This window comes from Puma concolor, chromosome D4 (genome assembly GCF_028749965.1).
Source record: "Puma concolor isolate L17-30 chromosome D4, mPumCon1.1.hap2, whole genome shotgun sequence".
In the NCBI taxonomy this organism is placed as follows: domain Eukaryota; kingdom Metazoa; phylum Chordata; class Mammalia; order Carnivora; family Felidae; genus Puma; species Puma concolor.
The window spans coordinates 31,558,209-31,630,297 of NC_141679.1; the positions used below are offsets into that span (position 1 = coordinate 31,558,209).

Consider the following 72,089-nt stretch of genomic DNA (forward strand, 5'->3'; position numbering starts at 1 on the left):
TGGGACACAGCAAATTTGAATTGAAGGTGCCTGTTTGACATCCAAGTAGTTCACTGATGTATTTTAAAAAGAGTTGTTGATTTTCAGTTTGTTGAGCTTTTTTCTTGTTTGAGTGTGAGAGTGACAACTTCCAAATGTTTTACATGCTGAATCATGATTAACTGATTTTTGTATGCTGAATTGATCATGCATCTCTTTTTTTCTTCTTTTTATTTAAATTCCATTTAGTTAACATACAGTGTAATATTAGTTTCAGGTGTAGAAACAACAACACACAACAAATGCCCTCCTTAATACCCATACCCCATTTAATCCATTCCACTGCTAACCTCTCTATACTATACTATGGTTTGCCTCTCCTTTTCCCCTCACTGTGTGCATCTACTACATTTCTTAAATTCCACATATGAGTAAAATGATATGGTATTTGTCTTTCTCTCACTGAGTAATTTCTCTTAGCATAATACACTCCAGCTCATCCATGTTGTTGAAGATGGCAAGATTTCATTCTTTTTTATGGTTAAGTAATATTCCATTGTGTGTGTATATATATGTATACCACATCTTCTTTATCCATTCATCAGTTGATGGACATTGGGCTCTTTCCATAATTTGGCTATTGTTGATAATGCTGCTAAAAACATTGGGGCATATGTGTCCCTTTGAATCAGTATTTTTGTATTCTTTGGATAAGCACCTAATAGTACAATTGCTGGGTCATAAGGTAGTTCTATTTTTAACTTTTTTTTTTAACTTTTTGAGGAAACTCCATATGCTTTCCAGAGTGGCTGCACCAGTTTGCATTCCCACCAACAGCATAAGAGGGTTTATCTATCTCCACATCTTCACCAACATCTTTTGTTTTCTGTTTTGTCAATTTTAGTCATTCTGACAGGTGTGAGATGATAGCTCATTGTAGTTTTGATTTGTATTTCTCTGATGATGAGTGATGTTGAGCATGTTTTCATGTGTCTGTTAGCCATCTCACTGTCTTCTTTGGAAAAATGTTCATGTCCTATGCCCATTTTTAATTGGATTATTATTATTATTTTGTTTTTGAGTTTTATAAATTCTTTACATATTTTGGATACTAACCCTTAACCAACATATCATTTGCAAATATCTTCTCCCATTCCACCAGTTGCCTTTTAGTTCTGTTGATTGTTTCTATGGCTGTGCAGAAGCTTTTTATCTTGATGAAATCCAAATAGTTTATTTTTACTTTTGTTTCCCTTGCCTCAGGAGACATATCTAGAAAGAAGTTGCTGAGGCCAATGTCAAAGAGGTTACTGCTTGTGTTTTCCTCTAGGATTTTGATGTTTTCCTGCCTGACATTTATTTCATGTTCATCCATTTTGAATTTATTTTTGTGTGTGGTGTAATAAAGTGGTTTAGTTCCACTCTTTTGCAAGTTGCTGTCCAGTTTTCTCAATACAATGTGTTGAAGAGACTGTCTTTTTCCCAACGGATATTCTTTCCTGCTTTGTTGAAGATTAGTTGTCCATATAGTTATGGGTCCATTTCTGGATTTTCTGTTCTTTTCCATTTATCTATGTGTCTGTTCTTCTGCCACATATTGTCTTGATAACTACAGGTTTGTAATATAACTTGAAGTCTGGAGTTGTGATGTCTCCAGCTTGACTTTTCTTTTTCAAGTTGCTCTTGCATTTCTGGCATAAATGCTCCCTTTTTATATGTTAGTATATTCAGTTTGCTAATATTTTGTTGAGGATTTTTTCTATGTTCACGAAGGATATTAGTTTGTAGTTTTCTTGTGATGTTTTTATCTGACTTTGATATCTAGGTGTTACTGATCTCATAGAGTGATAAGTTTTTAGTCTTCCTTTATTTTTGAAAGAGCCTATGAAATATTGGCATTATTTATTCTTTCAATATTTGAGATAATTCACTAATGAAGTCATCTGGGCCTGAGCTTTTCATTATGGGGAAAAATTTAATTATTAATTAAGTGTATTTACTTGTTATGGGTCTATTCATACTTTCTACTTCTTGTTAGTTCTGGTATTTTGGGTCTTCCTCAGAATTTGTTCTCTTGATCTAAGTTATATGTTGATCTAAGGTTCTTCATAATATTCTTTTTAATACCTTTAATTCTGTATGATCAGTATTGATGTCTTCTCATATCTGATGTTAATAAATTGTGTCTTTTTTCTTTTTTCTTTGTCAATATAGCTAAAGATCTGTCAATTTCATTGATCTTTCCAAATATCCACCTTTTTATGGAAACTTAGTCTCTGAACTAGCATTGTTCTACTATGTTTAGCGTTGTCCTATCTGTGCATAAAAATAATGTGTATTCTTTTGATAGATGGAATGTTTTATAGAGGTAAGTTTAGGTAAAGTTTGTTAATAATGTTATAAAGTCTCCTATATATCTGCTGTTTTATTGTCTACTTGTTCTATTAATTCTAAAGGTTGGGGTGTTGAACTCTTTATTATTGTTGAATTGCCTATTTTCCCTTTCAATACTACTGATTTTTCTTTCATACATTTTGGGTCTCTGTTGTTAAGTGTGTATGCTTTTATAACTGTTATATCTTGAATATGTCATCCCCCTGCCTTTGGTATGCACTGTTTTTGATGAGAAATCAGCTATTAATTGTATTTTTTATCTCTGAAGGTAATGGGTCATTTTTCTTTTGTGGGCATTTCAATATTTTTCACTTTATGGCTTTCAAAAGTTTTAGTATGATGTATTTAGATTTATTTCTCTTTGTATTTATTCTATTTGGAATTAACTGAACTTTTTGGATATGTAGATTAATTTTTTTTAATCATATTGGGAAAGTTTTGCCTATTATTTCTTGGATTTTTTTCCTGTTTTCCTCATTCTTCTTGCCTTCTGGGACTTCAACTATAAACATGTTAGTATGTTTCATAATGTCCTAAGTTCTCTACAGCACTGTTCAATTTTCTTCATTGAACAGTGCTTTCTTCTTTTTACTTTTTGTTTTTCTTTTTTTTTCTTTTCTTTTTTTTTTAATATATGAAATTTATTGTCAAATTGGTTTCCATACAACACCCAGTGCTCATCCCAAAAGGTGCCCTCCTCAATACCCATCACCCACCCTCCCCTCCCTCCCACCCCCCATCAACCCTCAGTTTGTTCTCAGTTTTTAACAGTCTCTTATGCTTTGGCTCTCTCCCACTCTAACCTCTTTTTTTTTTTTTTTCCTTCCCCTCCCCCATGGGTTTCTGTTAAGTTTCTCAGGATCCACATAAGAGTGAAACCATATGGTATCTGTCTTTCTCTGTATGGCTTATTTCACTTAGCATCACACTCTCCAGTTCCATATTTTTTGTTTTTCATATAGATAATTTCTATTGATCCATTAAACTTTCTGATTCTTTCTCTGCCTGCTTAAATCTGCTACTAGGCCCTCAGTTAAATATTTTATTTCTAGTATTAATAGGTTTGAACTTCACATTTCCATCGTTCTTTTTTACATTTTTCTCTTTTAAGACTATCTGTTATGTATGTGTTATCATACTTTCATGTAATTATTATACATTTCTTTAAAAGTTTTTGAATACATTTATAATAGGTATCCTGAAGTCTTTGTTTGCTAAGTCAAATATCTGGTCCCCTCAGACTTAGTTTCTCAGACTTAGTTTCTCTTCACTTTTGTTTTTCCAGAAAATGGGTAACACTTTTCTCTTACTTTATATGTTTTGTAATTTTTCTTTTTTTTTTTTTTAGAAAACGGATCATTTAAGATAGTATACTGTAACCAACTTTGGATTCTGATTTTCCTTCCTGAGCATTGTTATTTCTTCTCTTTCCCCTCCTCTGCCATTGTTGTTTTCTTCTCCTCATCCCCTTCATCTTCCTTTTTTTCTTTCTTCTTCTTCTCCCGTTCCTCCTCCTGCTCCTCTTATTTCTACTTCTGCTTCTTCTCCTTTTTCTTCTTTTGTTATTCTTGTTTAATAACTTGCCTAGACTAAATCTGTGGAGACTTTTTCTGCTTTGGTGTGTAACTGCTAATGTCTCTGCTCAGTTTTTAATTGTTACTCTTGTTTTTGTTTTTAGGGCCTGCCCCTATGTCTTTGAGCTTAGTAGCCAGCCAATGAATTATCATACTTTGTGTTCAAAGACCTTGAGCCAATAAACCTCTCAGTGTTCATTGTTGGATCTAAGTTTGGTTTAAAAAAAATACATTCAAAATTTAGAGTTTACAAGTCTGCACCAGTTTTTGGTTTGCCCCACATCTTCTCATTTGTGGGTGGGTTTTTTGTTTTGTTTTGTTTGTTTTTTGCATAATCACATGACCTCTTGTTGAGTCAAGGATAAGTGGACAGCTAGGTTGCTTTCTGGTCTCTTGCTCTTTTCCAGCCTTGTGCATACTTGCACTTTTGTCTTTGCTCTCACACTTCCAGACCATCAGGGATATGTCTGAGGTCATTAAAGTCTGCTATGGCTGTTTAGCTGTTTTTATTGCTTGTTCCTAGAAGAACTGGAATCTCAATCTAGCTATACTTGCTATTGTTCATTTGCAACCAAAATTGCTATTGTTTTCATCATTGCCTCTGGGCTTTCTGAGTTCCACATGAAATCAAAAGTGTCCCTTCTGGCAGTGGAGTTGTTGATTTCCACCAATTGCCCTGCCCTGGTAGAAATATTGTGATGACTGGAAGTGGAGAAGGGATGTGGGGAGTGGGGTGGGAACAACTCCAGGCAAGAAAGCCAGAAACTCTCACTCTTTTTCCTTAAGTCCAGTACTTTTTATTGAATAAATGCCTTCCAATGTGCTCTATGTCTTTGGTCAATTTCCAGAGTCCTCAATCCTCCAATTATTTTTGAAAATTTTGCCCAGTTTTATCATTGTTTTTTTGGGGAGAGGATTTGCTAAGCTCTTTATCATTTGAAAGTCCTCACCTTACTACTCTCTCTCTCTCTCTCTCTCTCTCTCTCTCTCACTCTCAAGGTGATTCCAATTTGTTTTTTTGTGTTTTTTTTTTAATTTTTTTTTTTTAACGTTTATTATTTTTGGGACAGAGAGACAGAGCATGAACGGGGGAGGGGCAGAGAGAGAGGGAGACACAGAATCGGAAACAGGCTCCAGGCTCTGAGCCATCCACCCAGAGCCTGACGCGGGGCTCGAACTCACGGAGCGCGAGATCGTGACCTGGCTGAAGTCGGACGCTTAACTGACTGCGCCACCCAGGCGCCCCAAGGTGATTCCAATTTGTAGCCTTAATTGAGAACTGCCTTTAGAGAGAGCTACTCCTATCATTTGGCCATCAGTGATAAAAGCTCACATTCAGGAATCATTTGTCTCTAAGTAGGTCAACAAACTTACCTTAGGTCAGTTCTAATAATATTTCTATAAGCAGAAATGTTCTTATTAAACTTATCCCTGAAGAAATGACTAATGTTCCTAAATAGGAAATTGTAATTATTTTATTTGTCAAGAATTTACTGAATATTTCCTGTAAGAGTGGCACTAAGTTCAGCGATGCACTTGCCTTACTTCATGTAAACTTCACATCAATCCCAGGATGAGAGCACTATTACTATTTCATTACTACTTCACAGATGAGAAAATTGATGCTAAAGTCACACAGCCACTGGGCTTCAGTTCTCAAATGTTATTCCATGGCCCTTAATACAACCACCTGATTGCACAGTAGAGCAAGAATCTCCACCCTGGACTCACATTAGGATACCTGGAGGGCTCTTAAAATTCCTATCCTTGGGTCACATTCCCAGAAAAATTTAATCAGAACCTCTGGGAGAATGGACTCCAGGAAAAAGTGAATTTCCAAAGGTTTCCTGTTGATTTTAATTGCAATCTGCTGATGTGACCCACTGCATTGGAATTATTAAGTTATGATCAACTGAACAGTGCAAAAAGCCATGATTTCCCTTAAATAAACATTTGTATCCAAGGTTCTGAGTGAAAAGCAAGGTAGTGGCTGGGTGTATAAAAGTCTTAACACATGATAAGAGCCAAATAAATGATGGTCATCAGCATGTTCAGCAGCATCAGCACGAACCACCATCAGCACCATCTTTCAAGTGAGGTCACTGGGTCAAGGGATATAGAAGTATAATTACTCCTTTTTAAAAAAATGTTTATTTTTGAGAGAGAGACAGAGCATGAGTGGGTGAGGATCAGAGAGAGAGGGAGACACAGAATCTGAAGCAGGCTCTAGACTCTGAGCTGTCAGCACAGAGCCTGATGCAGGGCTTGAACCCATGAACCATGAGATCATGACCTGAGCTGAAGTTGGACACTTAACCAACTGAGCCACCCAGGTGCCCCAAAGTATAATTACTCTTGATGTACACTTGAAACTGCTTTGTGAACGAATTGTGCTAAATTATACCACCCACATTTTGCATAGCTAAGCAGGTTGTTTTGAGACATTCCAGCTGTTCTGGAATAGTTGTTAACAGGGTTGCTAATTTCAGTATCTTGGGGCCCATCAAACCAGACCTGGAGGTCTGGGTAAGTGTTGGGGTTTCTTCCCACAATTCTTAGGGTAAACCACCATTTTGGCTGTGTCGGAAGCCTGGCTGCTTCTTGCTTCAGAGAATGGCTTCTCTGTTGTGTGGAGCTTCATCCTTCTCTGGCCTCTCTGCCATATTTGGGGTTAAAATAGCAACCTCAGGAGCTAGCACATCAGAGGTTCATTTGGATCCAACCCCATGGAACACTGCAGTAGGAGAACCTTTGGGTAACATCAGCAGGTGGGGAAGAGGAAATAGTTTGCAACATGCACCATTTAAAAGTCGTACTTTTTCTCCCACTGGCCGGCACTGCTGGTCTTACCCAAGTCTAACCCATATGGAAAGGGTAGCAGGGAGAAAGTGGTCATGCTGACCAGCTATCTGGCAGAAAGCCCTCCTCTCCACCCAGGGGGCTACATGTTGGTTCTTAGTGCTGGAGTAGGGAAGTCTCAGTTTGTTTCTAACTCCATGAAATCTATTGTTCTGGGTGGTGGGAACTAAACCTTACTTTTTGGCGGGGGGGGGGGGGGAGGTTGGTGGTGGTGACTGTTGTGTCCTAAAGCTGATAATCATGTCTCAAATCTTCACTAGTTCAATGCTGGCTTTGAACATTTGGGCTTTGTGGCTGATGTGTGACACATTTCCCATAGGATCAAGGAAGCCAGTACCTGAATGCTTGTCTAGGGTCACCCTGACCTGGAGTGTCCAAAATGCATTGAACCACAGAAGCTGGATGTATAAGCTAAAGATCTCTAATCACATCCCTATCAGAAGCCACTGACAAGTCAGGGGGAGCTGCTGTCTTTGAGGCTTTGCCCTATTTTTAAAGGGAGATTCTGGTCCTCTAACTTAACTTGAATGACATGAGTGCCTCACTAAGATATAGACTTCACACCAGCATTCTCAAGTTGAGGAATCTCAGCAATAATAATAATAATAAAGTAATAACTCCAAAAATATAATGCATTCACAAGTGTAGGCTCCACACAAGTAGGAGCTTTTATTCTTAAATGCCTAACAAGTGTTTTATAAATATTTATTAAGTGAACAAACAAACAAAAATAATGGTCATGGCATGAATTTGTCAGATAATGATAGACAATCACAGGGAGGCCTTCTGAGCACAGGTGTTATGCACACAGCTGGGACACAGAGTGCAGGGCTCCATACACATCTCTAGAGTCACAGCCTCTTTAGATTCAGGCTCCATGCACATGGACCCCTCAGCTGCTGAACACACATAACTCAGTTCACAAACCAACACAACTCTGTGCCCTACTCCAGAATGGCTCATGATCTCCTTGTTTTATCTTTCCCATTCATCATGATTATGGTCTTGGCCAGTGAAGTGCAGAGGGCATACCAGAAACTGCCTACGACTGTTGGCATCTTCAAGGACCCAGTCAGTGGTGCTGTGACAGAGAATAGCCATGCTTAGCCCCAAGCTGCCTCCTGGCCATCACTACTAAATACTCATGAGATTTTGGAGGTCATATGTATGTGTATATATATATATATATATATATATATATATATGTATTTTTGTCTTTGGAATCCATAGTGTTAACTGTGTTGCTCGGATAAATCCTACTTGTTTATTCAGAGATTAAAGACAAACTACCAGGAGAACTGGCTGGTCATACAGTAAGCCTTAATAATTTTCCTTCTTCTCTCCCTTCTTCCTTCCCTCCTTCCTACCTTCCTTTCTCTCCTCTAAAATGTGATTTTAACTCAAAAAATAATGGTTTGACAAAATTATGCCAGTGTTTTAAAGAGCTAATTTCATTAGGAAAAAGAGTATTGTCAAGAGATGTAATATGTAACTGATAATAGAAGTGTTTTGTTCACTTGCAAGTGTTGTTATAACCAGACAGAAAAATTGTCTGTTTCTTAAGAAATTACATTATAATCACATATTAGCTGAGACTACAGAAAAAAAATGTTTCTTCCATGAAATAGAAAATCTTTTTCCTCTAAATTTCTCTAGGCATTTTTTTATGTTTACAAGTTTATGTCTTTTTGAAAATGATGACAAAACATTGTCTTTTCAATTTATCATTTTTATATTTAAGTGACAAATTTTTCTTATCCTGATTTCAGAGAAAACTGACTAGGTTTTATAGAAAACTTCCCTGGGCTGTGCCATGACCTTTATTTTCACAGTGGACAGTGTCCACCCCCAAGCACTGTGGGAAGGAATGCAGCTTTCTGCTCCTAGTGCCTATCCATATCAGTGACAATGTCTAAGATCCAGCTGGGGCTTAAAAAAAATATTTTTTAATGTTTGTTTAAATTTGACAGAGAGAGAGAGAGAGAAACAGAGAATGAGCAGAGGAGGGGCAGAGAGAGAGGGAGACACAGAATCTGAAGCAGGCTCCAGGCTCTGAGCTGTCGGCATAGAGCCCAATGCGGGGCTCAAGCCCATGAACCACAAGATCATGACCTGAGCCAAAGTTGGACGCTTAACCAACTGAGCCACCCAGGTGCCCCCAGCTGGGCATTTTCTATTGGAGCTTTTGGACTCTAGCATTGCTAATTTTTCCTTCACCACTTTTGCATTAGTCTTCTTGATGGTTTTAAAATGATGGAAATATGATCCTGAAAATAACTGAGGCCTAAAAGATTTCAATATATATTCCATCCACAAAAATATAAATCAAATATATCTTACTTTTCAGTGGTCACCTATAAAGCCAAATTGATCATAAACAGAAGTCTGAAAAATAAATTTTTTTTATTTTTTTAAAGTTTATTTATTTATTTATTTTGAGAGAGAGAGAGAGAAAGAGAGTAGAAAGAAAGAGAACAAGCAGTGGAGGGACAGAAAGAGAGGGAGAGAGAATCCTAAGCAGGTTCTGCACTGTCAGCACAGAGCCTGATGCGAGGATCAATCTCACAAACCTGTGAGATCGTGACCTGAGCCAAAATCAAGAATTGGATGCTCAACTGTCTGAGCCACACCGGTGTCCCTATTATTTTTTTTATGACTTAAATCACAACCTGAAAGAAATAGGCAAGCAGTAATTCATGCAGGCATAAAGATTATATCTTAAAAAATATTTTTTTAATTTATTTTTTATTTTTTATTTTTTTAATATGAAATTTATCATCAAATTGGTTTCCATACAACACCCATTGCTCATCCCAAAAGGTGCCCTCCTCAATACCCATCACCCACGCTCCTCTCCCTCACACCCCCCACAAACTCTCAGTTTGTTCTCAGTTTTTAAGAGTCTCTTATACTTTGGCTCTCTCCCTCTCTAACCTCTTTTTTTTTCTTCTTCTCCTCCCCCATGGACTTCTGTTAAGTTTCTCAGGATCCACATAAGAGTGAAAACATATGGTATCTGTCTTTCTCTGTGTGACTTATTTCACTTAACATAACACTCTCAGTTCCATCCACGTTGCTACAAAGGGCCATATTTCATTCTTTCTCATTGCCATGCAGTATTCCGTTGTGTGTATAAACCACAATTTCTTTATCCATTCATCAGTTGATGGGCATTTAGGCTCTTTCCATAATTTGGCTATTGTTGAAAGTGCTGCTATAAACATTGGGGTACAAGTGTCCCTATGCATCAGTACTCCTGTATCCCTTGGGTAAATTCCTGGCAATGCTATTGCTGGGTCATAGGGTAGGTCTATTTTTAATTTTCTGAGGAAACTCCACACTGTTTTCCAGAGTGGCTGTACCAGTTTGCATTTCCAACAACAGTGCAAAAAGGTTCCCATTTCTCCACATCCTTGCCAGCATCTATAGTCTCCTGATTGTTCATTTTAGCCACTCTGGTGTGAGGTGATATCTGAGTGTGGTTTTGATTTGTATTTCCCTGATGAGGAGCAATGTTGAGCATTTTTTTATGTGCCTTTTGGCCATCTGGATGTCTTCTTTAGACAAGTGTTTATTCATGTTTTCTGCCCATTTCTTCACCGAATTATTTGTTTTTCAGGTGTGGAGTTTGGTGAGCTCTTTATAGATTTTGGATACTAGCCATTTGTCCAATATGTCATTTGCAAATGTCTTTTCCCATCCCGTTGGTTGCCTTTTAGTTTTCTTGATTGTTTCCTTTGCTGTGCAGAAGCTTTTTATCTTCATGAGGTCCCAATAGTTCATTTTTGCTTTTAATTCCCTTACCCTTGGGGATGTGTCAAGTAAGAAATTGGTGCAGCTGAGGTCAGAAAGGTTTTTTTCCTGCTTTCTCCTCTAGGGTTTTGATGGTTTCCTGTCTCACATGCAGGTCCTTCATCCATTTTGAGTTTGTTTTTGTGAATGGTGTAAGAAAGTGCTCTAGTCGCATTCTTCTGCATGTTACTGTCCAGTTCTCCCAGCACCACGTGTTAAAGAGACTGTTTTTTTTTTTTTTCCCATTGGATATTCTTTCCTGCTTTGTCAAAGATGAGTTGGCCATACGTTTGTGGGTCTAGTTCTGGGGTTTCTATTCTATTCCATTGGTCTATGTGTCTGTTTTTGTGCCAATACCATGCTGTCTTGATGATGACAGCTTTGTAGTAGAGGCTAAAGTCTGAGATTGTGATGTCTCCTGCTTTGGTCTTCTTCTTCAAAATTACTTTGGCTATTTGGGGCCTTTTGTGGTTCCATAGAAATTTTAGGATTGCTTGTTCTAGCTTCGAGAAGAATGCTGGTGCAATTTTGATTAGGATTGCATTGAATGTGTAGATAGCTTTGGGTAGTATTCACATTTTAACAATATTTATGTTTCCAATCCATGACCACAGAATATTTTTCCATTTGTTTATATCTTTTTCAATTTCCTTCGTAAACTTTCTATAGTTTTCTGCATACAGATCTTTTACATCTTTAGTTAGGTTTATTCCTAGGTATTTTATGCTTCTTGGTGCAATTGTGAATGGGATCAGTTTCTTTATTTGTCTTTCTGTTGCTTCATTATTAGTGTATATGAATGCAACTGATTTCTGTACACTGATTTTGTATCCTGTGACTTTGCTGAATTCATGTATCAGTTCTAGCAGACTTTTGGTGGAGTCTATTGGGTTTTCCATGTATAATATCATGTCATCTGCAGTGAAGGCTTAACTTCATCTTTGCCAATTTTGATGCCTTTGATTTCCTTTTGTTGTCTGATTGCTGATGCTAGAACCTCCAACACTATGTTAAACAACAGTGGTGAGAGTGGACATCCCTGTCGTGTTCTTGATCCTGGGGGAAAGCTCTCAGTTTTTCCCCATTGAGGATGATATTAGCTGTGGGCTTTTCATAAATGGCTTTTATGATGTTGAAGTATGTTCCTTCCATCCTGACTTTCTCGAGGGTTTTTATTAAGAAAGGATGCTGAGGGGCGCCTGGGTGGCGCAGTCGGTTAAGCGTCCGACTTCAGCCAGGTCACGATCTCGCGGTCCGTGAGTTCGAGCCCCGCGTCAGGCCCTGGGCTGATGGCTCGGAGCCTGGAGCCTGTTTCCGATTCTGTGTCTCCCTCTCTCTCTGCCCCTCCCCCGTTCATGCTCTGTCTCTCTCTGTCCCAAAAATAAATAAAAAACGTTGAAAAAAAAATTAAAAAAAAAAAAAAAGAAAGAATGCTGAATTTTGTCAAATGCTTTTTCTGCATCGATTGACAGGATCATATGGTTCTTTTCTTTTCTTTTATTAATGTGATGTATCACGTTGATTTGTGAATACTGAACCAGTACTGAAGCCCAGGAATGAATCCCACTTGATCATGGTAAATAATTCTTGTTATATGCTTTTGAATTCGATTTGCTAGTATCTTGTTGAGAATTTCTGCATCCATATTCATTGGGGATATTGACCTGTAGTTCTCTTTTTTGCTGGGTCTCTGTCTGGTTTGGGAATAAAATTAATGCTGGCTTCATAAAATGAGTCTGGACGTTTTCCTTCCCTTTCTATGTTTTGGAACAGCTTGAGAAGGATAGGTATTATCTCTGCTTTAAATGTTTAGTAGAATTCCCCTGGGAAGCCATCTGGTCCTGGACTCTTATTTGTTGGGAGATTTTTGATAACTGGTTCAACTTCTTCACTGGTTATGGGTCTGTTCAAGCTTTTTATTTCTTCCTGTTTGAATTTTGGAAGTGTGTGGGTGTTTAGGAAGTAGTCCATTTCTTCCATGTTGTCCATTTTGTTGTAATATAAGTTTTCATAGTATTCCCTGATAATTGCTTGTATTTCTGAAGGATTGGTTGTAATAATTCCATTTTCATTCATGATTTTATCTATTTGGGTCCTCTTCTTTTTCTGTTTTGAGAGGCCTGGCTAGAGGTTTAGCAATTTTGTTGATTTTTTCAAAAAAACAACTCTTGGTTTCATTGATCTGCTCTACAGTTTTTTTAGATTCTATATTGTTTATTTCTGCTCTGATCTTTATTATTTCTCTTCTTCTGCTGGGTTTGGAGTGTCTTTGCTGTTCTACTTCTATTTCCTTTAGGTGTGCTGTTACATTTTGTATTTGGGATTTTTCTTGTTTCTTGAGATAGGCCTGGATTGCAATGTATTTTCCTCTCAGGACTGCCTTCGCTGCATCCCAAAGCATTTGGATTGCTGTATTTTCATTTTTGTTTGTTTCCATATATTTTTAAATTTCTTCTCTAATTGCCTGGTTGACCCATTCGTTGTTTAGTAGGTGTTATTTATCCTTGACTTTAAGGAACAGCACAAGTGTCTCTGCCTGCTTAGCTTACAGACTATAAAGTCCTTCATAGTTCTAATTCTAAGGGAAGCCGAAGAAATTTCAATCATATTTCAGTCTGTTTGCTGGTCCATCTATTCAGTTTCTTTTCTTTTCTTTTCTTATTCTTGAATACAGATAGAAAAAGAAAAAAATTATTCTTATTTTCCATTTGTATTAGAAACACTTTTCTTCGGGGTGCCTGGGTGGCGCAGTCGGTTAAGCGTCCGACTTCAGCCAGGTCATGATCTCGCGGTCCGTGAGTTCGAGCCCCGCATCAGGCTCTGGGCTGATGGCTCAGAGCCTGGAGCCTGTTTCAGATTCTGTGTCTCCCTCTCTCTCTGCCCCTCCCCCGTTCATGCTCTGTCTCTCTCCCAAAAAAAATAAATAAAACGTTGAAAAAGAAAAAAAAATTAAAAAAAAAAAGAAACACTTTTCTTTAATTTTCTACTATATTTTTTACTCTTTTGTAAATTTATAAAATTCCATTTTACCCTCGTCATCTCATTGTATACTATTTTATTGTATTCATGTTTCCAAATTTTCAAACTTTTTCCTTTTTTTTCCTTTTTATTTTCTTTCCCTTTTTTCTCTATTCTATCCAGCTTCTTTCAATAACCAAACCAAAACACACCTAGGATCTAGCATTTTTGTTTGATTTTTTGTGTTGTTTCTAATCTTTAATTTTATGTTTTTTTTACTTTATTAATTCCTTTTCTTCTGTCAAATGACAAAATGAAGGTATTCATCCCAAAAGAAAGAATAGGAAGAAATGACAGCCAGGAACTTAATCAATACAGATACAAGCAAGATGTCTAAACCAGAATTTAGAATCATGATAAAGAGAATAGATTAGATAGATAAAGAAAATATATTAGAATCCTTTTCTGCAGAGATAAAAGCTAGTCAGGATGAAATAAATAATGTTGTCAAGGGGCGCCTGGGTGGCGCAGTCGGTTAAGCGTCCGACTTCAGCCAGGTCACGATCTCGCAGTCCGTGAGTTCGAGCCCCGCGTCGGGCTCTGGGCTGATGGCTCAGAGCCTGGAGCCTGTTTCCGATTCTGTGTCTCCCTCTCTCTCTGCCCCTCCCCCGTTCATGCTCTGTCTCTCTCTGTCCCAAAAATAAATAAACGTTGGAAAAAAAAAATAAATAATGTTGTCAAGCTGCAATCATGAATGGATGCCACAGCAGCAAGGATGGATGAGGCAGAGCAGTGAATCAGCATTGCAGAGGGCTAACTTATGGAGAACAATGAAGGAGAAAAAAGGAGGGAGACTAAAGCTAAACAGCACGATTTGAAAATTAGAGAACTCAGTGACTCATTAAAAAGGAACAACATCAGAATCATAGGGGCCCCAGAAGATAAGAGAGAGAAAAAGGGGTAGAAATTACATAAGCAAATCATAATGGAAAACTTTCCTAACCTGGGTAAAGACACAGACATCAAAATCCAGGAATCACAGAGGACTCCCATTAGATTCAACAAGTAACCAACCATCAACAAGCATATCATAGTCAAATTCACAAAATAAGCAAGGAAAGAGTCATGAAAGCAACAAGGGAAAAAGAAGTCCTTAACCTACAAGGGAATACAGATCAGGTTTGCTGCAGACCTATCCACAGAAACTTGGCAGGCCAGAAAGGAGTGGCAGGATGTATTCAGTGTGTTGAATTGGAAAAATATGCAGGCAATAATTCTGTATCCGCAAGGCTGTCATTCAAAATAGAAGAAGAGATAAAAAGTTTCCCAGACAGGGGCGCCTGGGTGGCGCAGTCGGTTAAGCGTCCGACTTCAGCCAGGTCACGATCTCGCGGTCCGTGAGTTCGAGCCCTGCGTCAGGCTCTGGGCTGATGGCTCAGAGCCTGGAGCCTGTTTCCGATTCTGTGTCTCCCTCTCTCTCTGCCCCTCCCCCATTCATGCTCTGTCTCTCTCTGTCCCAAAAATAAATAAACGTTGAAAAAAAAAAAAGTTTCCCAGACAAACAAAAATTTAAGGAGCTCGTGACTACTAAACCAGCTCTGCAAGAAATTTTAAGGGGGGGCTCTCTGAGGGGAGAAAAGACAGGGGCAAAAAAAAAAAAAAGATCAAAAGCAACAAAGACTATAAAGGACCAGAGAACACCACCAGAAACTCCAACTCTACAGGCAACATAATGGCAATGAATTCATATCTTTCAATACTCACTCTAAACATCACTGGACTAAATGCTCCAATCAACAGATAGTGTTACAGAATGGATAAGAAAACAAGATCCATCTATATGCTGTTTACAAGAGACTCATTTTAGACCTAAAGACACCTTCAGATTGAAAGTAAGGGTATTGAGAACCATCTATCATGTTAATGATGGCCAAAAGAAAGCTGAAGTAGCCATACTTACATCAGACAATCTAGATTTTAAAATAAAGACTGCAACAAGAGATGAGAAAAAGGCATTATATCATAATTAAGGGATATATCCACCAAGATGTTCTAACAATTGTAAATATTTGTGATCCAAATGTGGAGACACCCAAATATATAAATTAATTAATCACAAACATAAAGAAACTCATTGATAATAGTACCTAATAGTAGGGAACTTCAACACCTCATTTACAACAATGGAAATATCATCTAAACAGAAAATCAACAAGGAAAAATTTTCTTTGAATGACACACTGGACTGGATGGACTTAACACACATATATAGAACATTCCCTCCTAAAGCAGTAGAATACACTTTTTCTCCAGTGCACATGGACCGATCTTCAGAATAGATCACATACTGGGACATGAATCATCCCTCAACAAGTACAAAAAGATTGAGATCACACTGTGCATATTTTCAGACCACAACGCTATGAAACTCAAAATCAACCACAAGAAAAAATGTGGAAAGATTTCCACATAGTTCTTGGAAACTAAAGAACATCCTACTAAAGAATGAATGGGCTAACCAAGAAGTTACAGAGCAAATTTATAAATACATGGAAGCCAATGAAAATGATAATACTGCAACCCAAAACCTCTGGGACACAGCAAAGGTGGTCATAAGAGGGAAGTATATAGCAATCCAGGCTTTTCTAAAGAAGGAAGAAAGGTCTCAGATACACATTCTAACCTTACACCTTAAAGAGTTAGAAAAAGAACAGCAAATAAAACCCAAACCAGCAGAAGATAGGAAATAATAAAGAGTAGAAACTAATGCTATCAAAACCAACCAACCAACAGTAGAACAGTATATCAATGAAACCAGAAGCTGATTCTTTGAAAGAATTAACAAAATTGAAAAACCTCTAGCCAGTTTGATCAAAAGGAAAAAAGAAAGGACTCAAATAAGTAAAATCAAGAATGAAAGGGAGAGATCACAACCAAAACAGCAGAAATACAAACAATAATAAGAAAATATTATGAGGAATTATTCGCCAATAAAATGGGCAACCTGGCAGAAATGGACAAATTTCTAGAAACATATAAACTACCAAAACTTAAACAAGAAGAAACAGAAAAGTTGTACAAACCTGGAACCAGTAATGGAATCAAATTAGTAGTCAAAAATCTCCCCCCCAAAAAAAGAGTCCAGGGCCAGATGGCTTTCCAGGGGAATTCTACCAAACATTTAAGGAAGAATTAACACCTATTCTCTTGAAGCTGTTCCAAAAAGTAGAAATTGAAGGAAACTTCCAAACTCATTCTATGAAGTCAGCATTACCTTGATTCCAAAACCAGAAAAGACCCCACTAAAAGGAACTACAGACCAATTTCCCTGATGAACATGGATGCAAAAATCCTCAACAAGATATTAGCCAACTGGATCCAACAATACATTAAAAGAATTATTCACCACGGCCAAGTAAGATTTATACCTGGGATGCAGGGCTAGTTCAATATCCACAAAACAATTAATGTAATGCATCACAGCAATAAAAGAAAGGTCAAGAACCACATGATCCTTCCAACAGATGCAGAGAAAGCATTTGACAAAATGCAGCATCCTTTCTTGATAAAAACTCTCAAGAAAGTAAGGATAGAAGGATCATATCTCAAGACCATAAAAGCCATATATGAAAGACACGATGCCAATATCATCCTCAGTGGCGAAAAATTGAGAGCTTTCCTCCTAAGGTCAGGAACAAGACAGAGATATCCGCTCTCACTCTGTTATTTAACATAGTTTTGGAAGTCTTAGCCTCAGCAATCAGACAACACAAAGAAATAAAACGCATCTAAATTGGCCAGGAGGAGATCAAACTTTCACTCTTCACGGATGACATGATACTCTATATGGAAAACCCAAAAGATTCCACCAAAAAACTGCTAGAACTGATCCACGAATTCAGCAAAGTCACAGGATATAAAATCAATGCGCAGAAATCAATTGTATGCCTATATACCAATAATGAAGTAACAGAGAAATCAAGGAATCGATCCCATTTACACTTGCACCAAAAACCACAAAATACCTAGAAATAAACATAACCAAAGAGGTAAAAATTTATACACTGAAAACTGTAGAAAGCTTATGAAAGAAACTGAAGAAGACACAAAAAAATGGAAAAATATCCCATGCTCCTGTATAGCAAAAACAAATATTGTTAAAATGTCAATACTACCCAAAGCAATCTACATATCCAATGCAATACCTATCAGAACAACACCAGCATTCTTCGCAGAGCTAGAACAAACAATCCTAAAATTTCTATGGAACCAGAAAAGATCCCGAATAGCCAAAGCGATCTTGAAAAAGAAAACCAAAGCTGGAGGCATCACACTCCCGGACTTCAAGATGTATTATAAAGCGGTAATTATCAAGACAGTATGGTACTGGCACAGAACAGACACTTAGATCAATGGAACAGAATAGGGAACCCAGAAATGGACCCACAAACGTATGGCCAACTAATCTTGGACAAAGCAGGAAAGAATATCCAATGGAATAAAGACAGTCTCTTGAGCAAATGGTGCTGAGAAAACTGAACAGTGACAGGCAGAAAAATGAACCTGTACCACTTTCTTAACACCACACACAAATACAAACTCAAAATGAATGACAGACCTAAACGTAAGACAGGAAACCATCAAAATCCTAGAGGAGAAAGCAGGCAAAAGCCTCTTTGACCTTGGCCACAGCAACTTCTTACTCAACACGTCTCCAGAGGTGAGGGAAACCAAAGCAAAAATGCACTATTGGGACCTCGTCAAAATAAAAAGCTTCTGCGCAGCGAAGGAAACAATCAGCAAAACTAAGAGGCAACTGATGGAATGGGAGAAGACATTTGCAAATGACGTATCAGCTAAAGGGTTAGTATCCAAAATCTTTAGAGAGCTTATAAAACTCAACACCCAAAAAACAAATAATCCAGTGAAGAAATGGGCAAAAGACTTGAATAGACACTTCTTCAAAGAAGACATCTGGATGGCCAACCAACACATGAAAAAATGCTCAACATCACTCATCATCAGGGAAATACAAATTGAAACCACAATGAGATACCACCTCACACCTGTCAGAATGGCTCACATTAACAACTCAGGCAACAACAGATGTTGGCGAGGATGTGGAGAAAGAAGATCGATCTCTTTTGCATCGTTGGTGGGAATGCAAACTGGTGCAGCCACTCTGGAAAACAGTATGGAGGTTCCTCAAAAAATTAAAAATAGAACTACGCTACGATGCAGGAATTACACTACTAGGCATTTATCCAAGGGATACATGTATGTTGTTTTAAAAGGACACATGCACCCCAAAGTTTATAGCAGCTCTATCAACAATAGCCAAAATATGGAAAGAGCCCAAATGTCCATCGATGGATGAATGGATAGAGAAGTGGCATATATATATATATATATATATATATGCATATGTGTATATATATATACATGCAATGAAGTATTACTCGGCAATCAAAAAGAATGAAATCTTGCTATTTGCAACTATGAGAATGGAACTACTAGAGGGTATTATGCTAAGCGAAATCAGTCAAAGAAAGACAAATATCATATGACTTCACTCATATGAGGACTTTAAGATGCAAAACTGATGAACATAAGGGAAGGGAAGCAAAAATAATATAAAAACAGGGAGGGGGACAAAACGTAAGAGACTGTTTAATATGGAGGACAAACAGAGTGTTGCTGGAGGGTTTGTGGGAGAGGGGATGGGCTAAATGGGTAAAGGGAACTAAGGAAGACCCTTGTTGGGATGAGCACCCTGTTGATATATAGGGGATGAATCACTGGAGCCTACTCCTGAAATCATTGTTGCACTAGATGCTAACTTGAATATAAACCAAAAATTAATTAATTAATTAACTAACTAATATTATTTTAATAATAAATAAATAATAAACATTTAAAAAATTTTAAGCAAGAATACAAATACATACATACATACATACATACACACACATACATACATACATACATACATAATAGGCTAAAGAAGTTGTTAGGAAAATTTATGCTGTGACTTCCTTAGAATGGGCTCATAAATTCTTCCTCCTTCATCTTTACTCTGTCCTATTTATCATCATATTATTTACCATCATCACCATTATCACCATCCTCACCATGACTGATAGAGAAGATGCAGGGAGAAGCCTAGGCACAGAAAGGACAGAGTTACCCCTTGTCTCTAGCTCTGGATCATATACATCCTCCTTTAAAAAGAAATCTTATTTTTTTCACAATCCCAAATTATTCTTCCCTTTTCAATTGTAGATTCTTAAGAGTATGAATGTAAAACTGTATTCTTTGTAACCATAGACCTGTGACAAATACAGAACAAAATGCCCTTTCCAGGAGATCAACACCGAGCTACCCATCAGCCTGTCAATGACCCCCTTCTATCCCTAGGACACAAGATCTACTGTTCTTTTTTTTTTTTTTTTTTTTTTTCTTTCAAGACATGGTCAGTTATTTATTTATTTTTGTTAATGTTTACTTATTTTTTTATTTTTTTATTTATATATGAAATTTATTGTCAAATTGGTTTCATACAACACCCAGTGCTCATCCCAAAAGGTGCCCTCCTCAATACCCATCACCCACCCTCTCCTCCCTCCCACCCCCCATCAACCCTTAGTTTGTTCTCAGTTCTCAACAGTCTCTTATGCTTTGGCTCTCTCCCACTCTAACCTCTTTTTTTTTTTTTTTCCTTCCCCTCCCCCATGGGTTCTGTTAAGTTTCTCAGGATCCACATAAGAGTGAAACCATATGGTATCTGTCTTTCTCTGTATGGCTTATTTCACTTAGCATCACACTCTCCAGTTCCATCCACGTTGCTACAAAGGGCCATATTTCATTTTTTCTCATTGCCACGTAGTATTCCATTGTGTATATAAACCACAATTTCTTTATCCATTCATCAGTTGATGGACATTTAGGCTCTTTCCATAATTTGGCTATTGTTGAGAGTGCTGCTATGAACATTGGGGTACAAGTGCCCCTATGCATCAGTACTCCTGTGTCCCTTGGGTAAATTCCTAGCAGTGCTATTGCTGGGTCATAGGGTAGGTCTATTTTTAATTTTCTGAGGAACCTCCACACTGCTTTCCAGAGCGGCTGCACCAGTTTGCATTGCCACCAACAGTGCAAGAGGGTTCCCGTTTCTCCACATCCTCTCCAGCATCTATAGTCTCCTGATTTGTTCATTTTGGCCACTCTGACTGGCGTGAGGTGATACCTGAGTGTGGTTTTGATTTGTATTTCCCTGATAAGGAGCGACGCTGAACATCTTTTCATGTGCCTGTTGGCCATCCGGATGTCTTCTTTAGAGAAGTGTCTATTCATGTTTTCTGCCCATTTCTTCACTGGGTTATTTGCTTTTCGGGTGTGGAGTTTGGTGAGCTCTTTATAGATTTTGGATACTAGCCCTTTGTCCGATATGTCATTTGCAAATATCTTTTCCCATTCCGTTGGTTGCCTTTTAGTTTTCTTGGTTGTTTCCTTTGCTGTGCAGAAGCTTTTTATCTTCATAAGGTCCCAGTAATTCACTTTTGCTTTTAATTCCCTTGCCTTTGGGGATGTGTCGAGTAAGAGATTGCTACGGCTGAGGTCAGAGAGGTCTTTTCCTGCTTCTCCTCTAAGGTGTTGATGGTTTCCTGTCTCACATTCAGGTCCTTTATCCATTTTGAGTTTATTTTTGTGAATGGTGTGAGAAAGTGGTCTAGTTTCAACCTTCTGCATGTTGCTGTCCAGTTCTCCCAGCACCATTTGTTAAAGAGACTGTCTTTTTTCCATTGGATGTTCTTTCCTGCTTTGTCAAAGATGAGTTGGCCATACGTTTGTGGGTCTAGTTCTGGGGTTTCTATTCTATTCCATTGGTCTATGTGTCTGTTTTTGTGCCAATACCATGCTGTCTTGATGATGACAGCTTTGTAGTAGAGGCTAAAGTCTGGGATTGTGATGCCTCCTGCTTTGGTCTTCTTCTTCAAAATTACTTTGGCTATTCGGGGCCTTTTGTGGTTCCATATGAATTTTAGGATTGCTTGTTCTAGTTTCGAGAAGAATGCTGGTGCAATTTTGATTGGGATTGCATTGAATGTGTAGATAGCTTTGGGTAGTATTGACATTTTGACAATATTTATTCTTCCAATCCATGAGCAGGGAATGTCTTTCCATTTCTTTAAATCTTCTTCAATTACCTTCATAAGCTTTCTATAGTTTTCAGCATACAGATCCTTTACATCTTTGGTTAGATTGATTCCTAGGTATTTTATGCTTCTTGGTGCAGTTGTGAATGGGATCAGTTTCTTTATTTGTCTTTCTGTTGCTTCATTGTTAGCGTATAAGAATGCAACTGATTTCTGTACATTGATTTTGTATCCTGCAACTTTGCTGAATTCATGTATCAGTTCTAGCAGACTTTTGGTGGAGTCTATCGGATTTTCCATGTATAATATCATGTCATCTGCAAAAAGCGGAAGCTTGACTTCATCTTTGCCAATTTTGATGCCTTTGATTTCCTTTTGTTGTCTGATTGCTGATGCTAGAACTTCCAGCACTATGTTAATAAACAGCGGTGAGAGTGGGCATCCCTGTCGTGTTCCTGATCTCAGAGAAAAAGCTCTCAGTTTTTCCCCATTGAGGATGATGTTGGCTGTGGGCTTTTCATAAATGGCTGTTATGATCTTTAAGTATGTTCCTTCTATCCCGACTCTCTCAAGGGTTTTTATTAAGAAAGGGTGCTGGATTTTGTCAAAGGCCTTTTCTGCATCGATTGACAGGATCATATGGTTCTTCTCTTTTTTTTTTGTTAATGTGATGTATCACGTTGATTGATTTGCGAATGTTGAACCAGCCCTGCATCCCAGGAATGAATCCCACTTGATCATGGTGAATAATTCTTTTTATATGCCATTGAATTCGATTTGCTAGTATCTTATTGAGAATTTTTGCATCCATAGTCATCAGGGATATTGTCCTGTAGTTCTCTTTTTTTACTGGGTCTCTGGTTTAGGAATCAAAGTAATACTGGCTTCATAGAATGAGTCTGGAAGTTTTCCTTCCCTTTCTATTTCTTGGAATAGCTTGACAAGGATAGGTATTATCTCTGCTTTAAACGTCTGGTAGAACTCCCCTGGGAAGCCATCTGGTCCTGGACTCTTATTTGTTGGGAGATTTTTGATAACCGATTCAATTTCTTCGCTGGTGATGGGTCTGTTCAAGCTTTCTATTTCCTCCTGATTGAGTTTTGGAAGAGTGTGGGTGTTCAGGAATTTGTCCATTTCTTCCAGGTTGTCCAATTTGTTGGCATATAATTTTTCATAGTATTCCCTGATGATTGTTTGTATCTCTGAGGGATTGGTTGTAATAATTCCATTTTCATTCATGATTTTATCTATTTGGGTCATCTCCCTTTTCTTTTTGAGAAGCCTGGCTAGAGGTTTGTCAATTTTTTTTTTTTTTCAAAAAACCAACTCTTGGTTTCGTTGATCTGCTCTACAGTTTTTTTAGATTCTATATTGTTTATTTCTGCTCTGATCTTTATTATTTCTCTTCTTCTGCTGGGTTTAGGCTGCCTTTGCTGTTCTGCTTCTATTTCCTTTAGGTGTGCTGTTAGATTTTGTATTTGGGATTTTTCTTGTTTCTTGAGATAGGCCTGGATTGCAATGTATTTTCCTCTCAGGACTGCCTTCGCTGAGTCCCAAAGCGTTTGGATTGTTGTATTTTCATTTTCGTTTGTTTCCATATATTTTTAAATTTCTTCTCTAATTGCCTGGTTGACCCACTCATTCGTTAGGAGGGTGTTCTTTAACCTCCATGCTTTTGGAGGTTTTCCAGACTTTTTTCTGTGGTTGATTTCAAGCTTCATAGCATTGTGGTCTGAAAGTATGCATGGTATGATTTCAATTCTTGTAAACTTATGAAGGGCTGTTTTGTGACCCAGTATGTGATCTGTGTTGGAGAATGTTCCATGTGCACTCGAGAAGAAAGTATATTCTGTTGCTTTGGGATGCAGAGTTCTAAATATATCTGTCAAGTCCATCTGATCCAATGTCTCATTCAGGGCCCTTGTTTCTTTATTGACCGTGCGTCTAGATGATCTATCCATTTCTGTAAGTGGGGTGTTAAAGTCCCCTGCAATTACCACATTCTTCTCAATAAGGTTGCTTATGTTTATGAGTAATTGTTTTATATATTTGGGCGCTCCGGTGTTCGGCGCATAGACATTTATAATTGTTAGCTCTTCCTGATGGATAGACCCTGTCACTATTATATAATGTCCTTCTTCATCTCTTGTTACAGCCTTTAATTTAAAGTCTAGTTTGTCTGATATAAGTGTGGCTACTCCAGCTTTCTTTTGGCTTCCAGTAGCATGATAAATAGTTCTCCATCCCCTCACTCTCAATCTAAAGGTGTCCTCAGGTCTAAAATGAGTCTCTTGTAGACAGCAAATAGATGGGTCTTGTTTTTTTATCCATTCTGATACCCTATGTCTTTTGGTTGGCGCATTTAATCCATTTACATTCAGTGTTATTATAGAAAGATATGGGTTTAGAGTCATTGTGATGTCTGTATGTTTTATGCTTGTAGTGATGTCTCTGGTACTTTGTCTCACAGGCTCCCCCTTAGGATCTCTTGTAGGGCCGGTTTAGTTGTGACAAATTCCTTCAGTTTTTGTTTGTTTGGGAAGACCTTTATCTCTCCTTCTATTCTAAATGACAGACTTGCTGGATAAAGGATTCTCGGCTGCGTATTTTTTCTGTCTAGCACACTGAAAATCTCGTGCCAATTCTTTCTGGCCTGCCAAGTTTCAAAAGAGAGATCAGTCACGAGTCTTATAGGTCTCCCTTTATATGTGAGGGCACGTTTACCCCTTGCTGCTTTCAGAATTTTCTCTTTATCCTTGTATTTTGCCAGTTTCACTATGATATGTCGTGCAGAAGATCGATTCAAGTTACGTCTGAAGGGAGTTCTCTGTGCCTCTTGGATTTCAATGCCTTTTTCCTTCCCCACTTCAGGGAAGTTGTCAGCTATTATTTCTTCAAGTACCCCTTCAGCACCTTTCCCTCTCTCTTCCTCCTCTGGGATACCAATTATGCGTATATTATTTCTTTTTAGTGTATCACTTAGTTCTCTAATTTTCCCCTCATATTCCTGGATTTTTTTATCCCTCTTTTTCTCAGCTTCCTCTTTTTCCATAACTTTATCTTCTAGTTCACCTATTCTCTCCTCTGCCTCTTCAATCCGAGCCGTGGTGGTTTCCATTTTGTTATGCATTTCGTTAAAGCGTTTTTCAGCTCCTCGTGACTGTTCCTTAGTCCCTTGATCTCTGTAGCAAGAGATTCTCTGCTGTCAGCTATACTGTTTTCAAGCCCAGCGATTAATTTTATGACTATTATTCTAAATTCACTTTCTGTTATATTATTTAAATCCTTTTTGATCAGCTCATTAGCTGTTGTTATTTCCTGGAGATTCTTCTGAGGGGAATTCTTCCGCTTGGTCATTTTGGATAGTCCCTGGCATGGTGAGGACCTGCAGGGCACTTCCCCTGTGCTGTGGTGTATAACTGGAGTTGGTGGGCGGAGCCGCAGTCAGACCTGATGTCTGCCCCCAGCCCACCGCTGTGTCCACAGTCAGACTGGTGTGTGCCTTCTCTTCCCCTCTCCTAGGGGCGGGATTCACTGTGGGGTGGGGTGGCCTGTCTGGGCTACTTGCACACTGCCAGGCTTGTGATGCTGGGGATCTAGCGTCTTAGCTGGGGTGGGTAGGCAAGGTGCACAGGGGCAGGAGGGGCAGGCTTAGCTTGCTTCTCCTTAGGTGATCCACTTCAGGAGGGGCCCTGTGGCAGCAGGAGGGAGTCAGATCCACTGCCGGAGGTTTGGCTCCGCAGAAGCGCAGAGTTGGGTGTTTGCGCGGAGCGAGCAAGTTCCCTGGCAGGAACTGGTTCTCTTTGGGATTTTGGCTGGGGGATGGGAGGGGGAGATGGCGCTGGTGAGCGCCTTTGTTCCCCACCAAACTGAGCTCTGTCGTCAGGGGGCTCAGCAGCCCTCCTTCCCTTTGTCCTCCAGCCTTCCCGCTTTCTGAGCAGAGCTGTTAACTTATGACCTCCCAGAGGCTAAGTCGCGCTTGCTGTCGGAACACAGTCCGTCAGGCCCCTCCGCTTTTTGCAAGCCAGACTCGGGGGCTCTGCTTGGCCGGCGAGCCGCCCCTCCGCCTCGGCTCCCTCCCGCCAGTCTGTGGAGCGCGCACCGCCTCGCCGCCCTTCCTACCCTCTTCCGTGGGCCTCTCGTCTGCGCTTGGCTCTGGCGACTCCGTTCTGCTAATCCTCTGGCGGTTTTCTGGGTTATTTAGGCAGGTGTAGGTGGAATCTAAGTGATAAGCAGGACGCGCGGTGCGCCCAGCGTCCTCCTATGCCGCCATCTTCCCTCTCAAGATCCACTGTTCTAACCAGACCTAGAAGGCCCGGCATGAAGGGTCTGGCCCCTGGCAATTTCTCAAGAGAACTCAGATTCAGCTGTTTACTACCCCCATCTTTGCTAAGAACATTGAGGTCTGCACATTCTTATCTCCCTTTGAAGAGTACTAACTGACAGGAAGGGACACCCTCCTGCCGTTAAACCTTTACCGTTAGCTCTCAGCTCAGATCCAGACTCTTCCAAGAGGCCTCCAGTGACTGACAACACACACACTAGTTCCCTTATTGCAAAAGGATCTCATCGTGGTACTTGACCCACTGAGCTTTATTTCAGACTTGTGTGTGTGTGTGTGTGTGTGTGTGTCTGTCTGTCTGTCTTCCTATCCCCCCCACTAAAATGTAAACTCCAAGAGGGCACAGATATCACAATTAGCTCACCATGGTATCCCCAGGGCCCAGTACTGGTGTTCAAGAAACACTGATTAAAACTAAGAGGGAAATAACATTTCAAGAAGAAGAATCTGGTAATGAAATTAAAAATGCATCAAGAGCTTCAAATAGTGTAGCAGTTAAGGAAATACTTCTTACCTCTTTTCTAAACTAGATTCAGAAATTTGAGAGAAAGAGTGTTTTTACAGGCATCTTACCATTAACCAATGCAGGGAAGAGGCTTTGCCTAGTATATTAGAGTGTTACAGTTATGTCAAGTATGACAATAAGGACTAAGGCTTTTTCATTATCTCACAGGGCATTTAAGCTCCCTGTACAATCAGGCTAAAGAGATTTGGTCTCAACGTTTTATGCTTTTGATTTTGCTCCTCTCTCCCTTCAGTGCTTGAACATCGCATGGGCCATCAAGCTCATGTAGATCATACACTTTGGATTCCTGCCTCTCCAAATCTCTTAGATCAGAAAGACTGAAATCCAATAAATAAATAAATAAATAAAACTGCAGCTGCTTACTCAAGGTCATACAACTAATTAGGAATAGAGCAGATTAACTAGAGACCCAGTTAACTGAATGCCAGCTTCTTTCTAACATTTCAAAGTGTGTTTGCTGTCTCCTACTTTGCTATGAAAATTTCTGGGAAAAGAAAATATCTGCCTTGATATATTTTATATTACATTTCCATTCACTCTTTCTAAAATTCAATTCCTTTTTCCTTTGGTTTTTAATGGCAATGTCTAATTCGAGTAAAGTTACTCTAATGGTTCTTAAATTATTAAGAGCTGTGAACTATAGAAAGATCGAGAGATTCTCTCACAGAGATCCTTCATCTTTGAAAATAAACTTCTGATTCTGACAGATTGATAACATCAGGAAATAATATTTTATTTTGTTGTTGTTTTATCATTTGATAGCGTCTAGGTTCAAACACTAAATGGCATGCAAAAGCTCAGTTATTCTTGAGAGAGTAGAAACATGTAAAATTTAAAAATCTCAATTTAGCACATGGCTTTACCTGTAGTAATGTGAATGCTGCTACTTTTGAAAAACATTTTTTCATGTTAAATGTTAAAATGCTTTATATGCTTCTGATTAGTTTCAAGGTATGACAGATTCAGAACTTGGAAATTATTTACAATATTATTTAGACAAAACTCCAACACTTTAAATTTCCATTCAAAATATATATTTGATTAAGGAAAATAGAAATAAAATATTTATAACCTGTTTAAAACGTATACTCATAAGAATGAGACCTGCATATTGAAAACAGTTGTGTTCTAAGGGGTGCGTGGGTGGCTCAGTATGTTAAGCATCTGACTTCAGCTCAGGTCATGATCTCATGGTTCCTGAGTTCAAGCCCAACATCGGGCTCTGCACTGACAGTGCGGAACCTCCTTGGGATTATCTCTTTCTCTCCCTCTCTCTCTGTCCCTCCCTTACTTGTGCTTTCTTTCTCTCTCTCCCTTTCTCTCTCTCTCTCTCTCTCTCTCTCTCAGAATAAGTAAAAAAAACTTAAAAAAGAAAAAAGAAAACAGTTGTGTTCCAAGAGATACACAAACGAGCAGGGCTCACAAACTTTATTCTAAGTGAAAGAAGCCAGACACAAAAGAACATACTTAATGGATTATACCCTATGGTGTCAGAATGGAAATGGAAACATCTGTAGGATTATGATCTTTTAGATAGATAATGGTAGATAGAAATATAGATAGGTAAAGACATGATAATTGATTAGATAGGTAGATAGATATAAATATGGAGAGAAATTGAAGTATGTTTAAGTTTCTCAGGATCCACATAAGAGTGAAAATATATGGTATTTGTCTTTCTTTGTATGACTTATTTCACTTAGCATAACACTGTTGCTACAAAAGGCCATATTTCATTCTGAGAAACTTAACAGAAGACCATGGGGGAGGGGAAGAAAAAAAAAGTTAGAGAGTGAGAGAGCCAAACCATAAGAGACTCTTAAAAACTAAGAATAAACTGAGGGTTGATGGGGGTGGGAGGAAGGGGAAAGTGGGTGATGGGCATTGAGGAGGGCATCTGTTGGGATGAGCACTGAGTGTTGTATGGAAACCAATTTGACAATAAATTTCATAATAAAAAATAATAAATAATAAAAAAATAAAAATAAGATAAAAATAAATAAAAAAGAAGTATGTTTAAATATACACACATATACACATGCATACATTTCCTAATTTTTTAAAAAAAGGCTTAAGAGATATGACAAACCAGGAGCAGTAAGCACTATTAATGTTCAGACCTTGGTTTCTAAGTACAAATCTCCACTAAAATGAATGATAGTCCACTTAAAAAAAAAGATTTATTCAAGGCAGGGAAAGTATAAGATAAGCCTGGAAATCTGGTTTACCAGAAAGTAAGGAAATACTTAAAAATGAGAGACCTATCAAACAGACATGGAAGCCAGCCAAATCTGGGACCATTGGAATACCAAAATAAATGATGATAGTAATGGATTGCAATCCATGAGGTAAAATAAGAATCTATGCTGTACCCTGCTGTATTATTATGGCTAATAATACTGTATTACATATTGGAAAGTTACTAAGAGAGTGGATTTTAAAACTATCACACACAAAAAGAGAAACTATGAGTTTATATTCACATAAATATGATACAAAAATATAAAAGAATAAATAAATGGGGAAAAACAGACAATTTCTTTAAAAGCTGCTAGAAAAAGTGGTATCATTAGTATTAAAGAAGTATTTTTTTTAGTGGTAAAGTGACACCATGTCTGCAACTTATTCTCAAGTGACTCAAAACAAAATGCAGAGATAGATAATGATAACTAAAGTCGATCAAAATGTAAACAATTGGTAAATCTGGATAAAAATATGTAAGAGATCCTTGTAGCATTGTTGAAAATTTCCTGTAAGTCTGAAATTATATCAAAATGACAAGTAACTAAGAGAAAAAGAAGGAGAAGTAAAAAGAGGAAGAAGAGAAGCATGGCCTAAAACAAACCCAGAGCATTAAAAAAGAAAGAAGCAAAAAGCAAAGAAGGGCACAAAACCTACATATCAAAGGGAAAAGACAAAAGATTTGCAAATACAAGTATTCATGATAAAATTCTCCAAGAAAAAGATGGGGAGAAATGTATTTTTCTTTTGGCAACAAAGAGAGTTCAATTTTTTTTTTTTAAACCCTCACAGAATTAGAACGCGAGCAAGAATTTTTTGAGTTAGAGGGCATTTCTGATTGCCTGGCAAGACAGCATCCTTTTCTTATACTCAATCATACAAACAAAAGTATATTCACAAAAGGTTATTAGATAGAGTTCTTTTGTTTAGATGTCTGATACTGTGTTTAGATGTTGGAGATTAAAAACACAAACTAGAAAATATATAATAATATGCAGAACAAGAGTTTGCTGGAGAATACACTTCTTTCCTTAAAGTATACATATTTCTAAAATTCTAACAAAAGTTACAGATGAAGCATTCCTTCAAGGGAGACGTAATATGCTAAGAAACTTGTAGATGTCTTAGATGTGCAGAAAAGCAAAAATCTAACCAAACTTCTGACCTCAAAACCTGAGCCAGAAAAGAAACTAGGATTTATTGAGTCCTTCTTATGTGCCTAGAACTTTGATCCATTTTTTACATATATTATTTTATTTAATCCATAAAGAAATATCTAAAAAATGGTTATTGTCTGCATTTAACAGGTAAGGAAACTGAGCATCATGCTAGCTAAGAAAGTTACCCAACTTCAAACAGCAGCTAAATGGTAGGAATCAAACCCAGGTTAGTCTGATTCAAAAACTCACAATGATATAACTGTTTGCTATTTCAAACTAATACTAAATGTAAAATCAAGAAAGTATGTTAGGGTCAGGGTATGTGCCTGGCATCCTGCAACTCAAAGACCTCTCCAGAGAATAAAACCCCAAAGAAAGACAAAGACCATATGATTTCACTCTGATGTGGAATTTAAAAAATAAAACAGGGGTACCTGGGTGACTCAGTCAGTTGAGTGTCCAACTTTTGACTTTGGCTCAGGGTTGTGGAATCGAGCCCTGTGTCAGGCTCTGCATTGAGCATGGAGCCTGCCTGGGATTCTCTCTCTCTCTCTCTCTCTCTCTGACCCTCTACCCCACTCATGCTCACTTGCTCTCTCTCTCTCAAAAAAAAAAAAAAAAAGGAAAGGAAAGGGAAATAAAACAAACCAGCAAAGGGGGAAAAGATGAAAGAAAGAGGCAAACCAAGAAACAGACTCTTAACTATTGAGAACCAACTGATGGTTACCAAAGGGTGGGTAGGTGGGGGGGAATGGGTTAAATAGGTGGTGGGGATTCAGGAGTATATTTGTCATGATGAGGTCCTGGTGTTGTATGCAAGTACTGAATCACTATATTGTACACCTGAAACTAATATTATGTTGTATGTTAACTAACTGGCATTTAAATAAAAACTTAAAAGTATAAATGGTAAAATGTTCTTCAAACCAGATCTTGAAACTAACTACAAATGGTTAAAAACCCAGAAATTGCCCCACAAATAAATGAACAACTAATCGTCAACAAAGCAGGAGACAATATTCAGTGGAAAAGAGTCTCTTTAGCAAATGGGAGAACTGGGACAGTGACATACAGAAGAATTAAAGTAGACTACTTTCTTACACAATACACAAAAATAAGTTCAAAATGGATAAAAGACTTAAATGTAAGACATGAAACCATCAAAATCCTAGAGAAGAAAACAGGCAGCAACCTCTTTGACCTAGGCTGCAGCAAATTCTTACTTGGCATGTCTCCAGAGGCAAGGGAAATAAAAGCAAAAATGAACTATTAGGACATCATGATAATAAAAAGCTTCTGCACAGTAAAGGAAATAATCAACAAAACTAAAGGCAACTGACAGAATGGGAGAAGATATTTGCAAATGACATATTGGATAAAGGGTTAGTATCCAAAATCTAGGAAGAACTTATCAAATTCAACACCCCAAAAACAATCCAGTGAAGAAATGGGCAGAACACATGAATTGACACTTCTAAAGAAGACATCCAGATGGCAAACAGACACATGAAAAGATGCTCAACATCATTCATCATCAGGGAAATGCAAATCAAAACCACAGCGATATACCACCAATCATATACCAATACAAAACCCCATGATATACCATTTGATTTGAAATGCAAATCAAAACCACAATGAGATACCACCACACACTTGTCAGAATGGCTAAAATAACCAACTCAGGAAAGAACAGATGTTGCCAAGGATACAGAGAAAGGGGACCCCTTTTACACTGTTGGTGAGAATGAACACTGGTGCAGCCACTCTGGAAACAGTATGGAGGTTCCTCAAAAAATTAAAAGTAGAACTACCCTATGACCCAGCAATTTCACTAGTAGGAATTTATCCAAAGGATACAAAACTGTGATTCGAAGTGGTACATGCATCCCAATGTTATAGTAGTGCTATCAACAATAGCCAAATTATGGAAAGAGCCCAAATGTCCATCAACTGATCAATGGATTAAGAAGATGCGTTATGTTATAATATGGAATACTCCTCGGTGATGAAAAAGAATGAAATCTTTCCGTTTGCAACATGAATGAAAGTAGAGGATATTATGCTAAGTGAAATAAGTCAGTCAGAGAAAGACATATATGATTTCACTCATGTGTGGAATTTGAGAAACTCAACAGATGAACATGGTGAAAGGAAGGAAAAATAAGATAACGGAGAGGGAAGCAAACTATAAGAGACTCTTAATTACAGAGAACAAACTGAGGGTTGCTGGAAGGGAGGTGGATGGAGGGATGGGTTAAATGGATGATGGGCATTAAGGAGGACACATTTTGGGATTAGCACTGAGTCTCATATGTAAGAGATTAATCACTGGATTCTACTCTTGAAGCCAAGACTACACTATATGTTAACTAACTTGAATTTAAATTAAACAAACAAACAAACAAATAAATAAAAGCTGCCAGGAAAAATGCCAGAAAAAAGAAAAATTATAAACAAAGTTCATTAAAAATATAGATTCATGGCTAAATAGATAGGTATAGAAGGGTAGACATGCTAAAGTAAGGATATTTCAAAGGCAAAGTGTAAATTGTAGACATATGGGTGTTTTCTGCAAATTCTTTCAACTGTGCTATATGTTTGAAATTTTCCACAATGAAATTTTGGAAAAAGACAAGGAAAGTCTTGACTTTTCAAGTATTTTAAAATAGACATCTAAAAAACCTATGTGTCTGATTTCACTCATATGTGGAATTTAAAAAATAAAACAGATAATCATATGGGAGGTGGGGGAAATAAAGAGAAAGGGAGGCAAACCGTAAAAGACTGTTAATGATAGAGAACTGTGAGTTGATGGAGGGAGGTTGGTGGGGGGTTGGGCTAAATGATTGATGGGCATTAACGAGGGCACTTGTGAGGAGTACTGGGTGTTGTATGTAAGTGATGAATAGCTGAATTCTACTCCTGAAACCAATATTGCACCGTATGTTAACTAACTAGAATTTAAATAAAAATTTGGCAGAAAAATAAACAAATAAATAAATAAATAACAACAACAAAAAAGAATATTCCTTTCTGGACACAGGAACCAATTTATGGACTCGTTTCATTTCCTGATGTTATATGTTTCTTTTTTCTTCTGTGCTAAAAGCCCAATGGGGAGGATGAGGCAGGTGGAAGGGCTGCCTAAGTGGACAGAGATAGACGGAAGAGCTGTTTGAGTCTAGTCATGCTTGGAAGGACATTCTCCAGGTTTGTAGATGAGCTGCCTGTTTGATGGAGAGGCAGGGGTGTGACTGAAGGCAGTCAAGTTTCCACCAGGAAAGAGTTTTCCTAAATTTTAAGAATTTTCAAAAGGATAGCATAATAATGAACAGTTGCTCAGTACAGTGATGTGCACGTCCATTGAAAATGTATCCTTTATTTGGCTTCTAAAGATTGGAATAAGATGCAAGTCAGAGATATCCTTTAAAGCAGGGTTTCTCAGCTTTTATACCATTGATATTTTGGGTTGACTCTGTGCAATCAGACAACAAAATGAAATAAAAGGCATCAAAATTGGCAAAGAAGAATCAAACTTTCACTTTTGGCAGACGACATGATACTCTACATGGAAAATCCAAAAGACTCCACCAAAAGTCTGCTAGAACTGATACATGAATTCTGCAAAGTCACAGGATACAAAATCAATGTACATAAATCAGCTGCATTTTTATACACCAATAATGAAGCAATAGATAGAGAAATAAACTTATCCCATTTACAATTGTATGAATAACCATAAAATACCTAGGAATAAACCTAACCAAAAATGTAAAAGATCTGTATGGTGAAAACTATAGAAATCTTATCAAGGAAATCAAAGAAGACACAAAGAAATGGAAAAACATTCCATGCTCATGGATTGGAAGAATAAACATTGTTAAAATGTCAATACTACCCAAAGCTATATACACATTCAATGCAATTCCAATAAAAATTGCACCAGCATTCTTCTCAAAGCTAGAACAAACAATACTAAAATTTGTATGGAACCACGAAGGACCCCAAATAGCCAATACTGAAGAAGAAAACGAAAATGGGAGGCATCACAATCCAAGACTTTACCCTCCATTACAAAGTTGTAATCATCAAGACAGTATGGTATTGGCACAAAGATAGACACATAGACCAATGGAATAGAATAGAGACTCCAGAATTGGACCCACAAAAGTATGGCCAACTAATCTTTGACAAAGCAGGAAAGAATATCCAGTGGAAAAAAAAAAAAACAGTCTCTTTAACACGTGGTGCTGGGAGAACTGGACAGTGACATATAGAAGAATGAAACTAGACCACTTTCTTACATCATACACAAAAATAAACTCAAAATGGATGAAAAACCTGAATGTGAGACAAGAAACCATCAAAACCCTAGAGGAGAAAGCAGGCAACAACCTCTTTGACCTCAGCCATAGCAATTTCTCTTTCTTCACTTTAAATCTACAGGTGTCTTTAGGTCTAAAATGAGTCTTTTGCCAGCAACATAGAGATGGGTCTTATTATTATTATTATTATTTTTTATCCATTGTGATACCCTATCTCTTTTGATTAGAACATTTAGTCCATTTACCCTCAGAGTGATTATTGAAAGATGAATTTAGTGACTTTTTTCTTTTTCTTTTTCTCTTTCTTTTTTTTTTTTTTTTTTTTTTGCCTGTAGAGTTGGTGTTTCTAGTGTTGTTCTCTGGTCCTTTTTAGTTTTTGTTGCTTTTGGTCTTTTTTGTTTTTGTGTTTTTCTCCACTCAATGAGTCCCCCTTAAAATTTCTTGCAGGGCTAGTTTAGTGGTTATTAACTCCTTTAGTTTTTGTTTGTCTGGGAAACTCTATCTCTCCTTCTATTCTGAAAGACAAACTTTCTGGATAAAGAATTACTGGCTCATATTTTCCCCATTCAGCATGTTGGATATAGTCTGCTACTCATTTCTGACCTGCCACAGTTCTGTGGACAGATCTGCTTGGAACCTGATCTGTCTTCCTTTACAAGTTAAGGACTTTCCCCTCCCTTGCTGCTTTCAGGATTCTTTCCTTCTCTGTGAATTTTGTGAATTTGACTATGACATGCCTTGGTAATGGTAGGTTTTTGTTGAATTTAATGGGAGTTCTCTGTGCTTCTTGGATTTTGATGTCTATGTCATTCCCCAGATTAGAGAAATATTCAGCAATAATTTGTTTACATAAACCTTTTGCTCCTTTTTCTCTCTCTTCATCTTCTAGGATATCTATGATATGAATGTTATTACATTTTAGTAAGTCACTGAGTTCCTTATGTCTGCCTTTGTCATCCATGACCTTTGTCACCCTCTTGTTTTCAGCTTCATTATTTTCCATAATTTTATCTTCTATATCACTAATTCACTCCTCTGCCTTGTCCATCCTCCCTGTAATGGAACCCTTTCAGGTTTGCACATCAGTTATCACATTTTTAATTTCAGTCTGACTAGATTTTAGTTCTTTTATCTCTACAGGAAAGCATTCTCTGGTACCTTCTATTCTTTTTTCAAACCCAGCTAGTATCCTTATAATCGTTGTTTTAATTCTAGTTCAGACGTCTTACTTATATCTGTATTGATTAAATTCCTGGCTGTGATTTTTACTTCCTGTTCTTTCTTTTGGGGTGAATTTCTTCATCTCGTCATTTTGTCCACAAAAGAAAACAAGAAAGAAAGAAAAAAATCAAAACAAACAAACAAACAACCCCCCCCCCCAATAAAACAAAAACAAAGCAAAAAATGAAAGAAAACCCAAATTAGATCCGGGATGTGTTTTGGTCTGCTTTTTAAAAGAACCTAGGTGCAAAAATAAAAATAAAATAAGATAAAATAAAATAAAAATAATCAAACAAAAATTATATATATAAATAAAAAATTTTTTAAAGAACTTAAAAAATAAAATAAAGGAAAAAAATTATAAAAAGATAAAGAATAAAAGTAAATAGGAAGCTAGTTCCTACTTCCCTTAGAACTGAAGCTTTGTAGTACTCTGATCAGTAGACTTGGTGTGGGTGAGTTTTTTGTTCTGGTCTTCTGGGGAGGCCTGCTATGCTGATTCTTAAGCTAAGTTGTTTCAGTGGAAGTGTGCCTAAAGGGTTCAGGGGTGTGGGATTTGGTGTAAATGGCTCCAGCATCCGGTAAGTGGTGCTTTTTTTCTCCCTGAAGTCTTTCAGTGCTGATGGGTGGGAAGAATATAGTGGTGTCCCACTCTTTAGCCCCAGATCTAAAAGATCATAACTTCCCATCTTCAGGAAACCTTCACAGAAGAGCAATCAATCATCCCTCTTTTGTCCCCAATTTCCATTGGAACTGTGCATTTATCTTGCCTGTGTCCATGCTTTTTTATCTCAGGCATGTGCCTGAGTTTCAAAACTCCAAATTTTAGGGACTTCAGAGGTGCAGACCCACTCTGTTCCTCTGGGAGAGGGTCTCACTGTGCTTTTGCCTTGTAAAGAAAGCAGTCGCATGACCGTGCAACAGTTCAGAGCTCATGTCAAATCAGAGTAGAAAGCCAGCACTCTTGCTTGCTGCCCTCAGCCCCAGTCCCTGCTCCTATGCCTGGCAAAGCACAGCATGTTGGCACCACCCTTTCTTCTTGTGACCCTGGGGGATCACAAGCTGTTACTCTGGGATTCTGTCCCACTTTACCACCTGAGCACCTTTAAGCCAGACACATCCACCCACTGTAGTGGACTACTCCACTGCCATCTTCATCTTCCCAATAATTCCCAATACTCAGTCATACTGAGATGCTTTTAAATATTTTATCATACACATTTTTAGGAAAGGGTTTCTTGGTATACTTAGTCTTCCAATCATCTTGCCTTTGTTTCTTCTTTTGCACTATCCCAAGTACTTGAATCTAATGACTCTTATTTATTAAGTTTATTTTTAATTTTTAAAAATTAAGTGGGTGTATAATAATTAATTTTCTTGTGTACTTAAATACCCTTTAATATTGAAAGGAATTAAATTTACTTAGGTTTAAACTATAATTAAACTATAAACTTAATTAAGTTTATAGTTGCAAAGTGATTTACACTCCTTTTTTTTATAACATCCTGTTAAAATGATAAAAAGTCAGATCATTCTTTAAAGAAAATGTGATTTTGATTGATATAAGGCTTTTCAACAGCAATGTTGGAGACAAGGATGGAATGGAGTAATATGTTTAAAGAATTGAAAGGAAAGAAATTTTAAGCTTTGAATTATATGCAGCCAAGATCTTTTAAATATGAGGGCAGAGAAAAAGATGTTATCAGAAAATAAGGCCAGGGTGCCTGGGTGGCTCAGTTGGTTGAGCTTCGGACTTTGCCTCAGGTCATGATCTCGCTGTTTGTGGGTTTGAGCCCCTCATTGGCCTTGCTGCTTTCAGCATGGAGCCTTCTTTGGATCCTCTGTCCCCATTCTCTCTGCCCCTCCCACTGATGCTGTTTCTATCAAAAATAAATAAACATTTAAAAAAAGAAAAAAAGGAAAGCTTTATTTTACATAAGTCTGTTGGAAAATATTCTTAGAGGAAATTCTCAAGGAGGATGAAAAATAAGTGTAGGAACATGCAGGTGTGTGGACATAAGGGTTGATGTTAGTGATGTTTACTGTATCATAAAAAACACATGAAATTGTGGCATATACAGAATAACCCAGAAGCGAAACTCCAGTAATACCCTCATGAAATAAGGGCTGTCATGACAGAGAAAGCAAAATCAGAGAAGGCAAGAGTACTCTTTGGTGTGCTGAGATAATATGAGTATTGAGACATGTAAGAAACTGAGAAGGAAATTAATATAATTAATGTTATAAAACCATTAGGATTTTAAAAACTTCCAAATTTTGAACAAACAGAACATTTGATCTATAAAGTGGGAGATGCAAAAAGAGAATAAAAAAGAAACAATAAAGAAAATATGGAAAATAATCAAAATAATATGGCAGAAATAAATCATAAAGAAAACAGCAATTAATTTAATCAAGCTAAAATTATCAGATAAGATTTTAAATATCAAAAAACCCAACAAAGCATATTGAAAATAAAGTAATAAAGAAAATATAGAAGGCAAATATGAATACAAAGAAGACCTAAGTCTAAATTTTGATAAAATTTTAATTTGAGGTGAGATTATTATAAAGGAGTATGAATAAACTAACCCATTCCTGACTTCTGAGTGTAGCATATGTGCACTTGTCTGAATGTATGTGTCCCCTCACCCAAATCCATATATTCAAATTCTAACTCCTAAAGAAAGAGGAGATGAGATAATTGGAACATGTTTATGAGCCCTTGTGGAGAGGATTAGTGCCTTACAAAAAGTCTCCAGATAGATTCCTAGCCCCTTCCCACCATATGAGGACACAGTGAAAAAGCGCTATTAACCAGGAAGAGGGACTTCACCAGAATGTGACCATACTGGCACCTTGATCTTGGACTTAGACTCCAGAATTGTGAGAAATACATTTCTGTTGTTTGATCCACCTTGTTCTGTGGTATTTTGTTATAGAAGCCCTAATGAACTAAAACAACATGTTTTAAAACTTATGTGGAAAATTTAAAAAATAAAAATAAAACACAAATAAAATAAAATACAAAATCAGGTCAAGACAACATATGAAAAAATGTTTTCAGTAGGAAAGTGTGGATTCTTGGATTTGGAAATACTGGATTGGTTTGCGAAAGGATAAGTGTGTGTATGTGTCTGTGAATGTGTGTATGTATCCACATGTCCCAAAAGTGGGTAGTAAAGTTTAAAGCTTTACTAACTTTAGAATTATAAATGTTACAAACTTAGAAAGTAACTTTCATACTTTAATTTATGAATTTTGAATAATTATCTTATTTTTTGTGTATATGTCCTTTTGAAAATGAGACAAAGCAAACACTAAAATTCATAAAACTAACTGCAAAAGAAATTTAAATTATGGGCTTGGGTTTATACAAGACAAGAACATTATATGGGAAACTAGAGTTGAGGACAGAGAAAATTCCAAAAGAAAATTTCCCCGGGAAATAGCCAAAATTCTAGGGTCAACTTCAGATTTTCAAGGGTTATAAAATTAGTGGGCCCTGAGTCAAGACCCCTAATGGACAAAGGGACCAGGTAATATCTGAGTTCTAGATGGAATGAATAGAGAATTGGCCAAGGTCTCTCTGACATTACAGTAGAGTTGGAAGGTGGAATCTAGAAGGCTCAGGAAAGTGCAGGGATCTGTGGGACTGAATGATGGGGGAGGGGTGATGCTCTAGCTGGGTCCTCTCACCGCCCCCTCCCCCATTCTCAGGAACCCTTTGTGACAAGGCTTTAGCTCTGTGATGCAGGCCTAGAGCTCTGTCCCCAAGTGAACTACCAGTGCTCAGTAGCCTGAGGACAACAGATTTCCAAAGATGAAGAATTTCTTTTCCCTGAGAAGCACTGGTACCTCCTGGCTGAGCTCTGGTCCCACCTCCTGGGTGATTGATGCCATCTTTGCCTTCCTGTGTGGACTGGGGCTCTTCCTTCTGTTACTCCCTTGTTTTCAGAGTAATCCATCCTTATCACCAGCTAAGAAATATAGAAATATCAGGAAGGTAAGGAAACTTTAGCTAAACCCCAACAGGGATTATCTCTTTTTTTTCCTTATTCTTATATCCACTTTTCTAAATCATCTAGAGAGTCTTGTGAGATGGGAACTCTCAGGAAAGAATAGAACATCATCCTTCTAGGGACTAGCTAGGCCAGGCAAAGCTTAGAGTGGGCACAAGGGTTTCTATCCCAAGATCTCCAGACCCTAGGTCTCCTGGGCAAAGTCCCAGATTCAGTGACCAGTGAGTGAGGACTGTATACTGAGTTCATTGTCTGCAGAAGAACAGACTCCTAAACATTGTTTTACCAGCCACTTTCCCCTTCCTGTGGCAGGTGTCTCAGGTGAGCTCTTCCTCTGTGTTGGGCTGATCTGAAGGCAGTGCTGAACCTGAGAGCCTCTAAAGGGCTAGAGTGGGGGTCTGAACTCCGGAAACAGAGTCTTATCCAGTGGAGCATAGAAGGACCTGTATGTGTGTGTGTGTATTTCTTGAGTAGAGGAATAGTGATGAAAGAAATTCATAGTGATCTCACATAGAAAATCCATTTTTACATTTTTCAAAGAAGAAAAACTAAAAATATTTTATTCATTTTAAAGATGAGTAAAAGAAAAGAAAGCCACAGAGCTCCATTATATGTAGAAATGTAGAAAGTCATATTGTTTATGAACACTGAGCATCTGTGAATCATCTAGAGAGAAGAGATAATTGAGTCCGAGTCCCTCATCTTTTCTCATAGCATCAAGTGGAGCTGAGGAGGAGGAGCAAGAGTAAGAAAAAAAGCGGAGCTTTGAAAGGTAAGCTTATGCCATTTAGCCCTACATGTGCCAAGTTATTCTCCAACTCACTTGTTCCTGAGGGTCTAATTCCATGGTCTCCAAGGATGCCAGGGGCAGAGGCCATCCTTCAGGAAAAAGAGCCCTCAGAGAAGCTCTTGGGAAGGAGATCAGCTACTGTATATTTCCCAGATTCCATGCTTGGAAGGAAGTTGATAGAGGCTGAAATGGGTGTCAGCTGGCAGAGGAGTGTGGGCGGTAGTAGACCACTAATGCCTAGATCCACAGGTGGAACCTTCGGGTTGATAAGTGGTTTAACTTCACTCAGATTCTTTTGTGGGGTGACCCCTGTCCTTTCTCCCCAACAAGGCAGTTGTGAGGTCTCTGGGGGGTAATGTAAATGACAAAGTACTCCCCATAATAAACCTGGCCATCACTGTGAGGGATCATGTGGTTTGAACAGTGATGCTTGCGCTCCATAGTCTAATCTCCCAACAGTCTCCCCCTAAAAGCTCAGCCTAAAAGCTCCCCCCTGCACTCAGCCTCCCCTAAAGCACTTAGGGCCCTACTTTCACTACTGTAACCCAGCCTCCTTATTTCCAGCTTGCAGAAATTGCCTGAAAGAACTAGAGGGAGCTCGCAGTCTGATTTCACTTCTGCAAAGGTAAAGAATTTTTCCCCTTTCCCCCCTTTTCCTTGGTCCTCCTTTGTCCCAGAGTTTATGATTTGACCCCTGGTCCATAGGGAACCCTGGGAGGGGGAGCCACAGAAACAAAGTATGGATAAAGTTCTGGGGTAAGGAATAGCAGGAGCAATGTGAAATCAGTATGCAGACTGTGGAGGGCTGTAGGTTGCAGGTGTTATCCCTGCCCAGCCTGCCCTGCCCTCCTTGCCCTGTCAGCTTCTAGCCACAGCTTGTGCCTCCTGTCTCCTGCAGCTGCCTGGGGAGGCTCCCTGACAAAGGTGGCTTTCATCAACTCTTATGTCAAGACATCCCTGGTGAGGTGTGCAAAGCAGTGCCTGCTGGAGCCCACCAGCCATGCAGGGAGCCTGTGGATGCTGCTGCTCCCACCATGTCCCTGTTGGCTACCCCAGTTCCCCTGACTCAGCGCCCTCTACTTCTTGGCTCAATGACCTCTTCAGTTTCTGTTCATTCCCACTCATCTCTGAGTGCCTCTTCGCCACCAGAGCCTTTCCTTCCCCTCAACAGCCTTTTGCCCCAGCCACTTGCTCTTTCCCCTCTGCCTCCATGTCCCCTTAATTCAGAGGCCTGCCCTCCACCTCTGAGAACCTCCTCTGCCCCACAACCTCCAGACTCTATTCTGACTCTTCCTCAATGTGACTCCTTGACATTCCCACCAAGCACCATTCCACAGAGGTCATCTCACACCCCTTGGTCAGCTTCTGCTGTTCCAGCCATCTCAGGCCTTGGCCACTCAAGTTGTCCCATTTCAGCCTTGTCATGGTGGCACACTGCTGCCAAAGCCCTGTGCCTCTCAACCTCATCAAATTATGAGTCTCAGCAAGAACACCTTTCCCACCACTCACCAGAGGCCTCATTCTGGGGAAACCCCACCAACAGACAGGTAGGAGCTGCTAGCCCCTCTTTGCTGAGCTCAGATAATCAGAAGCTCCTGGAAATACAAGTCACAAAGAGAGTCAAGGTCAAGATTTGGAAAGAAAAAGAAAAAGATGAATCATATCCAAAACAAATAAGCCCAGACTACCACCTGAATTCTTTGGGGAATATGTTGAAGTCACTGAGTCCTGAACAGAACACAAGCCTCCAACACTTCTGGAGTACAAAAGGAAAACCAGAGCAGCTGCCTGGCCATCAGAAGCTCTCATATCCTAAGGTCTTGGGACACCATCTACAGCAGAAATATAACCAACTTTTCTGGGGTCTCCCCTCTCTACACAGCGAATCTCTGGTAGCTACTGCCTGGATCTCTGAGGGCTCTTCAGTGCCACAGTCTTCCTCTTTCTTATTCAATGGAATCTCAAGTGCCTGCCCAACTCAAATGCAGGCTAAACTATCTCCACTGCTTTCTCAGTCCCAGCCCCCATCCCAACTGGAGTTCCAATCTCAACCCTTGGTTTCATCTGTACCTCAATTTCAACCACCGTCTCTGGCTCAGATCCTGACCCAGGATCATCGCCAATCCTCTCTTCCAATCCTATCACCTTCGCCACCTCAGATTGAGGCCTGTGAAGTATCTTGCCCTATAGCCCAGGATAAGTCACAATTTCTCATCCCACCTGAGATTCAACATCCAGAATGGCCTTTGTTGCAGAAGCAACTAGAAAGTGGGTGGGCTTTATCCTCTGTAATCAAAAGATCTCAAGAAGTCTTTAGTGTCTTCACTTCCAATCTTCCTGAGGACAGTTGGGCAGTCTCCCTCCTTCCTGAGAACTTTCCAATCAGTGCTGAACTCCGTAAGCAACTGGAGCAACACCTACAAAAGTGGCTTATTGAACACCGGTGGGAGCTGCCCCGTAAGATCCAAGAGTCTCTGGAACTAAGGCAGCTTCAGGGTGAATTACCAGGGACATGTCAGGCAAAGGGCAAGCATGGACCCTCACGTCCCTCTGCATGTGCAGGTAAAAGCAACAAGGATACACAGAAAGTGGAGTTCCAGCTAAGCCAGGGCATGGGCAAGGGCCTGGGGTATATTTTAGGGAAGGTCCCAAAAGATCTCTCCAGGGACTCAGAAAGCTCCCTAATGGGGTTTCAGGAAGTAAGCTCTGGAGAGTCAGAATGTGACTTGGGGTTGTCAATGAGTGACTCAGGGAGCGATTTGCTAAAGAGCTTAGATAAGAATCTAGAAAACATCCTGAAAGACCATTTGGGTAGGAAGTTGGGGAAGATCAGTGGGAGTTTGATCCCTGTGAGTGTGCACAAATCCTGGCTTGCAGTCAACCATGCTTTTCCCAAGTCCAACACTCACAAGGAAATCAGAAACCTAGGAATCTTGAAGTGTTGGGGACCATATGTGAACACCTCCCACAGGGTTTCCTTCCTCAATCCAGACATTAAAGAAGTGCTGGAAGCACATATTATAAGGTTTTGGGTGAGGCACAGGTGGGGTCTACCCCTCAAGGTTCTTAAGCCCATAAATCTATTTAAGTTGAAAAAGGTTCAACCTTTGCCCATTCTGCAGTTTGCCTTTAACCCCTCAGCCACCTGTGTGTCTAGAACTGCCTCAATAATCAAATTTGCCGAATCCCTGGGAAGACCTTCTCAGGCATGTCTGGGAAAGAAAGTTGTAGCAGAAGAGTCAGGTCTCACCCTGGAGAGGCCTCTCCTTGCCCCTTCACCTATGTATGAGGAAATCCAGAGGGCCCTGGTAAGGACCCCATCTGATGACAACCAGGGGTCCTCAAAGGCCTCTCTGACTGGACAGGATAGCAGGCCACCTTCTCAGTCCTTCACACTCAACCTCATGGGCAGAACTCCGCAGAGTGATTCTGCAGAATGGGCTGAGAAGAGCAGCCTAGAGCTGAGTCCCAGTTCAGCAATGGCCGGGAATGAGCCAAGAGAGGAGAATGAGGATTGGGCCTCACAAGACCCCTGCCATAGGGTAGCAATGCTGAAGATGAACTTAGGACCCCAATATCTTAGGTCTGAAAAGGCCACGGAGGCAGTAGAGGCCAAGCCTCCTACTCTTCAGCCAAGACCCATCTTGGGAACCAATGTGCTCACAAAACCCCAAACCATAAATGCACATATGGGGGGTTTAGATACCAGTAAAAAACTTTCTAGAATGTCTGCTATTCAAGATCCTGGAGAGTCATGCCTTAACACAGAGGTTAGTGAATTTAAGTCCAAATTGAAGATAAAGCCAGAGAACCAGTCTCAAGACTGTCCTACACACGTGATCCTTGCTGTAGACAACTTGGCTTCTCAGGCACCTCAGTGTTATCCCCAGACAGTGCCTACTGGAGACAAGATAGCTTCCCAGATGCTGTATGGCTTAATGGCAAACCAAAGGAGCTGCTTAAGGCAGCAAGATCCCATGAACTCTGGACTTCAGGACTCATGGAAGAGCCAGAGCAAGATGACTGCCTCTACTTATAAGAGAGAGGACTGTAGGATGCCCAACTCAGGAACGAATAAAGAACGGTTTGAAGAATTGAGGACCTCTCAAGCTGAAAGTATGAGTCACCTTTCCCCAGTCAGAGGAACAGTAGACTCTGTTAGGAACAGATGCATACAGTTCCTGCCAGAGAAGAAACAAGGTCCTCCAGAAAACCTCTTCAGAAAAAGGATGAGGCACTTTTTTCAATGGATTTTCCCCAATAGAAAAGTCAAAGGTCAGAACACTATGCAAAAATGTAAGCCAGTAATAGCCTCTGCCCAGAGCCAAGGACCAGTCAAAAGCAGATCAATTATGGCTAATGAGACTGCTGAGGCTCAGGCACTCATGACAGCTGTTGGACAAATTCTAGAGGAGAAAATGGCAATCCACCATGGACTTCATGGCACAAAGTTAAATGAGCACAAACAGGAACTCCAAGCACCAGTATGTGGGTGTTTCTGCTACCACAGGGTTCCCTTCTACCCAGAGCATGGGAGAATGAGTTATACAGCCCACAATCACCAAGACACCTCCAATGATCAGAGTAGCTCTTTCAAGGAAAGGCAGGTTAAACACCGACAGTCCTTGAAAAGTGTAAGATTCAAGGATGAGCAACTGGACCCAAGGCACCTCCCATCCCTGCCTCCCAAGAAGACTTTGTCTCCAGTCAGTCCCTGCCAGTATAGGCCAAGGATGCCAGGTGCCCCAGGCTACCATCAACACTGTCCACGGCACTGTCTTCTTCAGGCCTCCCTGTTTGGTCGATCATAAAATACTTCTTTAGCCTTTCCTAGTAGGAAAATATGTCTTCAAGAAAAAAATTAGTCCATGTAAAGAAAGTGTTTTTTTTCTCATTAGCACATCCAAATACCTAATATTCCCCAATATATATGTTTTCCCCCCAAAAGAGGGTAGTATGGTTGCTTTTGTCTGTGCTGTGCTCAGTATGTACTTTGGCTTCTAGAAGGGAGGAGAATGGAGGGATTTTGGCCTTGGGCATTGTAGGCTTGCTCCTTATCCTTTCATTATACATTGTTTTCATGATACTGTCATTATGCAAACAAAAACTACCCTAAAAAGATGAGAAATACCTATGAAGACCTTACCCAAGATCTGGCTCAACTTGCCTTTCTCCTACTTCCACTCTATTTTGAAATTTATACAGCTATAGGGGATAGGTTTCCAGACATCATGGGGCTGGACTCAGGGTCCCACTCAGGCTCCAGGAAGTATCAGAACCAAGTGGATTGAAATTTGGTAGAGGGTACTAGGCCTAAAGTTCAGAAGCAGGAGAAATCTTTTTCCTGGATCTCTTGGTGAAGAATAGAGGGCACTTGCTCTTGAGAGCCCCTTCTCTCTCTTGTGAAGAGCTGAGGTTGAGTTAGGCCCTGTGAACCCCTCTGAGCTTAGCTTTAATGTCACCCTCTTCTACCTCTGCCTTTCCTGTACTTCCAGTGATGAGGATGGCACTTCCAGCTCTGAGTATGTGTAAGTGAGAGAACACCAGGGAAGTTGCTAAGGGCTATGTTCACCTTTACCCCAAATGAATATTCAAGGGTCACCTGCTTTCCCTCTATGTTAACCCCAGAGAAGGAGTTCTGGATTAATGAAACAGGATTGAGAGTATCTGTATGTAGTAACTATGTGATGGTTGAATACTATGAACTTAGAATGGGATGTGGGAGACAAGTTGAAAAGTTTGGATCCAAAGAAAAAGGCAAAGGGACACATGGTGCCTATAAATTTGCAGTGAATGAAGAGCCTCTGATATCTCACCACCATCTACAGGCCTGGAGGAAAGAAAAAGTTAAGGGCCCAGTGGCTCATCATACCCCATCATGGTCTCCACCCCACTTCAGCTCTAAGATCACAGACATAGAGAAGCCACTTTTATATCCAGAACAGATGGTCAAATTTGTAGATGTAAAGCAAATGAGGGAAGGTTAATCTCTTAATAATATATTTAATACACTTACACATTATCACCTCTTGAATTCAAGAATACAGGTGGAAAAGCCAGGATTAGGGAGCTTCAGATGTAACTTCCAGTCTGGTGACCTTTATTTAAACACAGGGCTGTAGAACTGCTCCTCAAGGAGTGGTGGGGAGTTATCATGTAGTAAGTCTGCAATCATGTACTAAGTCTCGTCTGGCTCCCAGTCCTTGCATACTCCAGAGTCCAGCAGATGAGGCCATCAGACAGGATTTGTGAAATGGGAGTTGGGGAGAGCATGGAAATGACCTGTTCAAAATGGGGAGGTATAGCTCAGGAGTGGTCCACTGCTCTCTCCACTTCTAGCATAGCTTTCCCCCTTCCCTGGCCCCTATCCATATGAGAAAGCAAGAAGATGAGCAATTTCTCTAGCGTTAGTCTGTGCTTTATGCACAGTAGGCACAGCTGCAGAGGGCATCATTCCCATGGTAGAGAGTCTTGCTCCAGGAGATGCCCTTGATCCAGAGGATAACAGGAATGGGCCCTGTCCCCCATGCCTGTCAGGATGCCCAACATGTGGGACCTGGGGTGGAGGGGAGAGTGGGTTTAAGCCTACTTGTGTCACTGGTTTCTCCCTGGAGCCAGGTCTTGCCTCTGGGACCCAATTCCTGAGTCAGCCTCCAGAGTGGGTCCAGCAATGTAAGTGGAGCCAAGACCTGTGGAAAGGGATTGGGACCCAGCACAGACAGCACCTTGGGGCCCTTGGGAGATTAGGAGAGGGTGGGACAGAGCAAAGGGCCCTGAGCCTGGTTGCTATTAAGTCTTCAAGGGGCACTGAGAGTTGAGTTCTGGGACAGGAGTAGGGGCTAGATGTGGACCACATAGCCCCTGCCAGAAGTGCTGCAGATGGGAATGCTGACGGAACAGAAAACAAACAACAACACAACCCCTCCCCCACCCCCACCCCTCAAACACAAAGAAGCAAGTGCCTTCACCCTTCTGTTGCCCAGATTTCCATAAGGTGTGGCAAGGCCAGAAATGGAGACACCCACACAGAGACACTTCATGCAGAGACAACACAGAGACACTTCCCAGCAAAAAGAACACACAGACCTTACAGAGACAACTCTCAACAGAGACCTCTCTCACACAGACACCTTCCATGGTGACTAGCATGTTGCCTTACAGAGACCTCACATTGAGACCTCGTATAGGGACTTCATGTTGCCCCACAGATTCTCAGACAGAAACCTAGTACAGATTTCAGAGATTTTCCAGAGACCTAACGGCAAACCTATCAAGACTTCCCAATGGTACCTTCCATACAGACCTCACGCAGAGACCTCACCCAGAAACAACACTCAGAGACATCACATAGCCTCAAAAAGACCTCACATAGAAACCTCACAGAAAGACATCTACAGACAGTGCACAGAAATCTTTCACTGCCGCACAGACATTTCACATTGAAACCTTACACAGATACCCCATAGAGACTCAACACAAAGACCTCACAGAGACCTCGCATCCATTTTTCAAGATCCCAAGCAGACAAATATTGACAAGTCCTTCTTGGTAAATATGAAACTAGCATAGTAGCAGCACAAGAGGGATTGTCAGTTATGCCCCTGCACAAGAGGGATTGTCAGTTATGCCCCTCTTGCAATCCTCAAAACACTCAGGCATTGTCAGCATTGTGCTAAATGGGGGTCTCTGCTTGGGGAAATGCTTGGGAATTTTTTTCTTTTGTAATGTTATTGACTCTGAACAAAAGAATTACTGATTCTACGTGTAGATTTGCAAAATGAATTTCCACAGGTGCCCATTAACTTGAGAATCACAATTTTTAAACACAACTAAAACAGTCTCCAATGAGAGAAAATATCTTATTTGTCCAGTTTTAGTTATTATCCAGCCAAATGGTGTCACTGTTGCATATTTTTTGTATTCTCTTGGGGACAAGACCTGAACTGCAAACGGATTACTTATTTACTTTGAAAACATAATAAAGACCTGCAACAAATGGACTCTAGAAATAAAATAAACCAGAAAAGAGGTGTCTGGATTCATACTTGTCTTGCAGAGGTCTATGTAATTAGCACATTATTTTGTACCTAGCAGTTTGCATCAGGCTTGTGGGTTTTATTTTTTAACAAGCTATCTATCGGTGAATATTTTTCACAAATAAGTGAAATTCCTGGTAATATTCCTATTATATCATCTGGCAAAATTATACTTCTTTATATTATTTTATTCCTTCAATGATAAATGATATTATTATACATGTCTTCAGTATATAACACAGTCCTAATGTTCAGCTAACATTTAAAAAAAAGGACAAACTATTGAGAAGGATTCATTTTTAATTCTATGAAATGCACATTTTCTAAGAAAGGCAGTCAAGATCCACTTTATATTATTACAGGGCTAAAAAAGAACACATTGTTTAGAATAAATTTGAAATATTATGAAATATGTCTTTTTTGAGATATATAGATAGCTTAAAAATTACTGAGCAAGGAATATATTAACATATTAATTGATTTAATCATTTTAATCAATATTTATATTATCATGAATAATGAAACTTCATTTGTTATATATCCAGCACTTTCCAAAGGGTACATTACAATGAGACTACATATTTCTCAATACTCATAAGCAACCTATTGTCCTTGATAAAATTTCAATGACAGCTGTCAAGATGTATCACAGGTTAAGTCTCTCAGATTTTCCATTGGGATGATGACATCACAGTTCTTTCTCTAAGAGGAGCAAGGCTGACACAAGGGCTCTTTTGGTCTATTTTAACAAGAAATTCATTTTTCCCACATAAACAATTTATAACTATTAATTTTTCTACTTTATTATTATTTTTTCTTTTTTTTGTTAATTTTTCTACTTTATTCCTTTATGATATCATTGAATCATAAAATGGAGTATGGTCATGGATGTCATTTAGCATTCTATCAGATCATTTTTTTATAGCACAAGTTATGCAGATAAGTTTATTGATCAGAACAAAATGGGCTCAATTAGGAAAAGTTTATACAGGAAAATATCTTTTTCAAGTTACTATTTTAACATGGTTAAAATAAGTGATTTTTCCTTAGTCTTTTGAATTAAAGTTGCTCAGGGTGGCCAGAAAGTCTGGAAACATGGGAAATGTCCATAGTAAGTACTTTCTTGCTGTAATAAGTTGAATGTGCTTTTCCTCACTAGTAATTCACAGTTCATTAAGTTGTGCAAAATTATAATGAACAATGTATATTAAAGAAGAATTTCCTTCAATCATTGCATATTACATACATTGCTTCAGATGGTTTCATGAAATAAACTTGCACATTTTCCTCAGAATAAGAAATCAAGGGGTATCAATCCATTAAATATATATTAGTTTTTCCAGACTCTATGGCCATCTGTATTTTACTTTTAGTGAGATTCACCTATCTTAAAATCTTAAAAGAAGATTTACCATTTATATATTTCCAAAAGAAATTGGTATCAAAAATTAGAGAAAAAAACAAAAACAGATCCCTTTTGTTTTCAAGAAGTTTTATATAAAAACATTTTGCTGAAAATGAAGTGATTCTTAATCTACAGATGAAATACTTTTTACATGATACTTAAGATATATTATAAATCTGGATTTAAGATAAATATTTACAACTGGCCTCATGCTGATTTCAATAAATCAGGCACTCTAGAACACAATGTGCAAAGACAGCAATTATGTGATGCCTTCTTAATACTCCAAGGAATAAAGATCTCTTCCAGAGTAGTCGTTCTACAATGTTAACCCCAAACAGCGATACTTCTTGATAGATTATATTTTTAGTTTCACTCACTTTATAACTAACTGCCATAGAAATACATTTCTGAAAGTGTTCCCAAATATATACAGCTACTATGTTGTGGTCACACCATGGGCACAGTAAGGAACATCCGTATCTGGATAATCCAGGGGCTTCATAACTGCCACCAGTTATTTGAAGTCGGTTTGACTCAACCATTTCTGGCACGAGATTGGTCTTCGTCACGTGAACCGTTGTATTTTCCAAACAGCTGCAAGTCACCTTCCTTAGTTTGCTGATGTACCCCTTCCTGGCTGGTCACCGGCTGTAGTAACCTGAAGAGTCCATTTACTCAGGGATGTCCACTCTGGGCTCTGCACAGACACATTGTGTCACAGATGTGCACATGACGCTGATGAAACTTCCAGAAAAGTGTCATGTAATGCCTGCCAGGCACAGTAGGTGAGGATTTAGAAAATGCTAACATCTTTTGTAGGAAACGTGGATTACACAGCTCTTTGGTTCTAGGCATTTTTGTGCATTAGATGGCCCCCTGGATGGGGGGAAATGAAGCTGATTTTTTAGAGTTTCTCACCCTCATTCACTGTAACGGCATCTGCCACTCTTCCTTCTCTGAGTCCAGAAGCTGGAATTGACAGCATCTGCTCTCTGTGATTTCACAATCTCTACCATGTGTTTACAGTGACCACTAAAACTCACCTATCTCAGATGGGTCAGGTATTTCTGATACTACAGGAGGAAGATAACTGAACTTTTTATTTCCACCACAATTTTATATAGTAACTCTTTACATAGCTATTTGCTATGTCCAATTTATTTTATAGAGTCAATAAATATGTTTTATAGAATTTGGCCCCTGGATTCCACCTACTAGATTACTTGGGCAAATCATTTATTGCCTAAATTTACAAATTTTATAAAATTTCATTTATTTCATAAAATTTTAATTTATAAAATGTTACTTTCTTTTTGAAATTGGTAAATCTAGGGATTTAGTCCGAGTTTGTTTTTTTTTTAAACATTGGTACTTAACCTAAAATATTTGCCAATTTTCCTTTTTTAATATATATCAGAAAAAATGTTAAGAATTTAGCTGTGAAGACAACAATACTATTGATTTTTTCCTTTCACTTTGTGTGGTTATTTTTGTACCAAACCTCTATTATTGCACAGCAAAGAAGAAAGTTTGTTCCTTGGAAAACATGCAGAATGCTTTTTTCTTGTTTTTTCTTTCTCTAACTTTTCAAAGAAGTATCATTTTTAATACAGCCACATCAACATTGTTGATTACATTTTCAATAATTTAAAAACACAGAAGACCTTCCCTCTAAAACATAAACAGGGGCGCCTGGCTGGCTTAACCGGTTAAGCATCTGACTTCGGCTCAGGTCATGATCAGTTCGTGAGTTGGAGCCCTGTGTCTGGTTCTGTGCTGACAGTTTGGAGCCTGGAACCTACTTCAAGTTCTATTTCTTCCTCTCTCTGCCCCTCCCTCGCTCCCACTCTGCCTCTATCTCTCTCAAAAATAAACATTAAAAAAAATTAAAAATATAAACAAAGCTTCTTCCATCTGGTCTCTAGATCTTTTTATTCTTATGCCAATTTCTTTAAACTAATTGATCAACTGAGTTATGCATTCATTTACTTTTTCACAATTATAATGATAAAAGGACCAATTTATCAAGCAGACACACACTGCTAAATGTGTGTGTGCCTAATAACATAGTTTCAAAATACCTTAAGATAAAACTGATAGAATTTCAGAAAAATCAAGTTATAATCAGATTTCAATACTCATTTCTCAATAAGATGGAACGTGTAGACAGAAATTCAATACTAGCATAGAAGACTTGGTAAACACTACCAATGAACTTGGTCTAATAGACATTTATAGAATACACATTCTTTGCAATGCGTAATAAACATTTAACTATTCTAGGCTACAAAATAAGTATCAATAAACTTAAAATGATTCCATTTTTACAATGTATGCTCTCTAACAATACTGAAATTTAATTAGAAGTAAAAACAGATCTCTAGAATTTCCTCACATACTTGAAAATCAAGTAAAACACTTGTGAATAACTCATGGGTTAAAATAGAGCCAAACAAAAAAGTATTTTGAGCTGAATGAAAAAGGAAACACTTGTGCTGGCTTGGGCAGCACAGATACTAAAAAAGGAAACACTTTGGGGCTCCTGGGTGGCTCAGTTGATTAAGCTACTCTTGGTTTCAGCACAAGCTGAACCAACTCAACCAAGCTCAACTCTTGGTTGAGCCCTGATCAACTCTGTGCTACTAGCACAGAGTCTGCTTGGGATTCTCTCTCTCCCCCTCTCTCTGCCCAGCCCTGGCTCACTCTGTGTAACTATAAAAAAAAGGAAACACTTCAATATTAGTGGAATCTCCCTCATCAAGTAGTTAGAAGAAATTTTATAGTACTAAATATATTAGAAAAGATTTTAAATCAATGACCTCAGATTCCATCTTAAAAGCCAGAGAAGAAGATCAAATAAAACCAAAAGTATGCAGAGTAAAGTAAATTAAAAATATCAGTGTGGAAATCAATGAAATAGAAAACACCAAAAAATTAGAAAACATTAATAAAACCAACTCAACACCAATAAAGCAAACAATTCTATTAAAAAATGAGTAGGCAATCTGAATAGACATTTTTCCAAAGAAGATATACAGGTGACCAAAACATACATAGGAAGATACTCAACATCACTAATCACTGGGAAAATGCAAATCGAAACCACAGTAAGATGAGAAATAACAGGTGTTGGCAAGGATTGGAGAAAGGGCACCCTTATACAGTGCTGGTGAGAATGTAAATTGTAGTAGCCACTATGGAAAACAGTATGGAGTTTACTCAAAAAGTTAAAAATAGAAATTAATACATTTCAGTAATTCCATTGCTGGGAATTTCCCTAAAGTAAACAAAAACACTAATTGAAAAAGATACACACACCCTTATGTTTATTGCAACATTATTTACAATAGACAAGATATGGAGACAACCTAAGTGCCTGTTAGTAGATGAATGAATGAAGATGTGGTGTATATACACAATGGAATATTGTTCAGCCATAAAAAAGAATGAAATCTTGCCATTTGTGACAACATGGATGGACTTAGAGGGTATTATGCTAAGTGAAATAAGTCAGAGAGATACAAACATCATATGATTTCACTTATATGTGGAATCTAAAAAGCAAAACAACCTACAAACAAAAATTAGAAACTGATTTGTAAATACAGAGAACAAACTGGTGGTTGTCAGAGCAAAGTGGGGGTGAAGAGATAGATAAAAAGATAAAGGAGAGGGGCGCCTGGGTGGCGCAGTCGGCTAAGCGTCCGACTTCAGCCAGGTCACGATCTCGCGGTCCAGGAGTTCGAGCCCCGCGTCCGGCTCTGGGCTGATGGCTCGGAGCCTGGAGCCTGTTTCCGATTCTGTGTCTCCCTCTCTCTGCCCCTCCCCCGTTCATGCTCTGTCTCTCTCTGTCCCAAAAAAAAAAAAAAAAAAGATAAAGGAGATTAAAAAGTACAAACTTCCAGGGGCATCTGGGTGGCTCAGTTGGTTAAGTGTCCGACTTCTGCTCAGGTCATGATCTTGCGGTTCGTGAGTTTGAGGCCGTGTCGGGCTCTGTGCTGATAGCTCAGAGCCTGGAGCCTGCTTTGGATTCTGTGTCTCCCTCTCTCTCTGCTGCTCCTCCGCTCGTGCTTTATCTCTGTCTCTCAAAAATAAATAAACGCTAAAAAAAATTTTTTTTAAAAGTACAAACTTCCAGTTGTAAAATGAATGTCTCTGGGATGAAAAGTACAGCATAGGGAATATAGTCAATAATATTGTAATAACTGCATGGTGACAGATGGTAACTATACTTATTGTGGTAAGCATTGCACAATGTACAGAATTGTCAAATCACATGTTGTACACCTGAAAATAATATAACATTTTATTTCAATGACAGTTCAATAAAAATAATCACTATTAAACTAAAATCTTGCTCTTTGAGAAATCTGTAGTATTCACAAAAATCTATTCAGGCTGATCAGAAATTTAATAAACGTTCGTGGAATGACTGATATAAACAAAACATCTTGGTCTCTGTGTATGAACGTACTTTTTTTTCATGTGACTTGATCTTGAAAATAGTAAGTGGATGGTATCTGAAAGATAGACCAGTGTTTTCTCAGGAACTGCTATGTAAATGGACACCCCTGGGACAATCCACAAAAGCTGCCTTTCCAAGGGGTCATAGAAAAAAGAGAAGAATTGTGTTTAAATTTTATATCAGTAAATTACCATTCTAGAAACAGATGGCACAAAGTGGTCTTCTGAAGAACATGTAATAAAGGCTTTGCTTATAGAGCTATGTGAGAGATGAAGGATCTAGCAAGAAATGGAAGGCAGAGACTAGTAACAGTAGGAAGAACATTCCACCTCTAGATCTGAAAGGGCAGAAGAGGAAACATATTATTGAACATTACCTAGAGCTGAAGTTGTGGAACAGGGTAAGTGTAAAATATTTTTTAATAATTAAATCTCTTTCTTTCTTTATTTATTTTAATTTAATTTTATTTTATATGAAATTTGTTGTCAAGTTGGTTTCCATACAACACCCAGTGCTCATCCCAAAAGGTGACCTCCTCAATACCCATCACCCACACTCCCCTCCCTCCCACCCCCCCCATCAACCCTCAGTTTGTTCTCAGTTTTTAAGGGTTTCTTATGTTTTGGCTCCCTCCCTCTGTAACCTTTTTTTTCCCTTCCCCTCCCCTATGGTCTTCTGTTAAGTTTCTCAGGACCCACATAAGAGTGAAAACATATGGTACCTGTCTTTCTCTGTATGACTTATTTCTTTTTTTTATTTATTTATATATGAAATTTATTGTCAAATTGGTTTCCATACAACACCCAGTGCTCATCCCAAAAGGTGCCCTCCTCAATACCCATCACCCACCCTCTCCTCCCTCCCACCCCCCATCAACCCTTAGTTTGTTCTCAGTTCTCAACAGTCTCTTATGCTTTGGCTCTCTCCCACTCTAACCTCTTTTTTTTTTTTTTCCTTCCCCTCCCCCATGGGTTTCTGTTAAGTTTCTCAGGATCCACATAAGAGTGAAAACATATGGTATCTGTCTTTCTCTGTATGGCTTATTTCACTTAGCATCACACTCTCCAGTTCCATCCACGTTGCTACAAAAGGACATATTTCATTCTTTCTCATAACCACATAGTATTCAATTGTGTATAAAACCACAATTTCTTTATCCATTCATCAGTTGATGGACATTTAGGCTCCTTCCATAATTTGGCTATTGTTGAAAGTGCTGCTATAAACATTGGGGTACAACTGTCCCTACGCATCAGCACTCCTGTATCTCTTGGGTAAATTCCTAGCAGTGCTATTGTTGGCTCATAAGGTAGATCTATTTTTAATTTTTTGAGGAACCTCCACACCGTTTTCCAGAGCGGATGCACCAGTTTGCAATCCCACCAACAGTGCAAGAGGGTTCCCGTTTCTCTTGGGATTTGTTCATTTTACCCACTCTGACTCGCGCGAGGTGGTATCTGAGTGTGGTTTTGATTTGTATTTTCCTGATGAGGAGCGACGTTGAGCATCTTTTCATGTGCCTGTTGGCCATCTGGGTGTCTTCTTTAGACAAGTGTCTGCTCATGTTTTCTGCCCATTTCTTCACTGGATTATTTGTTTTTTTGGGTGTGGAGTTTGGTGAGCTCTTTATAGATTTTGGATACTAGTCCTTTGTCTGATATGTCATTTGCAAATATCTTTTCCCATTCCGTTGGTTGCCTTTTAGTTTTGTTGGTTGTTTCCTTTGCAGTGCAGAACATTTTTATCTTGATGAGGTCCCAATAGTTCATTTTTGCTTTTAATTCCCTTGCCCTTGGGGATGTGTCAAGTAAGAAATTGCTGCAGCTGAGGACAGAGAGGGTTTTTCCTGCTTTCTCCTCTAGGGTTTTGATGGTTTCCTGTCTCACATTCAAGTCCTTCATCCATTTTGAGTTTATTTTTGTGAATGGTGCAAGAAAGTGGTCTAGTTTCATTCTTCTGCATGTTGCTGTCCAGTTCTCCCAGCACCATTTGTTAAAGAGACTGTCTTTTTTCCATTGGATATTCTTTCCTGCTTTGTCAAAGATTAGTTGGCCATACTTTTGTGGGTCTAATTCTGGGGTTTCTATTCTATTCTAATTAAATCTCTTTAAAAGATAATTCTCTGATGTGGTATAGGATAACATGTAAAATGTGTGAAAACAGCATAAAAGCCAAGAGGGGAGAAATTGAAATTTATAAATGTAAATATTTTATATTGTACATTAAGGGATATAATGTCTGTTGATAGTAAACTGTATTAGGTTAGAGATGTATACTATACAACTGAAACAATCACTGATTAGATTTATAGCTAATAAGCCAATAAAGGAGATTGAATGGAATAGCTAAAAGCAAAATCAAACCTCAACAGCAGGTGGAAAAAGATGAAACAATTGAACATAAATTATAAAGTGATATATTTAAACGAAATTATATAAATAATAAAACTAAATGTAAAAGTTCAACAATGTGATTAAATAAGTGGATATCTATACTCAAAAAAACTTAACTTCAGTCCATACTTCCTATCAAAAAATAATTGAAACATTTCCTACCAAAAAAAGGAAATCCTGTCATTTGTGACAACATGGATAAACCTGGAGGACACTGTGTTAAATGAAATAAGCCAGACAAATGCTATATGGTATCACTTATGTGTGGAGTCAAGGAAAAAAAAAAGAAAAAAAGTTGAACTTAGAGTAGAAATGTGGTTATGAAGGTCTGAGAGGTGAAGGAAAAAGAAGAGTTTGGTGAAAGGGTACAAACTTTCAGTTCTAAGATGAATAAGGACCAAAGATACAATATAATGTATGACATGGTGACTACAGTTGATAACACTGTATTGTATAACTGAAATTTGCTAAGAGAGTAGAACTTAAATATTCACACCCACACATATACACAAAAGTAAATATGTGAGGTGATGGATATGTTGGGTATAATCCTTCCACAATGCAACATATATCAAATCATCATGTTGCATACTTTAAATATCTTACAATTTTAATTGTTAACTAAACCTCAGAAAAGCTGGAAAAAATTAAAGCACACTGTTGGTATGAATTTCTACTGGAGGAGGGAAAATAAAAGACTGAACATACCAAGTGCCGGCAAAAATGTGGACCAACTGGAACACTGGAGGGAATGTAAAAATGATTTTGCAGGTCCATAACAGACCAAACATACCATATGACCCAGCCATTCCAATCTTTGATACTTAATGTTAGAGAAGTAAAGCTTATGTCTGTGCAAAGACTTGACCAGGATATTTATAGAAACTTTATATTAAATAACTCAAAATTAGAAACAACCTAATTGTGAACACATGCAACAATATATATGAGTCTGAAAAAATTTTCTGAATGAAAGAAGCTGACAAAATATTGTCAACTTAAATCTATTTAAATCTTAAATCTATTTAATTCTATTTATATAAAATTCTAGAAAATAAAAACTATAGTAACAAAATCAAATCAGACATTGCCTGAGGATTTGGGGGGTGGGGGGGTGGAGTGGGATAATAAAGAGGTATTCCAAAAGAGTATGAGGGAAAATTTAGGGTGATATGTTCATTATCTTGGTGGTGATGATGATTTTTTTTTTTCTTTTTTTTTTTTTTTTAAAGTTTATTTATTTTTGGGACAGAGAGAGACAGAGCATGAACGGGGGAGGGGCAGAGAGAGAGGGAGACACAGAATCGGAAACAGGCTCCAGGCTCTGAGCCATCAGCCCAGAGCCTGACGCGGGGCTCGAACTCACGGACCGCGAGATCGTGACCTGGTTGAAGTCGGACGCTTAACCGACTGCGCCACCCAGGCGCCCCGGTGGTGATGATGATTTTAAGGATATGATCATACACCAAAATGTACCAAACCTACACTAAATAGATGTATAATTTATAATATGTTAATTATACCTCAACAATGCTATTTAAATTAGGAGGTTGTAAATGTCTTAGTGCAGTCAGTTAAAATAACTAATGGACACAAAGGCAAGAGATATACCCCAAACAACACACTAATATCTCATCACCCAAGCTAAAAGCTTTTTTTGCTCCAACCAATTTAAAAGAATGACTTCATTAATAATTCAGTTGATACGTATCCCTAGAATAAAAGCTTTCCACTATCACCAGAGCAAGGAAAATATAATTTCAATGCACAAAAATGAAAACATCCTATACAGGTTAATTCACTTTGTTTTTTTAAGTAAAATATTTCAGAGTACAGAAAATATTCATGATAGATAGCAATTTGTTATTTAGAGGATATATAATGTCACATGAAGGAAACTTTATTAACTTTCGTGAAATAACAATCCAGTATGATGTGTTTTACTTCTGGTGTTAGTTTTCTATTCCTGTATAACAACTTATTACAATTTTGTGGCTTAGAAAAAAATAACAAAATTTATGGTCTCAGTTTCCATGAGTCAGGAGTCTAGGCACAAGTTAATTGGTTCCTCATCTTTGGGTTTGACTGGGTTAAAATCAAGGTGTCAGTCAGAACTGCTACCTTGAGTTTTAGGTACTCTTTCTAGTTCACTGGCAATTGGTAGAATTCAGTTCCTTGGAGTTTGTTTCCTTGCCACAGGGCCTTCTCCATAGATTTACAGTTTGTTTCTTAAAGGCTCACAGAAAATTGTCTTTGCTGCTTCAAATCTTTCTTCGGGAAGGATCCAATACCTTTTAAGAGCCCACTTAATTATATCAGGCCCATCCAGGATAATCTCCCTTTTTATTAACCAAAAGTCAGCTCATTTCAGATTTTCATTAGGTCTTTAAATCCCTTCACCTTTGTAATCTGATCACAGTTGTGAAATCCACCGTATTTACAGTCCCACCCATACTCTAATTTAAAGTATGTATCCCAGTGGGTAGGAATCTTGGGGATCACCTCAAAATTCAGAGTTCTATCCATCTTTCCAGGTAAACTTCATTATGAAAAGTGTATATTTCTCTCAATGTTGCTACTAAAGTTCAAGGTAATCATTACAGATTCTGAGAGAAGGAGGTACTTAAACATTAAAATTACATCAAACCCAGTTTTGGGAGATACATTTCCTCCTTTGTTCCCTTCCATCACAAGCTTGCCTCTTACATAAAGAAGCTTCACTGAGAGTGGTGGCCTCAACATAGTAAGTATTCAGATCAAGGTGAGTGAACAAGACAGAATGCTGGGATACAGAAAGAAAATATCAAAACTTCAAATTATTATTTATTTTATCTCTTCCTTTAAAATGTTTATATTTTTGTAATATTAATAACAAAATTATAGAAAAGTATGATAGCCATGCAACTTACAAATGAATGAGTACACATAATTGGAAATGCATGCTCAAAAATTATCTTCTAATGAGAAGAATAACACAAATGATGGAGTACACTGATGGATCCAGATTCCAGATCTTTTTAAAGAAACAGCCCTAGAATCCACCATACCTCTGGGTCCTGGATTCCTTTACCAGGCAAGTCACATGTGGGACTTATATCAAGAGAGAGTGAGGCCACAAATACCAGCTGAAAAAGCTGTTTCATCAAACTCTTGAAAATCAGGAGCCCCATCAGCCCACTTCTCCATTACATTCCCATTTGTGAATCATTTTCCCTCATTCTGCAGCAGAGACCACACATTTTCAAAGGGACTTTAAATCAATTGCAATGGCTGTGTCAGATAATACAGAAAGGTCAGATTCAGTTATAATAGAAAGGAGGTAGAATGGAGCAATCACAGAGCCTGTCATGGCTGCAGAGCTGCAAGGGTAAAAAGTCCCCAAAGGAATACAGGGCAGCCTCCTGTTGGAGAATGCTGAACACCAGCATGCACATCTCTTACAGCAGGTGGGGGGCGCTGCAATGCAGGCAGAACAGGATGGATAGTGTGCAGATTTTGTAGGGAAAGCCACCTATAGTTGTACATGTGGCACCTACCAATAACGCTTAATATTACAGTGACCTAATATGTTCACATGGATTAATATAGAGGATATTCAGGTTGTAAATATCAGGGCTTCACTCCCAAACCCATGATTGGTAAGGAGCACTATTACCTTTCTGTGTTCTTGTCAGCCTTACAGGTATGCCATTGGGATGGCCAATAAATGAGAATAATCTGATATTCTTCATAGGTGATTGGATATAATCACAGACAAATTTCACTTTCTTTTCAAATTTCTTCATGGAAATATCTGAGGAAAAATGAGAAAGTGATCCTGAAATGTAAACACTTAAAAAAATTTTTTTAATGTTTATTTTATTTTTGAGAGAGAGAGAGTGGGGTGGGGAGGGGCAGAGAGAGAGGGAGACACAAAATCTGAAGCAGGCTCCAGGCTCTGAGCTGTCAGCACAGAGCCCAATGCGGGATTTGAACTCGGGAACGGCGATATTGTGACCTAGGCTGAAGTCGGGTGCTTAACCGACTGAGCCACCCAGGATCCCCTGAACATTTTCTAATAATAAAAGAATAATGTTTACAGTATATGATTTTGACAATAGTTTCATATAAAAAATGAGTGGAGGACACCAATGCAATTATTTGCATTTTTATAAAAATTTACAACTTTTTTTTTAATTCTCAAGTTACCATACAGTGTAGTCTTGGCTTCAGGAGTAGAACCCAGTGATTCATCACTTACAAATAACACCCAGTGCTCATCCCAACTAGTGCCCTTCTTAATGCCCATCACATATTTAACACACTTCTCAACCCTCCCCCCCATCCCCATCAACCCTCAGTTTGTTCTCTGTATTTAAGAGTATTTTATGGTTTGCCTCCCTCTCTGTTTTTATTTTTCCTTCACTTCCCCTATGATCATCTGTTAAGTTTCTTAAATTCCACATAAGAGTGAAATCATATGATATCTGTCTTTATCTGAGTGACTTATTTTATTTTATTTTATTTTTCAATATATGAAATTTATTGTCAAATTGGTTTCCATACAACACCCAGTGCTCATCCCGAAAGGTGCCCTCCTCAATACCCATCACCCACCCTCCCCTCCCTCCCATCCCCCATCAACCCTCAGTTTGTTGTCAGTTTTTTTTTTTTTTAATTTTTTTTTCAACGTTTATTTATTTTTGGGACAGAGAGAGACAGAGCATGAACGGGGAAGGGGCAGAGAGAGAGGGAGACACAGAATCGGAAACAGGCTCCAGGCTCTGAGCCATCAGCCCAGAGCCCGACGCGGGGCTCGAACTCACGGACCACGAGATCGTGACCTGGCTGAAGTCGGACGCTTAACCGACTGCGCCACCCAGGCGCCCCTGTTGTCAGTTTTTAACAGTCTCCTATGCTTTGGCTCTCTCCCACTCTAACCTCTTTTTTTTTTTTTTCCTTCCCCTCCCCCATGGGTTTCTGTTAAGTTTCTCAGGATCCACATAAGAGTGAAACCATATGGTATCTGTCTTTCTCTGTATGGCTTATTTCACTTAGCACTGAGTGACTTATTTTAAATAGCATAATACTCTTCAGTTCCATCCACGTTGTTGCAAATGGCAAGACCTCATTCTTTTTCATCATTGAGTACTATTCCACTGGATGTGTGTGTGTGTGTGTGTGTGTGTGTGTGTGTGTATACACATGTTATATTTCCACTGGGATTATATAATACATATATGTATATATCTTTTTAATCCATTCATCAGTTGATGGACATTGGGTTCTTCCCATAATTTGGCTATTGATAGTGCTGCTATAAACACTGAGGTGCATATGCCCCCTTGGAATCAGCATTTTTTGTGTCCTTTAGATAAATTCCTAGTAGTTCAATTGCTGGGTCATAGGGTAATAGGGTAATTCAAGCCCCCATCGGGCTCTGTGCTGACAGCTCAGAACCTGGAGCCTGCTTCAGATTTTCTGTTGTTTCCTGAGTTGTTAATTTTAGCCATTCTGACAGGTGTGATTTTGCTTTGTATTTCCCTGATGATGAGAGATGTTAAGCATCTTTTCATGTGTCTGTTCGCCATCTGGAAAAGTGTCTATTCATGTCTTCTGCCCATTTCTTCAGTGAACTATTTGGGTTTTTTTGGTGTTGTGTTGGGCAAGTTCTTTATAGATTTTGGATACTAACCCTTTATCTGATATGTCATTTGCAAATATACTCTCCCATTTTGTAGGTTGCCTTTTACTTTTATTGATTGTTTCCTTCACTATGCAGAAGCTTTTAATCTTGATTAGGTCCCAATAGTTTGTTTTTGCTTTGATTTCCTTTAAATTCAGAGACATGTCAAGTAAGAAGTTGCTGTGGCTGAGGTCAAAGAGGTTGCTGCCTGTTTTCTCCTGTAGGGTTTTGTTGGTTTCCTGTCTCACATTTAGGTCTTTTGTCCATTTGAATTTATTTTTGTGTATGGTGTAAGAAACTGGTCCAGTTGCATTCTTCTATATGTCACTGTCCAGTTCTCCCAGAACCATTTGCTCAAGAGACTGTATCCATTGGATACTCTTTCCTGCTTTGCCGAAGACTAGTTGGCCATACATTTGTGAGTCCATTTCTGGGTTCTGTATTCTGTTCCATTGATCTATGTGTCTGTTTTTGTGCCAGTGCCATACTGTCTTGATAATTATAGCTTTGTAATACAGCTTGCAGTTCGGAATTGTGATGCTTCCAGCTTTGGTTTTCTTTTTCAACATTGCTTTGGCTATATGGGTCTTTTCTGGTTCCATACAAATTTTAGAATTGTTTGTTCTAGCTCTGTGAAGAATGCTGGTGCTATTTTTGATAGGGATTGCCTTGAAAGTGTATATTGCTTTGGGTAGTATCGACATTTTAACAATATTTGTTTTTCCAATCCATAAGCATGGAATGTTTTTCCATTTCTTTGTATCTTCTTCAATTTCTTTCATAAACTTTCTATAGTTTCCAATGTATAGATCTTTTATGTCTTTGGTTAGGTTTATTCCTAAATATTTTTTTAGGTGCAATTATAAATGGGATTGCTTCCCTGATATCTCTTTCTTTTCCTTCATTACTAGTGTATAGAAATGCAACCTATTTCTATACATTGATTTTATATCCTGTGATTTTGCTGAATTCATGTACCAGCTCTAAGTTGTTTTTTTTTTGGTGGAGTCTTTTGGGTTTTCCATGTAGAGTATCATGTCATCTGCAAAGAGTGAAAGTTTGACTTCTTTGCCAGTTTGGACTCCTGTATCTTTTTGTTGTCTGATTGCTGAGGCTAAGGCTTCCAGTATTATGTTGAAAACAGTGGTGAGACGGGGCGCCTGGGTGGCACAGTCGGTTAAGCGTCCGACTTCAGCCAGGTCACGATCTCGCGGTCCGTGAGTTCGAGCCCCGCGTCAGGCTCTGGGCTGATGGCTCGGAGCCTGGAGCCTGTTTCTGATTCTGTGTCTCCCTCTCTCTCTGCCCCTCCCCCATTCATGCACTGTCTCTCTCTGTCCCAAAAATAAATAAAAAACGTTAAAAAAAAAAAAAAAAAAAAAAACAGTGGTGAGAGTGGACATATGTGATATGTTCCTGATCCCAGGGGGAAAGCCCTCAGTTTTTCCTCATTGAGTATGATATTAGCTGTGGGCCTTTTATATATGGCTTTCATGATGTTAAGGTATATTCCTTCTATCCCTACTTTCTAGAGGGTTCCTTTTTTTTTTTTTTTTATCAAGAAAGGATGTTGTATTTTGTCAAATGCTTTTTTTTTTTGCCTCTGTTGAAAAGGATCATATGGTTCTTATCCTTTCTTTTATTGATGTGGTATATCACATTGATTGAATTGTGAATATTGAACCAGCCCTGTAGCCCAGGAATGAATCCCACTTGATTGTGGTGAATAATTCTTTTAATGTACTATTGAATTTGATTTATTAATACCTTGTTGAGAATTTTGCATCCAGGTTCATCAGGGATATTGGCCAGTAATTCTCCTTTTATGTGGGGTCTTCATCTGGTTTTGGAATCAAGGTAATGCTGGCTTCATAGAATGAGTCTGGAAGCTTTCCTTCCATTTCTAGTTTTTGAAACACTTTGAGAAGAATAGGTATTAACTCTGCTTTAAATGTCTGATAGAATCAAATACAAATTAAAACCACAATGAGATAGCACCTCACACCAGTAAGAATGGCTAAAATTAACAACTCAGGCAACAAGAGATGTTGGTGAGGATGCAGAGAAAGAGGATCTCTTTTGCATTGTTGGTGGGAATGCAAGCTGGTGCAGCCACTCTGGAAAACAGTGTGGAGATTCCTCAAAAAGTTAAAAATACAATTACCCTAAGATCCAGCAATTGCACTACTAGGTATTTGGATAAATATTTGTATTGGGACATAGGGGATCTGTTTCAAAGGGTCACATGCACCCTAATGTTCATAACCGTGCTATTGACAACAGCTGAAGTATGGAAAGAGCCCAAATGTCCATTGACAGGTGAATGGATAAAGAAGATGTGGTGTGTGTGTATATATATATATATATATATATATATATATATATATACACAATGGAGTATTACTCGGCAATCAAAAAGAATGAAATCTTCCCATTTGCAACTACATGGATGGAACCAGGAGATATTATGCTAAGCAAAATTAGTCAGTCTAAGAAAGACAAATATCATATAACTTCACTCATATGAGGGATTCAAGATACAAAGCAGATGAACATAAGGCGAAGGAAGCAAAAATAATATAAAAACAGGGAGGGGGACAAAACGTAAGAGACTATCATTTATGGAGAAGAAACAGGGTTGTTGGAGGGGTTGTGGGTGGGGGAATGGGCTAAATGTGTAAGGAGCATTAAGGAAGACATTTGTTGGGATGAGCACTGGGTGTTATATATAGGGGATGAATCACTGGAATCTATTCCTGAAATCATTGTTGCACTCTATGCTAACTAACTTGGATGTAAATTTAAAAATGAAAGAAAGAAGAAAGAAAAAGAAAGAAAGAAAGAAAGAAAGAAAGAAAGAAGAAAAGAAAAATCTGGTAGGATTCTCCTGGGAAGCCATCTAGCCCAGGACTCTCATTTGTTGGGAGATTTTTGATAACCAATTCAATTTCTTTGCTGGTTATGGGTTTGTTCAAATTTTCTATTTCTTCCCATTTGAGTTTTGGTAGTGCGTGGGTGTCTAGGAATTTGTCTATTTCTTCTATATTGTCCAGTTTGTTGGCATATAGTTTTTCATAGTATTCTCTAATATTTGTATTTCTGTGGTGTTGGTTGCAATCCCTCCTCTTTCATTCGTGATTTTATCTATTTGAGTACTCTTTCTTTTCTTTTTGATAAATCTGGCTAGGGGGTTATCAATTTTCTTTACTCTCAAAAAACTAGCTCTTAGATTCATTGATCTGTTCTACAATTTTTTTTAATTCCATATACTTTATTTCTGCTCTAATCTTCTTCTGCTGGCTTTGGGCTTTATTTTCTGCTGCTTTTCTAGCTCCTTTAGGTGTAAGATTGTGTATTGGGACCTTTCTTGCTTCTTGAGATAGTTCTGAATTGCAATATATTTTCCTCTTAGGACTGCCTTTGCTGTATCCCAAAAGGTTTGGACTGTCGTGTTCAATTTTCATTTACTTCCATGTATTTTTTAATTCCTTCTTTAATTTCCTAGTTCTTTAGTAGGATGTTCTTTAACCTCCATGTATTTGGGGGTTTCCAATTTTTTTGTGTGTGGTTGATTTCAAGTTTCATAGCATTGTGATCTGAAAATATATATGGTATGATCTCAATCTTTTTGTACTTGTTGAGGACTGTTTTTTGACCCAATATGTTTTCTATTTTGGGGAATTTTCCATGTGCACTGCAGCCGAATGTGTATTCTGCTGCTTTAGGATGAAAAGTTCTAAAAATATGTCTTAAGTCCACATGGTCCAATATGTCATTCAGAGCCATTGTTTCCTTTTTGATTTTCTGCCTAGATGATCAGTTCTTTGCTGCAAGTGGAGTATGAAAGTCACCTACAATTTCAGTAATATTACCAATACATTGGTTTATGTTTGTGATTAAGTGATTTATATGTTTGGGTGTTTCATGTTGGGGCATGAACATTTACAATTGTTAGATCTTCTTGATGGATAGCTCCCTTCATTATGATAAACTGCCTTTTTTTTTATCTCTTGTTACAGTCTTTGTTTTATTTTTTATTGTTTTTTTTTAAGTTTATTTATTTTGAGAGAGAACATGAGTGGTGGAGGGGAAGAGAGAATCTCAAGCAGGCTCCACACCATCAGCAGCATGAGCCCGATGCAGGGCTTGAACCTACAAACTGCAAGACCATGACCTGAACTGAAATCAAGAGTCAGATGCTTCACCAGCTGAGCCACCCAGGCACTGCTACACTCTTTGTTTTAAAATCTAGTTTGTGGCCTCTGCCGCGGGTCGCAGCAGCTCGGGCGGTGGGAGGAGCGGTAGCTGCCAGGCAGCCCAGCTTTGTGAAGGCTCTTGGCACGTGGCGGCCCGCAGGCACCTGGCACCCGGCATGTGCCCGCCCCGTCGCCACGATGCCCAAGAGGAAGATCAGCTCCGCCAAGGGGGTGGCGAAGGAGAACCCCAAGAGGAGGTCGGCGAGGTTGTCAGCTAAACCTGCTCCTGCAAAAGTGGAAGTGAAACCAAAAAAGGCGGTGGGAAAGGAGAAATCTTCAGACAAAAAAGTGCAAAGGGGAAAAGGGGAGCAAAGGGAAAACAGGCTGAAGTGGCTAACCAAGAAACAAAAGAAAACTTACCTGCAGAAAACGGAGAAACTAAAAACGAGGAGAGTCCAGCCTCTGATGAAGCAGGAGAGAAAGAAGCCAAGTCTGATTAGTATCATATCCCATGTCTTACCAGTGGTCCCTGTCTCCCTTCTTGTACAATCCAGAGGAATATTTTTATCAACTATTTTGTAAATGCAAGTTTTTTAGTAGCTCTAGAAACATTTTTAAGAAGGAGGCAATCCCACCTCATCCCATTTTTTAAGTGTAAATGCCTTTTTTAAAGAGGTGAAATCATTTGCTGGTTGTTTATTTTTTGGTACAACCAGAAAATGGGATATTGAATATGGGAGGCTTTGATCATCTTGGGTGTCAGCTTAACATTCCATAGATGGGGTAGTTTTTATATCGTATAATACCAAGCATACTAAACGGCAATTTGGAGTCAGTCGTGCATTTAATATGTCTTGAACATTTTAAATTACTTCTATTCCCCATGTTGTTTTTGGTAGAATTGTTTCCTAAAGAAAACCACTCCTTGATCTTGGCTCTCCCTGTCAGAATTTTGTGCATTCTGTAACATCTTGGTCGTGGTAGTCCAGTTTCCTAGTAACTTTGTTAATGTGCTGTGCGAGATTGAAAATTTGAGTATGTAGTGTATATGACATTAAATTGTGAATTAATGGGACTCAACAGTGTAACAGCGTATCAACATTTGAAGATACGGGTACTTGATATACTGTAAGGGAAATTTGTCTCCAAATTTTAAGCTGGAAGGTCACTGGAATAACTTTGAGAAAAGAACCACAGCTACATGGTTTTTTTTTTTAGGTTTTCGGTACGTACGTTAAGAATTATGTACAAATTTAATTGCCTGTACTGATCCTCAGAACAACAAATAAAAACTCAATTATGAAAGAAAAAAATAAAGTAAAATAAAATCTAGCTTGTATGATATAAGTGTGGCAACTCTGTCTTTCTTTTTCATGTTCCATTAGCATGATAGATGGTTCTCCATCCCCTCACTTTCAATCTGCAGGTGTCCTCAGGTCTAAAATGAGTTTCTTTTAGACAGCATATAGATAGATCTTATTTTTTATCCATTCTGATAACCTATGTCTTTAATTGGGGCAGTTAGTCCATTTACATTCAGAGTGATTGTTGAAAGATATGGATTTAGTGCCATTGTGTTATCTGTAGGTTTTGTGTTTGTGGCGATGTCTCCAGTCCCTTGTAGTCTTTGCTGCTTTCCATCACAGAGTCCCCCTTAGGATCTCTTGCAGGGCTGATTTAGTGGTCTTGAAGTCCTTTAGTTAGTTAATTAGTTAGTTTGTTTGTTTAGTCTGGGAAAACCTTAATCTCTCCTTCTAATAACAGCCTTGCTGGATAAAGGATTCTTGACTGCATATTCTTCCTATTCAGCACACTGAATATGTCCTGCCACTCCTTCAAGTTTCAGTGGACAGGTCTGCTACTACCCTTATGTGTCTACACTTGTAGGTTAAGTACCATTTGTCCCTAGCTGCTTCCAGAATTCTCTATTTTTATATTTTGCTAGTTTCACTCTGATATGTCATGGTGTTGACCTGTTTTTGTTGATTTTGAAGGGCTTTCTCTGTACCTCTTGGACTTGGAAGACTGTTTCCTCCCCAGATTAAGGAAGTTCTAAGCTATAAGTTGTTCAAATAAACCTTCTGCCCCTTTATCTCACTCCTCTTTTTCTTGAACTCCTATGCTATGGATAGTGTTTCATTTCATGGACTCACTTAGCTCCCCATTTTTCCCCTCATGATCTAGTAATTTCTTTTCCCTCTTTTCTTTCAGCTTCATCATTTTCCATAATTTTATCTCTATTTAGCCTATTCTATCCTCTCCTTCTTCTTCCATTCTTGCTGCCACTGTATCTAGTTAATTTTGCATCTCATTTATAGCATTTCTATGGCATAATACACTCCAGTTCCATCCACATTGTTGCAAATGGCTAGATTTCATTCTTTTTGATTGCTAATATCCCATTGTATATTTATACAACATCTTCTTTATCCATTCATCAGTCGATAGACATTTGGGCTCTTTCCATACATTGGCTATTGTTGATAGTGCTGCTATAAACATGTGCCCCTTTGAATCAACACTTTCATATCCTTTGGATAAATTCCTAGTAGTGCAATTGCTGGGTGATAGGGTAGTTCTATTTTTAACTTTTTTAGGAACCTTCATACTGTTCTCCAGAGTGGCTCACCAGTTTGCATTCCCACCAGCAGTGCAAAAGGTTTCCCTTTCTCTGCATCCTTGCCAACGTCTGTTGTCTCCCAAATTGTTAGTTATAGCCATTCTGACAGGTGTCAGGTGGTATCTCACAGTGGTTTTGATTTGTATTTCTCTGATGATGAGTGATGTTGAGCATCTTTTCATGTGTCTGTTAGCCATCTGAATTTCTTCTTTGGAAAAGCATCTGTTCATGTCTTTTGCCCATTTCTTCACTAGATTAGTTGGTTTTGAGTGTTGAGTTTGATAAATTCTTTATAGACTTTGGATACTAACTCTTTATCTGACATATTATTTGCAAATATCTTCTCCCATTCTGATGGTTGCCTTTTCATTTTGGTGATTGTTTCCTTCACTGTGCAGAGGTTTTATATCTTGATAAGGTCCCAGTCGTTCATTTTGCTTTTGTTTCCCTTACCTCCAGAAACATGTCAAGTAAGAAATCACTGCCACTGAGGCCAAAGAAGTTGTTGCCTGTTTTCTCCTCTAGGATTTTGATTTCCTGTCTTACATTTAAGTCTTTCATCATTTTGAGTTTATTTTTGCATATGGTGTAAGCAAGTGGTCTAGATTCATTCTTCAGCATGTCACTGTCTAGTTTTCCCAGAACCATTTGCTGAAGGACTATCCTTTTTCCATTTGGTAGTCTTTTCCTGCTTTGTCAGAGGTTAGTTGGCCATCCATTTGGGGATCCATTTCTAGGTTCTCTTTCTGTTCCATTGATCTATGTGTCTGTTTTTGTGCCAGTGCCGTACTGTTGATGATTACAGCTTTGTAATACAGCTTAAAGTCTGGAATTGTGATGCCTCCAGCTTTGGTTTTCTTTTTCAACATTACTTTGTCTATTCAGGGTCTTTTTTGGTTCAATACAAATTTTAGAATTGTTTGTTCTAGCTCTGTGAATAATTCTGGTGTCATTTTGATAGGGGTTGCATTGAATGTATAGATTACTTTGGGTAGTATCGATATTTTAACAAAATTTTTCTTCCAATCCATAAGCATAGAATGTTTTTCCATTTCTTTTTGTCTTCTTCAATTTCTTTCATAAGCTTTCTATAGTTTTCAGTGTACAGGAAGAATACTTCACTTCTGATCCCAAATCAGTCACTTTGGGTATGACATTAGGCACAGCTAATGGTTGACCCAGTGTACACTGTCTACATTAACAAATAATTTCCTGAAGTAGAGACATTATTGTTTGACACATTCCTTATTATTAACACATTGTGGCACTCCAGTATGCTTGCAATATTAAGCTAAGGTCAGTAGAATATTCAGTAAAGTTTGAAATTCTTGCAACTTGACACTGCAGCAATTTCCTGAGGGGCTCTGAGCTGTAGTTTTTAAAATCAAAATGAATTCATCTGCCATTTTTCTTCCAAAACTGCTTGTTAATATCCTGAATGCTATTCAAGCCACTTTGTTTTTATGACTATTTCCCTTTGTTTTTAGTTACTGCTTTTTCAGTAGGATTCTGTGAAATGGTGAGAGTGGGGAGGTGAATCAACCTACTTAACCAATATGAATAGAAATCTTGAATAGAACTCCCAGTATTGATTAAAGTTATAATCTTGTTTTTTTCTTTTTTTCCAGAAACCAATACTACAATGTATGCTAAGTTGAAATTAAATAAATTAAAGATGAAAAAAAAAAAGAAACAAAAGGAAATAAAGAAATTATAATCTTAAAAGAAAGAAGGAAAAGTATTTGGGTGAGGGCAAGAAAGTCCATCTTGCTGTGCACATAAAATCAAAGGACCTGTGCAGTTGCCCTAGTTCTAACACAATATTTTGGTTATTTTATTTATTTTATAATATTAAATATAACAAATTCTATTAAATTTGAGAGTAGTATCTCTTTCACTGTGACATCCAGCATATATGTTGATACTGTTTTTCCAGGTGAGTTATTAGCAACATGTAGGCAGAACAGATTCTGAGTATTTTTCATAATGTTGGTTATATACATAGTTAATAAATGCTTATTATAAACATTCACAAATAAATAAATGAATAAATGTTCTCTAATCTACCTTATGCCTAAATTATAATCACATAAAAGAGAGATTTTAACACTTTCAAGCAATGCAATGAGAACAATCTGTTAAAGTAAAATTTAAAAAAATAATCAAAAGTAAATGAAGTAAAGAAATTTCTAAATCTTTAAATCCAAGCCCTTTATTTTATGAGTCAGATATGAATATCCTTACAGCTTTAGAAAAATTTAATTGAAAGTGTTAGCTGTTTATAAAATAATAAGGTAAAAGAACTCTGATTTCAAAATACTAGTTCTATTGTGCTACAAATTCAAAGTGCCAAAGAAGTAGAACAAAAGAAGGTAATCCCCTAAATTTTTTTTTAAATTATGGACTGTGAGAGCTATATAAATTGCAAATTGAGGATTCTAAACATTAGGAGAATAAAAGAGTAACAATCAATTTTTCTATTTAAAATTTATTATGATAAAATGTTATCAGTATTTGTAATAGTGTTGTGGTGAATAATTCTGCATGTAAATTTTTTCTCTTTGAAATATATATCTTTTCTGTATAAAAATATATAAGAAGAAAATTTATAAAAGTGCCTGAGTATACTAATAATTGTTACTTTATACTATAAATCTGTATTTTAACATTCTCACATTTCTTTAATGCTGAATAAAAACCAGTTTCAATCGTCTAAACATTATGACTTCTCAAAAATCCCATCAGGATTGAACAGTAAATTTGAAAGCCAAATAGCCATGTTAGCCAGGTTTATATGTCCTTTGTTTAGATGAATTTCCTCTATAATCTGCAACTTCTCTGTTAGCATCTCTAATTCTCCTCCACCACTCAAGTTCCTAATTATCATGAAGCTTCATGGAAATAAAAAGAAGTTTAGTTTTAGTAAAATATTGATTAGATCATTTATCTATCATCTATGAGGTTATA

The 72,089-nt window shown here is 38.3% G+C and overlaps 1 protein-coding gene and 1 pseudogene across 1 annotated transcript; both read left to right on the forward strand.

The window, feature by feature from the left end:
- Positions 1-39,321: 39,321 nt before the first annotated feature.
- On the forward strand, positions 39,322-45,484 carry LOC112868726 (spermatogenesis-associated protein 31A6-like). Its single transcript, XM_025931690.2, has 4 exons — positions 39,322-39,536; positions 40,267-40,324; positions 40,907-40,967; positions 41,241-45,484. Exons 1-4 carry the CDS (start codon positions 39,354-39,356, stop codon positions 45,151-45,153), a joined length of 4,215 nt encoding a protein of 1,404 aa, XP_025787475.1. The 5' UTR covers positions 39,322-39,353; the 3' UTR covers positions 45,154-45,484.
- Positions 45,485-66,630: 21,146 nt separating this feature from the next.
- Positions 66,631-67,076, forward strand: LOC112868698 (non-histone chromosomal protein HMG-14 pseudogene; annotated as a pseudogene).
- Positions 67,077-72,089: the final 5,013 nt, after the last annotated feature.

What these genes read in the sequence shown, in the direction of transcription:
- LOC112868726 (XM_025931690.2), top strand. Translation starts at nt 39,354, where the DNA reads ATGAAGAATTTCTTTTCCCTGAGAAGCACTGGTACCTCCTGGCTGAGC. An exon ending in AAAAAGCGGAGCTTTGAAAG is followed by an intron (nt 40,325 to 40,906) that starts GTAAGCTTATGC and finishes CCTTATTTCCAG; the next exon opens with CTTGCAGAAATTGCCTGAAA. An exon ending in CTGATTTCACTTCTGCAAAG is followed by an intron (nt 40,968 to 41,240) that starts GTAAAGAATTTT and finishes TGTCTCCTGCAG; the next exon opens with CTGCCTGGGGAGGCTCCCTG.